The 72,089-nt window shown below is 45.8% G+C and overlaps 1 long non-coding RNA gene across 1 annotated transcript; it reads right to left on the reverse strand.

Annotated features, from left to right (window-relative positions):
• Positions 1 to 2,722: 2,722 nt before the first annotated feature.
• LOC138565917 (uncharacterized) lies at positions 2,723 to 31,695 on the reverse strand. Its single transcript, XR_011301703.1, has 4 exons — positions 31,654 to 31,695; positions 31,505 to 31,578; positions 30,770 to 31,014; positions 2,723 to 3,787 (listed from the first exon to the last, which is right to left on the reverse strand). It is a non-coding gene; the product is annotated as an uncharacterized lncRNA (long non-coding RNA).
• Between the last annotated feature and the right edge of the window lie 40,394 nt (positions 31,696 to 72,089).

Here is a 72,089-nt window from a genome sequence, read left to right on the forward strand (position 1 = left end):
AGCACCCAGGGGACCTGCTGGCTGAGCTTCACATGACGCATGCATCCACAAGTGCCCACACTATTTCCTGCACTTCCTGTAAGGGTGTCCTGTGCCTTCTGGGGGTGAATGTCAGCAGGAAATAGTAGATTGTAAATGGATTGCGTATTTCAGCACGTTCAGCATGGCTCAGCCGACATGGTGTGGGCGCAGTGACAACCTTGTCCCCATTTACTGCCAGTGGTTCAGGTACATTCCCTATTTATCGACATTAAGGTTTCATGGTAGTAATTCTGGGTTTAGCTCTTACTCCACAAAACAGCACTGGTGGCAATGTCAATGACAGAAATGCCAACATGGCTGTAACGAGGCCTCTAAGGATTGAACGCAAAAGTTAACATTCGAGGAGGAATCAGACATTTCTTAACTTGTGTCCCTGTTTTCCCTACAATGGTGGGTCCTTTCCTCTCTTTCTGGTCACAGGGTTTACATAGCTAGCACATATCGGGCCTCATTACAACTCAGGCGTTAAGGGTTAACGCCGTCGTTAACCCTTAACGCCTGATTCCGATTTTAACGGCTGCTTTTAGCAGCCGTTAAAATCCATGGCGCTAAACCGCCTTGGTGCTAATTACGCCACCGTAATTTACGGTGGCGTAATTAGCGCCTTCCCCACTCCCATTATGCCCTATGGGGCAAAAATGCGAATGGGGAAGGGTAAAATGGGAAATGGGGATTTACCGCCCCACTCACCTTGGAATGGGGCGGTAAATCCGCCATCCACCATGGTGTAAACGTAGTTTACACCATGGTGGTAAAGTTGGCGTACTTACCGCCTGGGTCGTAATGACCCCCATCATCATTAGAAAGATGGAGGAAAAGCCAAATGCGGCTAGTACCTCCATTAGGTGGCCCCAGTCGATCCTCTCACTTGCCCGTTCATCCTCCAGTGACATTAAAGTAGCTGCATGCATACTTCTGGCCGCTGCATGCAGTGTTAACATGTGTCAACATTTTCTAGTGTTAACAAACGATTGTTGTCTACTCAGAAAACCAGTTTCATTACGGTCGACCAGGCCAAAATTAAAGTTGTTTAATCTATGGCCAGTACTTTTGAGAAGAACAAAAGATCCTAAGGGACTCCAAGTTGTGAGAGTCCTATCAGAGGGGCATTTTACACCGTACTCCACCTCTATGGACAAGCCTAGCCTAATACTGAAACCATTGAGAAAAAAACTAACTTATCCCACTGGTAATTCCAGCGGAATACTGTTATTACCGGGATATTCCAGGTAGCGGAAACACCAGTAAATGTACATTCCATGGAGAGGATTGCCGCAACTTTTGCAGCATTTATTTGCTGGTGGGGGCCTGATTTACTGGCAGCTCAGGGCTGGAGGTAAATCAGTGCCCCGACCAGCAAACTTGTGTTTTGCTGGCCGGTAAAATTGACAGTGCCGGAATTATCATCAATTATACCAGCAATTTTATTCCAGACTGGCAGAACTGTAATGAGTACACTAACTTTCCCATGCACAGGTCTAGGATTTGGATGAGGGGTTTCGGGATGTGAGTGAGCACTTAGGCCACTACCTTCAGCTGAGGTTCCTTCCTTCAATTACATGCTAGCCATGAGGGCGATACTTGATTTGGTGGCGGAAGGAATGGTTCCTGCTCTCACTGATATACTTGCATCTGACTGGAGCACAGCCAAATTAATTTACTTTGCTGCAGCAATTACCTCACCCTGCACAGACCCGCCCCCAGCGACCGTTTATTCCTCTCAATGCATCCAACACCTCTGATCCTAGTGGCCCAGGCTTGAGCACTGAATCTGAACCTAATGCCATTCGGTACCTGCCTCTAGATGAAGACTTTACTTGGAACTTTTGACAGGCAGCCTAACCCTATGGGCCAGTAACGGTGCGTGTATCTTTCTCCATTACACCCACACCACTTCGCTAAGGTAGCGCAGGCCCAGATGCACCATAGCATGCAGGGACTCCTCTTACAAATGGTGGCACATGGTAAGGAGGCAGAAAAGCTGATGCTTCACACAGGCATGAATGTGCGGACTCCCTCAGCAGGTTATGATCTCTGGGCAGGTCCTTCGTAGTCATTGTTGAACGCGCACATCTAGATTTTTGGCAGAAGGACAAGGAACATTCGTGGACATGCTCTTCGATGGTGTTCACCTGTTCGGTATGGAGGTCGAGACATGACTCGAATAATTCAAGATATCCAAGACCACAGCAGAGCCACCAAATTTTGCTTTCCCTTTGGCAAGTACATCTTAGCCTTGTCATGACTATCCATTTTCTAGGACTTTGTTTCACCAGACTGCGAGGTCCCAGTCACAGCAGTACCTCTGCCCTGCAAGAAGCAAGGGATCTGGCCATGGCTGGGCTAGCCTCTCCAAACCTCCAGCTACAATATCACTCCTTTTGAGGCAGAATAAGATATTTTCTTCCACAATGATACCAGGTTACATCTAACGAGTGGGTCCTCCATATTGTCTCACTAGGTACTACTCCCCTTTGTGCTGCATCTCCCACAGAATGCCTTCTCCATCAGATTAAATTCTGGTTTAGGATACTGCAGACATTGGAGTTCATGTTCCAATGAGCCGTAGCGTAAATGCAAAGCATAAAACCCTTTAGTAAGGCTTTAACGCCTTCCATTCACAACATGGGAGAGGTGAGGTTGCTCTTATGCGACCACTATAAAGCCGCTCAATGTTCCTTTTAATTGCTCTTAACGTTTGTTCTTATATATTATTGGCTGTGGATCACTGTATGATCAGGATTTATTCCTTTTTAATTATATGCATTTTCGCTTTTGGTAACGCTCTGTTTCCTATGATGGCAAGCGGGCATGCAAATAAGTGGACAGCAAACATGTGGCCTGGATGTGTCATTGGCAGGGACTACATGAGCGACATGACACAAGTTGTGGAGGGATAGTTAGGGAGGGTCAGTGTGGAGGGATAGTTGGTGAGGGGGAGTGGGGAGGGATAGTTAGGAAGGGTCAGTGGTGAGGGATAGTTGGTGAGGGGGAGTGGGGAGGGATAGTTAGGGAGGGTCAGTGGGGAGGGATAGTTGGTGAGGGGGAGTGGGGAGGGATAGTTGGTGAGGGGCAGTGGGGAGGGATAGTTGGTGAGGGGCAGTGGGGAGGGATAGTTGGTGAGGGGGAGTGGGGAGGGATAGTTGGTGGGGGGAGTGGGGAGGGATAGTTGGTGAGGGGGAGTGGGGAGGGATAGTTGGGGTGGCGGGTGTAGTTCCATGCTTGTTTTGCATTTCATTCATTACATTACACTTGGTGTTGCATAGAATTCATGATTGGACATTCATTTCTAGTGTGAGTGAGTTAATAATTTCCTGTACAGTGCTGAGTGCATTAGCTGGCCTAGGCCATGTGCTTGTGTGAGTACTCAGAAATAGTGTTTAATCAGTGCATCGCGTGCATCACGGCCATCCATGGCATCCCTGTGATGTGGCAATGCCAGTTCGTCATCACTGCCATTCTCATCCTCCGCCTCAGTTGGGTGCATGTCCATGTCCGGGGGAAGTGGGATGTTGTGCAACATAGCACAGGCCAGCACTATCTTGCCCATCTTCACTGGGCTGTACAATCAGTGCACCCCCCACCGATCTGCTCAGGCAGCAGAACCTTGCCGGTAACAAGCCAAATGTCTGCTTGATTGTGCACTGTGTCCTGATGTGAGCACCGTTGTATCCCTGCTCATGCTGGTTCTGTGGTTGCCTTATGGGGGTCATCAGCCATGGCATCAAGGGGTATCCAGCATCACCTGCACGGGAGGGATAGAAAGGGGGCGCAATCATTGTGGTGCCAGTATCATGTTAGTACAGTCTGTATGTTAGTCATTTACACATGAAAGTTATTACATGCGATTGGCAAGACATAACATGTCACAGAGAACCCTAGTACCATGCGCATTGTCTATGTAAATTGCTGTTTCTGAATTGTAAGGATAGTTAGGCGTTGAATCAATGATCTCCCAGCTTTCTGTCTGCATTCATCAATGTCAATGGAATGAAACAGTCAAACTGATAATTGTGTTTGTCCGGATCAAAGGGTGCTGGTGGCCTTATCAGGAGCCTTGTTTCCAGGCCGACAAAATACAAATCTGCCTGCCACAGACCGTGTGTCTGACAGGTCTGACCCTGCAGGGCATTGCAGACCTGATAGGCAGACCTGTCAGAGGAGCTGACATTTGTTTATGTACACAAATTGCATTTGCATTTATTTGGGGAATTACTACATGCATGCAGTCATACTTGCATATTAGTTTTCATGATATGCTGCATGGGAGTGGTTGATGATCATCTATGAATCATGCAAAATGATCAATGTGGATGTGTACACAGGAAGGTACGATAAATGTATTTGATTTAATTGAGAAGGCGATGGCAGGATAACGATTGCCATGCAGCCAATAGCATTGGTCCCTATGCAATGTGGATTAGTGGTTTGCTGTTACTTTCCCATTGCCCATTCATACCCACCTTGCCCTATGACCCTAGGCTTACACCACCTTCAACTTTGACAAATGTGGCCTACATTGGTATGACTTGTCTGTGCTATAGGTAGTCAGGGTTACGCTCTGTGTCTTTTTGAAGGGCTATTTGCCATTGGTGTGAAGCATTCTGGTACATGTAGTGCATATGCTGTTATTATGCTTGTTCATGCTCCATCGGGCCATTTAACACATGCGGGTCATGCACTTCAACTCATGCATGCAATTCATGTGTATGACATTGCAGTACACACCTGCACTGGTGACAGTTTTGTCCCCCCAAATACACATTGCACGTGCATTGGTAATTACAGTCACCCAGCAGCCCGGTCCGCACTCCGCCGTTATGTGCCATGTACCCTGGCAGCGTGGAGTTACTCAGCACCATAGAATCATGTGTTGACAAGGGAAATCTTGCACAGGATTCGACCTGGGTTGAGCTGCATTGTCTTGCTTCCAAGACAAATGTGTTGCCCCTGAACTATCCTTCCTCCCCCAGCAGAACAATGATACAGGGTAGACAAAGAAAAACTACAATATTGTCAGGAAGAGGTCCTGTAAATAGGACAGCTCATCTCTCAAGATGGGAGAAAAGTGACACCTGAGAGAGCAGAGGCAATCAGTTTCTGGGCCAATGTAATTATTACAGGGCCTGGGATTTTGACTACAGTACATATATTCGACCACTCTTAAAAGGACCCAAGGAAGCACAGATAAGCAAAAGTAAAATAGTATGGGAAGACAACATGACTGAAGGATTCGAAAGAATTAAAAAGGGTAATTTGCACAGCCCCAGTTTTAGGAATACCAGACTATCGTGCAGAGATTTACTAATTATCGCACTCAAATTGAGAGGTTATGACAGCAGTACTCACACAGAAGACATTATTAGGACATGGACACAAACCATTAGCTTATTATAGTGGGATTCTAGACCCAGTAACGAAAGGACATTATCCTTGCGGACAAGCTTTAGCAACTGCTACTTTCGCAATTGAAAAATGCTATCAGTATTACATTTGGATGCTCAATAACATTATTTGTTGAGCACGATTATTCACCATTTTGGAGAAACCCAAAAGTACATTAACTACACTAAGAGCATGTGGATACAAAGTGATTATTTTGAATCCAGCAGTCAAAATTGTTAGATGGAGAATTATGAATCCAGCAACATTCATAGCAGAACTAGTAGGAAAGGTGGACGATGCACATAAATACACAACGTATACTGGGTTTTATGATGATATTCCCCATGTTAATGAAAATGCTCTGGGTCGGGAGTGAGTTCTCTTTATTGATAGTTCTTCCAAAATTGACCAAATGACTGGTGAAAGGTATACTGGGTTGGCAGTAGTGAAATTAAAAAAGAATGGTGCATTGAAGTAGTGACATGTGCGAGATTGCCTTCACATTGCTCAGCACAGACTACAGAATCAGTGTCCCTCATCGCTGCACTTCAGAGATTTGAAGATGAGGAAGTGACAATGTATTCTAACTCTGCCTATGTGATGACAACCGTACACACAGGGTTGTCATCTTGGAAAAGGAGGGTTTTTCTCTACACAGACGGCATTGCAGTGCAACATGCGTCTATATTGGACAAGCTCATTAAAGTACTTAAACTCCCGTTGGCTATCACTGTGGTGAAATACGCTGCCTATACTTAAGGGGCGGACCTAATTTCACACAGAAATGCCGCAGATGAAGAGGCAAAAAGAGCAGCATACTTTCCAAATATTTCGGATTATTTCAAATTAGAAGATGTTTAACAAGGATCAGAGCGATGCATGTTGATGCCAGAAGGATTTAATATGTTATCTATTGTACAGTTAATTGAATTGCAAGGTTGAGCATCACAGGAAGAGCAGGACCTATGGAAATAAACAGGGGTGTTCGTTATCTCCCACTGAAGCTTTATGGAGACAGGGCAGCACTGGAAAGCCAGTTATATCTCAGGCTTTATGAAAGGTGGTGCTGGAGCAGCTTCACTACCCCGTGCATGCCACCAGAGAGAGTCCTGCTGCAACAATCACATAAATCTGGTTCTCACCAAATTTATTAGAACATGTGACACAGTTAATTGTGAATTGCATTGTGTGCCAAACATTTACAGCAGGCCACACCTTGCGAACAGTGAGAGGAGCAATCCATAGGCCGAATGGTCCATTTCAGCATTTAAATATAGATTGTGTGGATATGCTACAAGTATGCAACAGATATAGGTACATGCTGGTAGTAGTATGCCCTTTTCCAGAAGGATTGAGGCAGGTCCATGTATGCACTGCGATGCCACATGTGCTGCCAAGTTCCTTGTGTGTGAGGTGTTCTCTAGATGGGGCGTGTGCAAAGTCCTGTGCTCTGACAATGGCCCGCATTTTATGGAGGAGGTGTTTGAGCACATAGTTCTTCTATTAGAAATAGAACATAGGTTTTCCTCAGCCTCTCAACCCCAGGTGAATGGTATCTGTGAGGGGTTAAATGGGCTAGTAAAAGAATGGATTGCTAAGATTAAAATGTCCTTGAAGAAGGGATGGCTACATTGCCGACCCCTTGCTTTATTTGCCCTAAGAAATCAGCCTGGTCCAGATCACCACCTAACTCCTCATGAGTTGATGACTAGACACTGCATGAGAGTACCTATAGCTCCTCCCAATCAAGTAAAAACTGATGCCCACAGTTTAGCAAAAACGTTAGGTGGTGAGATGCATGATTATTTAACAAGTATGCTCGCCAATGTTTCTTTTATTTCTCAACAGGTCAACAATCGGAGGGAAGGGTCAAAGAAGATTGAGGAAGATAACCAACCAACTGATTTCATTGACTCTCTTAAGCAGCCTATTCTGTATCCAGGGGACCAGGTGCTTGTTAAGAGCTTTGTTAGAACCTGGAATAAGCCCCGTTTTGAAGGTTCATATTTAGTCAAGGTGGGCACCCCACTGCTGTAGAAATCCAAGGGAGAAGAGCCTGGCTTCACTTGAATGACATAAAAGTCGAGACCCAGACTCCTCTGGCACCCGGTGACAGTGAAGCAAGAGAAGAAATTCCGCACATGCAGACCAGATCGGCTACCAAGGGCAAGGAAAGAAAATCAATGGATTGAAAAACAATTTGGAACAAAATTGACATTCCCCGAGTCAAATAGGGAATGAATGGACTTGCTGCTGTTTGAGACATCTTTCAGTTGAACTAAAAAGAGACTATACATTAACGATAAAACATCAAGATTGCACAAGAACACTTTATGCTTCCTGAAACTTTGCACACATTTCTGCATGCTGTATTCTTATATATCCAGCTCTAGTGCAACAGAACGTGGACGTTATTGCCTTTTTTGTAAATCTTAAAAACAGTCCTATCATTCACAGAGTTATTATAGCCATCATTATTCAGTTCTTGTTATAATTCGAAAAATAACTAAAGGTTAACACAGTTCATTAAAAATGTGAATTTTCCATTATATAAAACATACATTCACAAGAAGACCAGCTACTCCAAGAGAGATCATGTGACATTTGAATAATATGTCAATACTTCTTACAACTATATTTTGCCTTATGTATTGTTTGTATTTTTTTGTGCTCTTTACATTTCATGAGATATTGTTTTATAATTCAAGTGAAATACCTGAGAATGAGATATCTCTTTCTATCTCTGACAAAGGCACTGTTAGTTCAGAAACGACCCTATATTATGTATAGTATGTATATTATGTTGGCCTGAAACCAATCGCATCATGCATGATACATTGCCAGCACGGAATCGTCAACGTATTGAGAATAACCAGAGGGCATCCATTTTGTGAAATATCCACCATTTGCTTTTTCTTTCCTGTAAAACCGCTTTGCAAAATGTTTTCAATACTTCAAGGTCATGCATGGTGCAAGACTACAGCCTGAATGTTGAAAGATTAACACAGGCAGAAATGTCAGACGATACAGAAATAGATTGTTTTCCTCCCTCACGACGTCCTTGGAGGCGAGCAGAAAATTGCATTTAATCAGCGGCCCAGGTGCCGGCCTGTCTCCCAAACTCTGTAGCAATAGGCAGTGAAAGCATGAATTATATTCTTTCTAGTGGTACTACTTCGTGGAGAATGGTATTTTCTGCCTCATAACTGTCTGACCCTTGGTACATAAATGGAAACGCACAGATAACGTGCTAAAAAATGTCACTCTCCTACGAACACGATATCCTTGCTGTACTAAGAGCTCTATGTTCTCCATAACAAAGAACTGTCTCTGCTACTGTTGCTAGAATAAGTATATTTAGACTGAATAAGAACTTGTCATAACGTGTCATAATTGCCATGATTGTCAATCATTGAACCCTAGCCTAAAAGATACATTATGGGCGGTTTGTATTGCCTTCTAAATATTGCATGTCATGTATAAATATTGCTGCTTGAGCGTTGCTCGCTCTCTTGCGTCTCACATGGTCTGGGTACACACGTTGGGAGACGTTAGACCCCAGTCGGCCGATTGAAAATACTTTGAAATAAACCAGACTTGTTTAGAAAAGCGAACCTTGTGTATGTCGTGTCACTAGCATATGGTGATTTTGCCTTGGTTTCCATATGAGGGGTCTTTATGGCCTGGCAGACAAGTGATTTCTTTTCCTGAAATTTCCAAACAAATTGCCCGATCTAAAAGGGATGTTGGAAAAGACAATGAAGGTATACATTCATATCTTGACAATATTAAAAAATAGCATGTGGTATCAACACATGAGACAGGTGGGGAAGAGAACGTCAGATGAAAGCTACTACGTATGCTCTCTCATCCCGTATGCCATAAATGCACCTAGAACATTCAGTGCAAGAGAAATACATGCACATGATGCGAAGTGCCTCAGCCATCTAGCAGCGTGCACAAGAGGACAATTTGAAGGAAGATGGGGGACCCTATGATCGTGATCAAAGAAATCATTTCCACATGAAGATGCTTATCCAAAAACACAGAAGATGTAAAAAGAAAAAGGTGGTTGAGCAGAATGCTTCTATATTCATCCATGACTTTAGAACAAATAAGGGTTGAAGAACAGAAGAGATTGGGATGTGCAGACATATATGAAATACCAGGAGAGACAGGATGCTGGGAGAGACCTCAGCTTTTGGTATATGGACGGGTTGCTACCAGCACAGGATGGGAAGAAGGATTCTTAGCATGCAGTGCACATTTATTGATGAAAGAACCAGTATAATAAGTGCAAATTATAAACGACGGATGCCTAAATTCATGGGCCAAGTATTCCAAATTAATAACATGGGTTGAAAATGAAGCCGGACCAGTGTCCATAATACCAATAAAGAATGTGACAATATGCTTCAGGACAAACAGCCTGGTTCTAGTTGGAGAAAATAAAGGATGCAAGCAAACGCTCAAAGTACCAGTAATGAATGGAGGAACTGCCATGTTAATGGATCATAATTGGGCCTGTGGATCCAAGGCTTATATGCAGCTGCCTAAAAAATGGGGAGGAACATGTTCTCTGGTGATTATACATGTTCCTACATTGGTGATTCCCCAAAGCAATCTCCATATTGAAAAATTACCAAAAATGGATCCACGCCTGAGTAAGAAGAGATCACTTAGTCTCCCACGACGGAAGAGGGAGAACTGTTTCTCAGCAAAATCACTAGATGCCTATTATGACATTCCAGATTAACATAAACTGCTCAGCAGAACGGCAGTGAAACCTACAGCTATACTCATGCCATGAATCCAGACAGCAGTAAATGCCAATTGGTTACAGATCACTAGGTGAGAGCTGCTGCAAACGATCAACACAACAATAAAAGGATTTAATGTGATTAAAGAAGAACTGAGGGCAATCAGGCTCATGGCCCTCCAGAACAGGTATGTCCTGGACTTAATTACAGAAATGGAAGGAGGCATGTGCGCCAAGATTGGGCTTTCTTGGTGCACATTAAACCTGCTCATGATGAACCGAGGATGAAGATTGTTTTTTGTCCCTGTTGTCATGGGTTCCAACTTGGTTGGTGAATGCTTTCAAACTACTTGGAGCAATAGCAGTGTTCGTATTGCTGGGATTCTGTCTTATAAGAATTTTCATTGGACAATGCAAGAAGCCAGCAAAGAAACCAATTGGGATGAAGATAATGATTGATGTGTATGCTGTGACTGGTGAGCATACACAGACCGAAACCACTACCCATGAGCACCTGAAAGGAAGTCCTCTAGCACCCCCAGCAGTTATGTTTTATTACCCAAAGGATCATAAGAACTCTGTAGGGCAATGAGTGTTCTGTCAACCAACTGGGGAGTGTTGCCATATGACCTGGAGTGTGGATGAATACATCAGGAATGCAGCTGACTTGAGGGGGGTGACTAATATATGGATCCTGAAGAAGTTGTTCTGTAGAAAAATTAAGATAATTGAGGAAGAGGAGGTGGTTGAGGACTAGACCAGAGGGGGGAATGTAGAGGAGCAGATGTGTACATCACTGATAGACTCCTCCCTCTCACCTCCGTCTTACTGGATGAATAACAAGAAGACACTGTGCTTGACACAAGATATCATCCCAATACTGAATGGAGTGTTTTAGAGATGTTATGCACTCAGACAACCGTATTGAATGTGCCCTCAGACTGAGGTGGTAGCAGGAAAATTGCAGACACCACTGAATTTTGGGGAGTTGTAAAGAAGATCTGCAGGTCCAAAGTGATGTAATGCATAGAAGATACATTGATGCATTGCAACGATATAAAAATACTTACAGAAAGAAGATGTAACTGAAAAAGCAAGAGTAAAACATACATACAAGTGAGAAGAAACCATATATAGAAAGAAGATAAGTAACCAGATGAGTAGTGAATGTCTATACACAGAAACACAAGTTAGATAAGTCACATAAAAGCTTGTTGCATTAGAAAACATAACAAAGGGGAAGTGACCATGTTGGAAAGGTGGATGCCAGCTCTCAATGATAGTAAGCGAAGAGCTGGAAGGAGAGAGACTAGAGCTGCAGAGCTGAGAGAGGCTGGAAATACAAATTCATGCATGAACGAAGAAAAGCTGCTGACTTGAGACCAAGGATGCCACAGCAAGAAGCTACTGAAGGGTACAAGGGGAGTTACCAAGGATTACCAACATTTGCAGGATATATTTCTCTTAGATTAAGTGAAGAAGAAAACATTTGCATGTACCAAGTATTGGACAAAGACACAGAAAGCTTATGGGAGGTAGAGCAACCAAGTCTCCAGAGACCAAGAGGGGTAGTGACACCCGGTTTAATTAAATTAAATAACACTAAATAAAAAGTTTAAAAAAAACAAGCCTATTCCCTATGCTCCAGACGACGATAGTGGTGTACCTACTCTCCCTTAAAAGTCCCAGAGAAGAGAACAGTCCACAAGGTCAACTACAAAGAACAGGCCTTGGCTGAAGTCTTGGCTGATGACAGATGGTTGAACTAATTGGGCAAGTGGGCAGTAGTCTGATGTTGTTCTCCGCATCTGAGTTTTATGCTGCTAGTGAGCCAAATGTCCAAGGTTGGTAGGATGCCAACCTATCATGAGGGCCCCTGCAATGATGAGTATACAATGTTGCATTAGCCAATCTGCTACTGTTATACTGTTATTATCTGTATTACATGTGGTTATAGGGAAGTTGGAGGCTTACTTATCAGAAAAGCAGTAGCCAATGAAATGATTAACATGAAGATGCTTATGCAAAAACACAGAAGATGGAAAAAGACAAAGGTGGTTGAGCAGAATGCTTCTATATTCATCCATGACTTTAGAACAAATAAGGGTTGCAGAACAGAACAGATTGGGATGTGCAGACATATGAAATACCAGGAGAGACAGGATGCTTGGAGAGACCTCAGCTTTTGGTATATGGACGGGTTGCTACCAGCACCGGATGGGAAGAAGGATTCTTAGCATGCAGTGCACATTTATTGATGAAAGAACCAGTATAATAAGTGCAAATTATAAACGACGGATGCCTAAATTCATGGGCCAAGTATTCCAAATTAATAACATAGGTTGAAAATGAAGCCGGACCAGTGTCCTTAATACCAATAAAGAATGTGACAATATGCTTCAGGACAAACAGCCTGGTTCTAGTTGGAGAAAATAAAGGATGCAAGCAAACGCTCAAAGTACCAGTAATGAATGGAGGAACTGCCATGTTAATGGATCATAATTGGGCCTGTGGATCCAAGGCTTATATGCAGCTGCCTAAAAAATGGGGAGGAACATGTTCTCTGGTGATTATACATGTTCCTACATTGGTGATTCCCCAAAGCGATCTCCATATTGAAAAATTACCAAAAATGGATCCACGCCTGAGTAAGAAGAGATCGCTTAGTCTCCCACGACGGAAGAGGGAGAACTGTTTCTCAGCAAAATCACTAGATGCCTATTATGACATTCCAGATTAACATAAACTGCTCAGCAGAACGGCAGTGAAATCTACAGCTATACTCATGCCATGAATCCAGACAGCAGTAAATGCCAATTGGTTACAGATCACTAGGTGAGAGCTGCTGCAAACGATCAACACAACAATAAAAGGATTTAATGTGATTAAAGAAGAACTGAGGCAATCAGGCTCATGGCCCTCCAGAACAGGTATGTCCTGGACTTAATTACAGAAATGGAAGGAGGCATGTGCGCCAAGATTGGGCTTTCTTGGTGCACATTAAACCTGCTCATGATGAACCGAGGATGAAGATTGTTTTTTGTCCCTGTTGTCATGGGTTCCAACTTGGTTGGTGAATGCTTTCAAACTACTTGGAGCAATAGCAGTGTTCGTATTGCTGGGATTCTGTCTTATAAGAATTTTCATTGGACAATGCAAGAAGCCAGCAAAGAAACCAATTGGGATGAAGATAATGATTGATGTGTATGCTGTGACTGGTGAGCATACACAGACCGAAACCACTACCCATGAGCACCTAAAAGGAAGTCCTCTAGCACCCCCAGCAGTTATGTTTTATTACCCAAAGGATCATAAGAACTCTGTAGGGCAATGAGTGTTCTGTCAACCAACTGGGGAGTGTTGCCATATGACCTGGAGTGTGGATGAATACATCAGGAATGCAGCTGACTTGAGGGGGGTGACTAATATATGGATCCTGAAGAAGTTGTTCTGTAGAAAAATTAAGATAATTGAGGAAGAGGAGGTGGTTGAGGACTAGACCAGAGGGGGGAATGTAGAGGAGCAGACGTGTACATCACTGATAGACTCCTCCCTCTCACCTCCGTCTTACTGGATGAATAACAAGAAGACACTGTGCTTGACACAAGGTATCATCCCAATACTGAATGGAGTGTTTTAGAGATGTTATGCACTCAGACAACCGTATTGAATGTGCCCTCAGACTGAGGTGGTAGCAGGAAAATTGCAGACACCACTGAATTTTGGGGAGTTGTAAAGAAGATCTGCAGGTCCAAAGTGATGTAATGCGGAGAAGATACATTGATGCATTGCAACGATATAAAAATACTTAAAGAAAGAAGATGTAACTGAAAAAGCAAGAGTAAAACATACATACAAGTGAGAAGAAACCATATATAGAAAGAAGATAAGTAACCAGATGAGTAGTGAATGTCTATACACAGAAACACAAGTTAGATAAGTCACATAAAAGCTTGTTGCATTAGAAAACATAACAAAGGGGAAGTGACCATGTTGGAAAGGTGGATGCCAGCTCTCAATGATAGTAAGCGAAGAGCTGGAAGGAGAGAGACTAGAGCTGCAGAGCTGAGAGAGGCTGGAAATATAAATTCATGCATGAACGAAGAAAAGCTGCTGACTTGAGACCAAGGATGCCACAGCAAGAAGCTACTGAAGGGTACAAGGGGAGTTACCAAGGATTACCAACATTTGCAGGATATATTTCTCTTAGATTAAGTGAAGAAGAAAACATTTGCATGTACCAAGTATTGGACAAAGACACAGAAAGCTTATGGGAGGTAGAGCAACCAAGTCTCCAGAGACCAAGAGGGGTAATGACACCCGGTTTAATTAAATTAAATAACACTAAATAAAAAGTTTAAATAAAACAGGCCTATTCCCTATGCTCCAGACGACGATAGTGGTGTACCTACACTCCCTTAAAAGTCCCAGAGAAGAGAACAGTCCACAAGGTCAACTACAAAGAAGAGGCCTTGGCTGAAGTCTTGGCTGATGACAGATGGTTGAACTAATTGGGCAAGTGGGCAGTAGTCTGATGTTGTTCTCCGCATCTGAGTTTTGTTTTGCTTACGTGCTGCTAGTCAGCCAAATGTCCAAGGTTGGTAGGGTGCCAACCTATCATGAGGGCCCCTGCAATGATGAGTATACAATGTTGCATTAGCCAATCTGCTACTGTTATACTGTTATTATCTGTATTATATGTAGTTATAGGGAAGTTGGAGGCTTACTTATCAGAAAAGCAGTAGCCAATGAAATGATTAACATTTATAGACTCTATAAGTAGAAATGTTCCCCTACCCAATCTCCAAGTCTGATAGGTTTTATTATTTGCCACGTAGCATGACGTCCTAGCTGACGTACTTTGAGGTAGAAAGCTTTGTGTAAATAATCTGCATTGTGCGTGTTTGGACTACGAACCATTGTTCGCCAGATTGCCCTACTTTATTAAATTAATAATAAAGTAGTACTCTGCCATACTCTTTGAGACTGTCTGATTATTTTGGTCCAAGATTATTTGTTATGGTAATTCTATTCTGCGCATAGATACGCCCAAAAAGTGCTACTGCACAGAGGTCTAAGGGTAGAGCATTCTAATTGTGAGCAACTTCTACAGAGAAAGAACTGATGCCTCCTGTTTCCAGCCAGCATTTCGGACCTCTAGGGTGACCTTCTGTGAAGATCTCGGTGGCCGGGAGGGGATATGTCATCCAGCTTTCCTGCTGAGGTATTATTCAGGCTGCTGTTCCTATGGACATACTCTCTCTTTAGCCTTTTCCAGACTTTGTGATGGATGTTCTCTTACTTTGCATAATCATCCCCTAGTCCTATAGGAAAGGCCATATATTATACCGTATTACTTTTCAGTAGCTTCCACACCCCTGACACCCCCCATCCACGTGGCAAATTCCATGGTCTGATCATTTTTATATTCCTTTCAACTTTACTACCCCAAGGCATGCCTCAAAAAACCATCTTCCCCCATTGCACTCCTTATAAGGAATATTTAGGGATGACTTAACCTAGCCCTACTTTCCCCTCTAACGACGCTCAACGACATATCTCCTGTGAACATCTTACCAACCTCTAATGCACTACAGCCTCTAATTCTTTACTTCGTCTTGCCCCTGAAAAACAAAGTAAAACAAAAAAAAGAAACTTCTGTTGGTTCAATGAAAATCTTGCATGAAAGTGGAAATGCACCGATAATGCACCGGATATTTTCACGAATCCCTGTTTTTCAGCCATAATTGCCAGTTTTCTTTGTGCGTGATTCGCTCAGTTGAATGAATATGTGCCGCTTTGTCTGCCTGCTGCAGCATCTACTGGGCCGCTGTTGCTGTGGGAAAGGTGCTGTGCTCTTACAATGGGAAAGGTGCTGTGAGGATGAACATGGAAAGGCCTGGGGAGAACCACTGCTGTTTCAGAAGTGGAAGTATATATTTTTTTTGTGTAACTATCATGTCGACTGTATCTTTTCGTGCAATGCAATAATTATTTTGAACTGTGTTTGAGTGGCCAAACTATGCAGAGTGGGTGAGAGGGCAAGTGTTGGATGGGTATACTTGTGATTTAGAAAGTAGGATGGTGAGGGATGGATGGATCGAGGGATGAATGGGAGTGAGAAGGTGATTACTGGATGAATGGATGGAATGATGAGTTGAACAGTTAATGAGACAATGAAGGATGGATGGATTGCTGAGTGATGGTGAGTGCTGGATAACTTGTCAGAGAGTTAGTGATAGGTTGAGGGTTGGAGGAATCTACTGGGGAGAGAGAGAGAGTGGGTGATATGGTGTGTGTTGCATGCATGGAATAGTGAGTGGGAAGGTGAGTGTTGGATGAATAGATGGATTGGTAAGTGAGAGAATGAGCAATCAGGTGAGTGTTGGATAGATGAATTCGTGAGTGAAAGAGTGGGTGTTGGATCAATGCATGCATGGATAAAGGAGGGAGATAGAAAGTAAGTGTTGGATTGATGGATTGGTGAGAAGGTGAGTGGGTGAGTGTTGGCTGGGCGGGTGGATCGGTGACTGAACGAGTGAATGGTTGAGTGTGAGGTGGATAGATGCATGTATGACTACATGGATGGAATGGTGAGTGAGAGTTTGTGGACTGCTTCTAGTCTTTAATAAGAGTGACCCACCCACATTTGTGACCAAGGACAAGTGCATAGAACAGTTCTCTTCAACTTCAAACATTCAAACAGGTCCTGATGAAATAGCTACCCCAACGCCCCAGTAGCGAGTGCACATTTTGGGATCTGGAACTGTGTGGTGGATGGATTGATGGATGGATTTATGAGTGAGATGGTGGGTAAGAGTGATGTGCTGAATGGAGCATGGATTGGTGGCTCAGGGAGTGGAAGCATGAGTGATGGATGGATGAAGTGGTGAGTGAGAAAGTGAGTGAGAGGGTGTGTACTGGTTGGATGGTTAGTTGACAGAGAGAGAGTGGATTGCTGTTGGATGGATCGACTGGTCACTGAGAAAGTGAGAATGAGAGATGGATTGATTGTGAGCTAGAGAGAGTTAGAGGCTTGGTGTTAGATAGATGGGTGGAATGGTAAGTAAGCAAGAGGGTGAATCTTGGATGTTTGGGTTAATCAGTAAATGAAACAGTAATTGGGACGTTGGGGGATGTGTGTATGTATACATGAATTGGTGAGTGAGAAAGCAAGTGGAAGTGTGAATGATAGATGGCGAGCAAGTGGTTTTGTAATGGATGCATTGATTTGTGAGTGAGAGGGTCAGGGCGTTGGATGAATGGATTGGTAAATGAGATAGTGAGAGGGTGTTGAATAAATAGGGTGATCAGTCCATGTGAGTACAAGATGGCTGGATGAATTGGTGAATAAGAGAATGAGTTGAAGGGTGAGGGATGGATGGATTGGTGAGAGGGTGAGTGAAAGGAACATTGTTGGGTGGGCATATTGGTGTGCAAGAGTGAGTGGAGAATTGATGAATGGATTGTGAGTGAGAGTGAGTGAGTGAGAAGGTGAATATTTGAAGGATGGCTACATTGATTTGCGAGGGTGAGGGATGGATGGACTGGTAAGAGAGAGTGTTGGATGGATGATCTGGTAAATGAGAGAGTGAGGGGTCGAGCAATGGACTGGTCAGTAAGAGAGTGAGTGAGATGGTAAGTGTTGGGTTGATGAATGCGATGGCAGGTGCAAGACTGAGATTGTGCGTGCTGGTCGAATGGATTGATGACAGTGTGTGAATGTTTGATAGATGTATCGATTGAGGAGAGCGATTGAGTGAGAGGGTTATTAATGGTTGATTGTTGATTGTGAGTGTGACAATTGATTTGTGGTGAGAGAGTGAGGGATGTGTTGGAAGAATGAATTGGTGACCAAGAGAATGAATGGGAGGGTGAGTGATGGATGCACGAATGACCACGTTGGTAACAAGCTGTTTAAGAGGGCGAATGTTGGAATGTTGGATGGATGAATGGATTGATTGCTGGACTGATGAATGAGAGAATGCGTAAGGGAAGGTCTAGTGCTTTGAGGCTGTAATGAGGATATTATAGTGGGTTATGACAATGAAGTGACTCCTTTTGAAGAACAATGTTCAGACCTTCTTTCCCAGATAAGCCCTTCTGCTGCCAGGTACTTGGAGTCAGGGTTCAGGAGAAACCCAAGGATTGCCTTTTCCCTCAAACTGGCAGTTATGTTGAACTCATGGATTCCATTTCATCGTTGGCACCGTGACGCTAATGGCACAAAGTGCAAAGCAGCAGTGTTACCATCCATAGGATTTCTCAGCAGACAGGGTAAGGTGCCAAGCTCCTTAGTCTTACCCACTCGCTGCAAGAAAGGTGACACTGGAGCAACACACCAAGTGGAATGAAACATAGCTAGTATCAACGGTTGCCCAAAAGTTCAATTGAGGAGGTTTAACACAAACAGTTAAAAAATTAGTAAAATCCCTGCCGTGCAGAAGTCTTATAAATCCTGTTGATGTTGTCATGACAGCGGGCAGAAACGGAAAAAAGATCCAGTCACGGCGCTGGGGAAGAAATTGTCAACAGGACATAGGAAAGTTACAATTACCTGATATTTTGCTGCTTTCACGTGCATACCCATCGTGCCCTAACTCTGAAATGTGGTTTACTCTTTGCCACTGCACAGACTCCAAAACATGACCAACTTCGAGACACTTAAAACGCCAGCATGAAAGTACAGTCTAGCTCTAGTGCATGATAATTGCCTCCATTTATGGATCGCTGGCATTTGAAACAAAGCCATGGGTGTTTCTAAACACTGCATACTCATTACTACAACACATCCTTGAGGGATGCCTTCCACCTTCCGCCAGTGGAACCGGTAGTGTTATTCCTGGTGTGGCACACACCGGGCAGGAAAACCTGGTCCAAACAAGTTGAGTCAGGCCCAGATTGCTTTGAAAGTAGCAATCAGCTTTTATGAGCAGGCCACAGTTAAATGGGGAAAAAAATCGCTTGGCCAGTGATGGACAAATAAAAAAACAAAAATAGACGCACAGTAAACTGTGACATTTCATGTATATGTAGGGAGAGAAGATGAGGATAGCAGACACTCCCCTGTTTCACTGCCTGGTTAATTGGTATCCTCTTAGATCACTCCCATGGCCATCCAAGGTCTTTTGATCGCCCACAACATAGTTGTGTGGCAAAAGGCACACCTCCACGCCACCTTATTTACCTCCAGAATCTTATTTACCTCCATCTGCTGGCATTCAGCAGCTCCTCCGTGCATCTCTCATGTGTCGACCTTCACCTTCGCAATCTCTCCAATCAAAGGATTCAATGGAGGCTGTGGATTTACCATTGAATCCAATGGCAGGCAGTGTTTCCACATCAGAGGTAGGGGCGGCGAGTAGGCAAGTGCTCCAAGGCCCGGGCACCGCTGCCCCCCCTGCCCGGGGGAAAAGCCACCTGTGCTAAAAGTCCCTGTACTTTCATTGGCCTTCCTAAAAATCTGTGCACAGGCATCCCCCGGGAAAATCAAAAACTCAGCTCTCCTGTCAGTGGGATTAAACGAGTGTGCAACATGAGAATTGGCTCCAAAGCTCATAAAAAGCTTCACTGTTGGTGTCTATAAAATGTAATTATGTGCCAGAGCTTTAAAATCTAAATGGCAGAAAAAGTACCACAAAACGGACAAACTTTCATACAGAGCTAGCCTTCTTACTATTCACAAAGGTATTTTCACCACCAAACAAGAGGTTTTTTTTCTGGCTGTATTTAGGAAAACTCCAACAATGCATGTGAGTTACTTAAAGTCATCTTAGCCTCTTCTCTTCCAGCTCTTGCACCCCCAACCTTCCATCTTCCAAATTCTAGAACAATCTGCTAACCACATTTACTAAATTAGCATTCACAAAGGAATTACCAACATAAAAACCTCCCACTCTGGAAATGATACCCATGTGATAGATCCTAGAATCACCCCCCGCCCCCACACCTTTACCCCCCATTCCTGTGACCAAATCTTTCAGTTCCAACAAATCGACCCAGAAGATATGGTGCTGTCTAATCCCATTTCTGACACCCTTCTGTTATCAGAACCTTTCCCGACCCCTTTCAGGATTACCTATGCCCCATCACCAACCTGTCTTTTTCTGATGGTGTTTTCTCAAAGGCTCTCAAGCCGGCCCAAGCAGGCTCTGATTTAACCTTTTATAAAAAAAGAAAACTTCTCTGGAGCCCACTAATCTTTCTACTGATGGGCCCTTTGCCATTCTCCCTCTAGCATTCGAGTTCTATCAATTGGGCGTTTGCCCTGGCCAAGTAACAAAGTCTGCCCCTCTGACTGTGTGGAATGGTGATGTTGAGGAGGTATGCCTGTTGGACCTTCACCTTAGACACAGTGGACCAGGGGATACTACCTGAATGCATGGAGGGAGTTATAGAAACATGTCATGGAGCCCAAAGTTGTTTTTCATCATTCTGGGATGGGATGTCCCAAAAAGATGCTCTTGGCTCTTTTCACTCAGACATCTCCCCTATTGCTTGGAAAGTCCCTCAGGGATCACGAGCCTCTCCTTGTTTTTACATTGTACATTCTGCACCTCTCTTAGCTTATTCAGAAACATAATGTCCTCTGTCATTCATTCGTAAATAACCAGTTGTACATCCATAAGTCTGATGCAGAAATATAATTCACCCAACTGGGGTTCTGTCTCAATCCATGCAATCCTGGATGGCTGATAACTTCCTCCAGCTGAATCAATCAACAACCGCACTTCTTGTTTTCAATGGTTGATCCCATGTCTGGCACTTCTCCCTTTCCCTCTCCCCTGAATTTGCGTGATCTCAGTGTCACTGGGCATAGTAAGATCGTTGTCTTGTCCCACCTTGTTCCCCTCCCTTGCCTTGTCGCACCTTGAAACACTTGTGTATAGGCGCGCTATAAATAAAATATATCATATATCAAATCAGATGCCACTCGGTTACTACTTGAGGCCTACTCTTAGTAAGTGATGGTCCAATCACAGAAGATCATCACAAACCGGATGCAGTGGGCCTCATTACAAGTATGGAGGTAGCCATGCCACTATTAGCGGCATGGCTACCCCCATATCAGGTACCGGGTCCGGGTTCCTGGAAGGGGAAATATCGGGTCATTCCGACCTTGGAGAGCCCGGTATTTCCCGATTCCAGAAACCCGGACCCGGTACATCCCCATTCCCATTTGAGCCCGCATAGGGGTCAATAGGAATGGGGAGGATGCTAACAACGGGCTCGTTAATGACGGGCCTGTTGTTAGCATCCTGGTCTGCTCGCGGGACCCACTAAGGACGCCTGGTTTTACCAGATGTCCTTAGCGGGTCCCACGAGCAGACATCGTAATGAGGCGGTAGAGGGTTAACGGGGCCGGCAGCTCTACTGGCGCCGTTAACCCTCTACCGCCTGGGTTGTAATGAGGCCCAGTAAATTACAGAGGAACACAGCCAAGACCAAGGTTATTCTGTCTGGCTAACACATCATTTTTCACTTCATTGCAAAACTGTATTCATCTTCCCACTAGCCCCACTCATGGGAGAAGTGATTCTAAATTTGAGATGTCTCAGGTAGAAAGGGAGGGAGGGAAGGGGCCAGTGGAAATGATCCTATTAGCAGTCATATGATGCTTGTTTGTCCTACCATGAAAGCGTCCTCTTGACTTCCCTGTGCCTCCTTGGAAGCTCTCTGAACCCTGCTACTAAGCATGCTCACCAAAGCAGTAACCTATAAGATTGTGGTTGTGTCTGTTTAGGAACAGGGCGAGGGGGCCGCAGAGTCGAGGCCCTTGGCAGCAGTTCAAAGTCCTGCTGCAGCACCCTCTCCAACACTCGTGCACGAGCCACGATGCACCCCAGTGTGGGAGGCAGAATGGTTTCTTGGATATGCACACGCGTTTTAAACAAAAGCCAAGCGTGGCATGTATTTGTTTGACAGCAGGTCTGCTTTAAGTTTAGGGTCTTCACTTGTAGTTAAGGTACTTCTATAGCTGATGGCCTCCTCAATGGAGAGGTCCAGACAATACTTCAGGTCGGGTGTGGCTGTGTTTCAGCTCACAGAAACTCTCACACACAATCTCACTGCTCAACACAGGCAATTTCCCTTGCATCCTTCACCTATTAAGAACTAGAACATTAACAGACATATACAGTTACCCAGAGGCCGGGCAATCCTGCTTTATTATTTGCATGCTGGTACTTATAGTGCTGAATTAGTAAAGGGAAAACAATAACTACAAGCACCAGAATACAAAGGTGAAACCAAACTGGACGACCTACTCACACCTGACACATATCGCTTTAGTACCCATGAAGAATATCTGGCCCATCAGGTGACTGGGTAGGCAGCCAGAGTACATCAGTCTCTGCCCGCATACCCTCACCCACCTGCACGCCTCCCCTAGGCGTCCCCAGCTATCCAGGCCTCTTGCCCACCCCCTATCTGCTTCCAATACCCACACGCACTCATGGAATCCTGATGCACCCTGCATGTGCTCATCCCTCCACTTACTATGCATGATGGTCCTTCTGAGGCTCTGTCCCAGTGGCTTCAATAAACATAGTAAAGGGACTTGTTCCCTTTATTAGTTTACATGCTCGGCCATCTTTGTGGCCATATTTGTTGGTAGTTTTTTCAAGGGAAACTGGGCACTCACAATAAGGGGAGAGCTCATTTGTCTTTAAAAAAAAAATCAGAACTCCAATTAGCCAGCTCAGAAAGCCCAGGGTGCTAATACCATGAAGTAGTGATAACCCCTATGTTCGGAAGTTGGCAGGTCTGGAAACAGCACTGAGCCCTGTTTGGCTAGGGCTGGTGGGACGTTACCAGTCCTGTCCCTTCTGAACATGAAGGTTATTGCCATAATAATCACTTTTTATCTAGTGCTATTTCCGGACTAAGTGATTCTCTTTTAATTAACTTCAGAAAGATCAAAAATGAAGTCACCCACATTAAGTTCTGAACATGTGACTTAACAACTTCACACAGGCCTCTTCAGCAGGTTTAATGACCCTTTGTTCTATCTTCCCATAAAGCAGAGGACCAGGTGGAACGCTACATTGAGCAAGAGTGCAACATTGGCTATAAGCACCCAGCATGACTGAAACAACCCCACCGGGCATTTTAAAAATACTTTTTGAAAATTTGACAATCCATTTGGTGGATGGATAATGAGAAATTGAATGGAGTTGATAGGTGCTGTCATCTGGGGATATGGTTTGAAAAAAGAATAGGGTGTAGCAATCACTGAAGATTGAACAGCACAACAAGCATAGTTTTAACCAGAACATGGTCTTTGCCTATTCTTCCACTGATCAGGGTACATGAGGTATAATGTGGTACTTCAGTGCTGTAAAGGTTGGAGATTTGGGGCTCTCATAGCGGGGTTTCTTGTAATAAACTAGAAAGTAGAATATGAAAAAGGTGCTGAGATCGCATGTCTGCTTTGTAAAGACTGTGGTCGGCATTGCTAGTTTAGAGTTAAAGACAATGCTGATTCCACCAGAGAAATACAGTTACCGCTATGGCATTCATGGAATTGGCAACTCATTATGGGTACATGTTTGTGTGCCCCAACCGTTGGTGCTAACAGTAATGCCGTTCATCTGAAATAGCGCCACAAATCCTTACCTCTGGGTAAATCCTCTCATTTTGCAAAACTGGCATTACTGCCGGACAACTGGAGGAATGACCAAATGGTAATTCTACTGGTTAAGTTGGCAGTGAGAGGGAATAGCATCATGCAGCAAATGGGAAACTCAGTGGCTGCCATCTTCAAAAAACGAAATACATTCAGAATCATCCATTTTCTATTGCCATCCAAGCCTACAAGCAGTGTCAAGCATGCCAGGAGGTAAAGGGAAAGTGATACCAAAGTCGGGTTCGAAAACACAAATTCAGTGACGCAGAGCCCCTGGCCTTGTGGAAGAGGACATCAGCCATGTAGAGCGTTTTTGGGCACAACCATGAAAAGCATCTGTCCAGAGTAAGAACGCCATCTGGACAGAGATACATGAGAGGGTGGTAGCACTTGGTACTGTAACCTGAGGCAATGGAGAATGTCGCATGAGACAGAATGGGCCTCATTATGACTTCGGAGCTCTTCAGCCTCTTCAGGCTTCAGATTTTTTAAATTAGTCTCACTTTCGAATGTCTCTAGCAGGTCTGGAGTTCAAATTGCGTTCACCTGATCTTTCGACTTCACCAGTACCAGATGGTATCTCTTCCTCAACCAGGAAATTAGGAGGATCAGGTTCATCCTTTGGCACATATTTTCTCAAATGTGCCATATTTCGTGTGATGACATCATCTGGGGTTCTCCCCGTTACCATGGTTCCCTTCATGTGAGACACAGTTAGAGGCACTGGGTCAAATAACAAATCTGATTTCCTTTCCTGATGGTGACGGACAAGTACCAAATCCATAGCTTGCATTCCTGACTGCGTAGCTTGTTGTCGCTCATCCTCATAGACCTTCATGGTTTCTTTCTTAGAGGGATCAGTCATTGAGATTTCACAATGCCCTAGACCTGGTCTGGTGGGCAATCGTGGCAATCTTCTCCACACATTTCTTACCAGCATTAACTCAGCTGGCACTTGCTAGTTGCACTGTGGGGTGATTTCCTGTAGCCCCTCAGCATATTGCACAGTGCTTGATTGATGCACATGGAACTTTGAGTACCCTGCTGCACTACCTTCTTGAGACTTCCCATGAACCTTTCCACCATTACGTTTGCATGCGGCCACAAAGGAGTTCTTTACTGGTGGCGGACACCCATGTATTGTATGAAACGAGCAAACTCAGCACCATTGAAAGGGGTTTAATTGTCCAATTTCAGGATGTCTGGGATTCCCTACGCAGAAAAAATGTTATCCATCTCAGGTATTAACACAGACGCTGAGGTGGATGCAGTCAACTGCACCAGGGGAAATCATGAGCATTCATCCATTAATGCTAATAGATACTTTCCATCCTGGAGCGGTCCGAAGAAATTGATTGCAATTTCACTACTGACACACGCGCGTAAATCAGACATGCACAGTGGCTTCGGCTTCTCTGGCTTCATGGTGCACAGTGCATTCAGAAATAGTGTCAAGACCAGGGAAACAAATGGAGTCCCTAATTTACCTCTCTCTTGCAACCACCCCTGTGTGTCCTTCGTGAGCTAGATCAATGATTTGTTGGTGAAATTGAAAGGGTGTTAACCATCACGAACCTCCCATCACAAGCCCTTCTGCTAACATTGAGAGTTCACCTCATACCTGCTTGAAAGCAAACAGGTCTGTTTCCAACCCCTCCTTTCCTTGGGAGTCCTCTGAGGACACTGAGTTCCAGTGCCGGGAGAGGATGAGTTCCTTCACCTTGGTCAGGGTAGCATCCCACAGGGCACACTCAACAATGCACAATATGGATATGGGTCCTGACGGTAGCATCTGAGTGAAGAAGTTGAGGTTTTCCACCACAATGGACACACATGGTGTCGACTCGGGTAACGGGTGTCTGGATATGGAATCAGCCGAGTTGTGTTATTTGCCTTGTTGGTGAATGCTGCAGAAGTCCTAATCCTGTAAGCGAAGGCCCCATCATTCAATCCTTGATGGCATTTTGCGGCTGGGGTTCCCATATATTGTAACCAGAGCCTGATGATCCATTATTATCATGAACAGCTTGACAATCACAAACATGTGGAAGTGTTCATAGGCCCAGACCACCGCTAGATCTTCCTTCTGAGGCTGAGCTGAGAATAGTTCCTCTCAGTGTCTGATAAGCTCTAGCTGGCGTATGCAATTATTGACTGCAGAGACTCGCGGCCTGTTTGATGTTTGGCAAGTATGCCACCGAAAACACCAGGGCTGCCATCAAAGGTAATTTCTGTACATAAAGACGGATCACAGTAGGCCACATGTTCGATGTCTACCTTTATTTGTCAAAAAGCTGCTTCACACTCGGAGGACCATTGAAATGCTACACCCTACTTAGTGAGCTCTCTTAGCGCAGTACTTGTGGTGGCAAAATCCTTAATGTATCGGCTGCAGTAACTTGCCATTCCCAGAAAGGAGACGATAATGCTGATGTTTTTGGGAGCCGAGATGTCGGAGATGGCTTTTACTTTATCCGGATCAGGGGCCATTCCTTTATGAGAAAATATTTGTCCAGAAAAGTTGAGTCTTGTGAAACTCACACTTATTAGCATTGAGCATATGTCCAGCCGCTAGAAGTGCAACACGCACAATTTCAAGAGCCCGGTCATGCTGCACTATGGTCAACCCCAAAATCAGAACGTTGTCACTGTAGTTGAAGCGTTGTTGACATATCTGATTACTTTGTGGATGCTTTCCTCGAAAATCTTGTCCACTGATTAGATGCCGAAACTTACAAGCCTTGATGGGTACAGAAAGTTGTAATGTATATTGACTGATGATCACTCTCAATCTGATGGTAACCCTTGTTGAGATCGAGTTTGGGGAAGAACTGTGCTCCATTGAGCAAGCTAATCCTGTCATCCAGCTGCATTTGTGGATGTCTTTCTCTTCAAATTGCCTTGTTGGCCCGCCTCACATCGAAACACAAGCATATGTTGTTTAAGGAATTTTTCTTAGGGACAGAGACAATGGGCCTCTTTACGACCCAGGTGGTAAGGGGTTAACGGCACCGTAAAAGGTGTCGGCGCCATTAAACCCTTACCGCCTAATTACGAGGTCCATTTGCGGGTCCCGACCTTAACGGCTGGTTTTATCAGCCGTTAAGGAAGGAACCTGCAAAGGGACTTTCGAGGTAATTATGGTACCGCAATTTGCGGTACCATAATTACCGCCTTCCCCATTCCCATTGAGCCCTATGGGGGCAAAAATGGGAATGGGGAAGGCCCAATGGTGAATGGGGAATTACCGCCCCGCCAACCTTGGAATGGGGCGGTAATTCCGCCATTCACCATGGCGGAGTTGGTAAAATACTGGCGTCAACCATGGCGCAAATAGCGCCATGGTTAACGCCAGGGTCGTAATGAGGCCCAATGTGCAACACCAATGGGGTGGGGCCTGATGCTTGTTCAATGATGTCATTCTTTAGCAAGCATTTAATCTCCTTCTCCACTTGTGGCTGAAGATGAATCGTACTCATTAATGTGCAAAGCCACTGGGCACACTCAGCCTCATTATAAGTTTGGTGGTATCTCAGAGGTAATACCACTGAAATATCACCAAATGGTATTACCATTAAAACAACTTGGTCTGGCGGTAGTACCATCAGCAGTATTACCAACAGTGGTATTACCGCCGGATTACAAGAGGTGATAGGCAGTGTTAGTCTCCATTAATTGAAGTCCATAGGACTTTATGGGGATTTCAGGGGTATTACCACGAGCAGTATTACCACCAGTGGTAATACTGCCAATCTGGCTCTTTTTGGACAGTAAGGCTGAGGAATTTCCTCCAGCATTATGCTGGAGGTGATTCCTCTGCCTTACATCCAAACCTGTAGTTTGGCATTGTGGTAATGTGGCAGTAATGCAGCGGTAACTCTGTTACCACTGCATTACCACAGTTTTATTACCACCGCCAAACTCATATTGGGGCCATAGCGTGTGCTGACTTCATGGTGTACATAACAGCCTCAATGGCGGCCGAGCACCCCATCAAATTGCTCCCAGGGACTTCCCCTTGATGGACAAGCACTTCAGAGTGTAATTTCCTAACTTTGTAGTGGAGAATGGTATGGAATTTGCCCTGGTTGATGACAGGGCCCTTAGCATCCCACTGAAATGCTTGCAGTTTAGAGGGCGTCAGTGTTCGTTGACTAGTCATCTTTCGGAATTCGGAGATAACACATGACGTTCAGCGTTGCTCCCGTATCTATGACAAGTTTTGCAAAGTGATCATTTATGAGCATGTAGACATCGCTCCCACTCGTGTCCACTTGGTCAGACATCATGTAAGCATAATCAACATTCCCACGAGCATCAGTCGGGGGTGGAGACAGGGATCGCCCTATCATGTGGCGGACACGACTCGCCAGGTTCTTCCTGGCATTGTTGTCACGTCTGACAGGTATCGAGTTGCACACATTTGCCAGATGATTTTTTCCTGTTGCAGTAGGTGCACTTCTTCCCAAGGTAAAGATTCTGGGTGTGGTGCTGGACCAATCGTTTAACATGAATTCTTACATGGCCAGTACTGTGTCCTCTGCCACCCACTACATTAAACTGCTGTCTCATCTGCGACCATTTATTTCTCAGCCTAATGCAGAGTCCATCGCCCGTGCTATCATAGGTTCTAAACTAGATAACTGCTGCAGCCTATTAGCAGGTTCTAGCAAAAAGACCACTAACCGTCTCCAGGTGGTTCAAAATGGAGCGGTTAGAGTGGTTTCTGGACTTGCCTGCAGGGCACATGTATCTGAGACACGTCGAGCATTGCATAGGCTGCCCGTGGAGTCACAAATATTCTTTAGACTCATGGTCATCACCTTCAAATGCCTCAAGGACAACATGCCCACCGACCTACAAAGGTATATAGGAATAAAACCTGCCTTAGAAATCTTCGCTCAAATAATCAGAACCTGCTTCACCAGCCTAAATTTAAAACCAAAAAAGCACAATGGGGCACCTTCGATTTTGCGGCGCCAGCTCACTGGAACACCATGCCAGATCAGCTGGGAAACTCTGTAACCCTGAGTAACTTCACAAAGGGCCCCAAAACCTTTCTTTTTAAATAGTATTCTTCAAACCTATTAGTGCCACTCTTTCGGTCCTGGATCTCCCGGTTCCCCAAGTCTTTATTTGTCTTGTCTGCGCCCTCACACCCATGGGTCTATGGCTGCGCAATATAAATGTAATAAAGTAAAGTAATAAAGGAAAGTACCCTCGTCCTCCTCCTCGCTCATCCTGGAGTGGCTTTCCGCTATTCAGGCATGGTGCACCTTTAATAATCTCTGTCGTAATGCCAGTAAGACAGAGATCCTTCTCATTGTGACCGCTGCTCCCACCTTTCCCCTTTCACTCTGGTCGGCCTCCCTTGGCCCTCTGCCCTCACTCTCATGTGAGGGCAAAAACCTCAACTCCACTCTCTACTTCTCTCCACATATCACGGACGTCTCTAAAAAGTCCCATTTCCAACTGCATCTCCTCAGAGGTATTCTACTTTTCTCACCTTCCCCCAGAAGTACACTGTCCCCAGAGCCCTGGTTCTCTCTAGGCTTGACTGTTGCAACAGCCTCGTTCTCAATCTACCTAATTCTACCCTCCGCCCTTTGCAGCTCATCCAAAACAGGGCCCAGAGACTTATTCTTTGCATCAAGGCCAGGGACAGCATCTCTCCGGGTCTTAAATCCCTCCAATTGGCTGCAAAGATCAAGACCCTCTGCATTGTCCACAAGGCCGTCTGGGGCTGGGGCCCATACTATCTCCAACGCTCTCTTCCTAAGTACCTTCCTTCCAGAGCCCTCCACTCCTCTATCTTCAATTCTCTATGGGTGAGTTGCTTCTCCAAACAGAGACTGAGTGGTAGATCTCTTTCCTCTGCAGGTGCCTCCCTCTGGAATGGCCTTGCTGCCACTCTCCACTTTGAGCCGGACCTACTTAAATTCCGGAAGCTCCTCAAGACCTTCCTTTTCTCCTCTTGCTTCTCTCTGCCTCTCCCCTGCTAACAGGTCCCCACCTCTTTCTCTCTTTGCCTTCCTTCTGCTATCTTTCCCTTCATCCTGCTGTTACGTTGGCTGGCTGCCTGGTGCTCCTGTGAGTCATATAGGACTCCTGCCCCCCTTGCCCAGTCCCTAGCACTTGTATTTTGGCCATCCTGCACTGTCAACAGGCCTTCCTTGCACTTCCTGGGCATGTTCCCCCTGGAGGCTCTGCCTTCCTGCACTTAAACCAGGTCACTCTTCCAGTGGGTGCACTTCTCCCTCTTCCCCTCTCCTGCACTTCTTGTCTGCGCACTTGCACAATCTAAATGATACTAGGTCTAGTAAGATTGTTTGTCTTGCTCTCCCATGTTTTCTGCTCCCTGGCTGGTTGCGCCTTGAAACACTTGTGTATAGGCGCATTATAAATAATCAATCAATCAATCAAGATGTCACATGATTGTATAGGTTAACCGAGAATGCTGGGTTTAACAATGCAGATGGTTTGAATCACCAAAGGGGCCTCCGGGCGCATCCGCCCTCCAGTCTGTAGTGCCAGTGATACTGGGGATTGATCTGAGAGGGTACTAGGCAATATTATGTAGTCAGAAATAGATCTAAGTAACCTGGTTGACACTAGCCGCACATATTTTCTTTTTTTTTAATTGTGTTTTGGTTTACAGAAAACCTTTCACAAATGTATAATAACAAGAAGAACAGATAAAACAAAAAAAACTAATCTTAGTTTGCACATAATACATACATTACAAACAGGAAACAAGAATAAAAACTAATTATCATTTCCTCAAGTTCATGATAGATAAAAAGAAATAGACAGTGTTCAATTCACAGTACATACATAGAAACAGAGAAATTAAAAATGTAAATCTATATCATTCAGAAAATGTACAAGCACAACATGTGTTAAGTTGTATAATACGATATAACGATAAGATTTAACTTCAGGCACAAAAGACCCACCTTCAGGAACACCGGGATCAGAAACAGCAGTGTGGCTATCAAGAATCTCCCTGTGGAACCTGAGCCCCCACGCCAGTGAACGTCTACTGAAACCCAGGCCCCCCAGAGAAACCCTGTGGGGAAAAAAACCCTGGTTGTCCGTCAGATGAGGGTACTTCTGGCTGGTATCAGGAGTGGAGAGTAGCGATGAGATCTTCTTCCTTAGATCTGAGGAGTCAGCAGAGTGAAATGGATGGTGCTGGAGGCTGTAGTGGTAAGTAGGAGATAGGTCAGAATAGGAAGCAGTGGACTAAGGAAGAGATCAAAGCTACTAGACTGGTGAATCCACTATATGTACCTGTGATGAGCAATCTGAGAAAGGCACTGTTCAAAGGCTACCGTATACTTGTATCAGGGAAGCAGGAGGCGTTTCCTTTATATGTAAACAGACACATGTAGAAAAAGTCAGGGTAGATTCGATACAAGTATTTAGAATAGAAATCCTAGCCTGCCTATATTCCGTACCTGGCGAGGTAACAACCAAGGACTGAGATGAGAGAAATCCTCTTTTAACAGCCGTTTGGAGGAATGGAGGCAGACGTTTGTGTGCTGCAGGGCGTTGTTACCGAACGACTATCCGAATTAGTGTAAACTTGTAGATGTCGGTGGAATCGGCTTTAAGTACAGAACAAAGGAGGTATAAGGAAACCGCTTGGAATGTAATGACAGAATAGCAGTAATGATAGTAAGATATACCTTTGCCGCAAGACGCCGGATGAGTTATGTAGCTGGCGAGAGTGACCATTGGAAAAAGGAACAACTGCAGAGCTCTGCGGGCAGGAAAGGTTGTAATTAGCTAGTGTTAGAAGGTAAGTAAATGTTAGTACAGAAAAGTCTGAACTCACGTAGCGTTCGCTATGAAGAGTAGCAACGCGGTGGCTTCCGGGCATCTCTGACTGAAGAATTCTCTCTGAAGGGGGAGGAGGAGCCAAGCAGTCACATGACACCTGCACGACTGCACTGTTGCACAGACCAGAAAGCGCCATGTTAGAAGGAGGAAAATTTCACTTTATCTGGATTCAACTTAAGTTCCATATCAGATGAACCAATTTGATCCAATTCCCTCATGAAAATCCTAAACACATTCACAAGCAATGTGCCTCCACCGGTGCCACAGTGACCAACGGAAGTGGCGCCGCATGACAACATGTTAATTCCCCACATCAATCTAGACCAGAACAATTCTCTAGAAAATTCAGAGGAAAAACTCTCCTTTTCCTTAATAAGGGCTGTCAATCTAATTGTGCTGAGAGCTTCGCAGTCCACTATCCAATGTTTGACACTTTCAGCGGCATCTTGACACTTACAGAAACAACAATTTAGAAGGGTCGCGCTCCATGAGCGGGCATAGTCCAGTACCTAGTCCTCTCTGTAGTCGGAATTGTTTGAGCTTGAAGCGTAAGAAAACCTGTCAGGTCCTATGACATGGAAAACACTTCAGATATATAGGTAGATCACCCCTTTTTCTAGGGAACTTAGCATATTCAGTACACTTTGAATTTCTAGACAGAGCCTCAATAGTCAGCCTCCAGTCTTCCCGGAATAGTTTAAATTTCACTTTATCTGGATTCAACTTAAGTTCCATATCGGATGAACCAATTTGATCCAATAGTTCCCTCATGCAAATCCTAAACACATTCACAGAGGGAACTGTGCCATAAATTGAAAATCCAAAATAATGAGTTACCTGGAGGCCTGAAGAAATTGGAATATTGATTGATGATGAGCATGAAGTGATACAAGATTAAGTTCATGCCAAATTACAGCATTAGGGATCGATGTTGCCAAGCCCAGTACATTCATCCACAAAATCCTTGCAAGGTGTCAAGAACAGGTCCCACATCAACAGACGCCATATCAAGCCTGTACAACAAAACAGGCTCTACCTTCCCCAGGTAATGTGTCAGTGCTGGTAAGAGAGAGAAATCACACACTCTCCTCACTATGCGCTTCATATGGGACCTCAAAGGGATTAGTTTAACCTTCAATGTGTCTTTCCACATCTTAACTGAAGATGCATAGCTCAAATTATACCCAGATAGCGAATGGAAGCCATCCTTTCCACTAGACCAGAGCCCAGTGACCAACGCTTAACCACAGACTCCTTGCCACTAGAGAATACAACCACCTTGGGCTTAACACCATTTAACACCAAATTGTTAAACACAGTGTACACATGAAAGATCTGAAATGCTGGAGGTGGACTTATCTAAATATATGATCACCAGTCCGCAGAGCTGCTCCCCCTTTCATTCCGCTGAGGGAAGCATAACATATCTAGGGATAAAATTAAACGGTAGAGTTTCTGCGATGTATAAAGCTAATTACCTGTACTTAATTAAAAAGTCACAAGCAGACTTTGCCAGGTGGACACTGATGCGGATATGCTGGCTAGGTCGAATAAATACGGTGAAGATGGTGACCCTCCCTAGGTTGTTATCTAAGTTTCAAACACTTCGTATAGTGGTCCCAAAGTTATTCTTTCAATCAATGAACACATTGATCTCTAGATTTGTCTGGCAAGGTAAACACCCAAGAGTTGCATTAGATCTCCTGACGACTCCAAGACAGAGAGGTGGAGTGTGGCTGCCTAATTTATATCGTTATTATGAGGCTGCTCAATTGAGAGTTGTGTGCAAATGGTTATCAGATTGCAGGGACAAAATCTGGGCACGGATGGATAGAGCAGTGGCGGGATGCTCATTAGCAGGTTTATTGTGCATACATGGGAAAGACAGTGCACCAGGCGCAGTAGGGTGCTCCGAACAACTTGTGATATATGGGACAGATTGATCAAAAGGGGACACCATTCCACTGTCCCACCAGCTTTCACCCCAATGTTTGAAAATCCAAATTTCACACCAGGAACGGTAAAGGGCTCATTCAATCGGTGGAAAGAAAGTGGGTGTGTGAAGATTAGAGATTTGGGGTGGGAAGGAGACATAGCGTCATTCGAGGAATGCAAGACGCACACAGGGGTAGTGGAGGGAGACAGATATGAATACATACAGTTGAGACATTGGTTACGAAGGAAGAAGATTCGCCAAGCAGCAATTAGGCATCTAACAAAATTTGAGATATACGTTACCACTCATACAGGGGAAAAACATTTGGTATCAGACATATATATTATACTACAAGAGAGCTCAGACCAAAATACGTGGCCATATCAAATACCATGGGAGGGTACGTTGGGAGAAGGGGTCCCTATGGGCCACTGGGAAGAAATGTTGGGGAATATCCCGAAATTGACCAGGTCCCTACTGCTATGAGAGGTCTGGTATAAAATGATGACACAATGGCATTACACCCCTAGTAGATTACAGAAAATGTATGACTTGGCATCTCTGGAATGCTGGAGGAGATGCAAGGGCATTGGGGACTGGAGACATACATGGTGGGGGGGCCCCAAGATCAAGGGTTTCTGGGAAGAAGTTACGGGTTATCTGCAGAGAATGGTACCGGAAGTCCAACCACTCTCTCTAGGCGAGAATTTATGCGGACTAGTAGACCCAGAGCAACCTATAATCTCAAAGCCACAGCAAAGAGCAATGGCAACATTGCTTATATAGGCCTGGCTGGTAATGGCAAAAACCTGGAAACAAAAATGTCCACTTACAGTGATGTGTTGGTTTCGCAAATGGTGGGATACAGTAGCAATGGAGTGCATTGCCTACAAGATCCAAGGGGATGTGTAGAGATTCCAGAAGGAATGGGGAAAACGTATCCTTTCTTGAAAAGTGACTTTGTGCAACAATGGTGCCCACAAAATGTACGGTTGCTGGATATACAGTGACTATAGAAGTACCAGATGATCCCCTTAGAAGTCAATAAACTATACGTACCCTAAATTCTATAGCTAGACTTTTTTGTCCCCAGGGTGGGGGCTGGGTGGGTATATGGGTCGGGGGGTAAATGTTTGATAATTTCTAATAAAGAACTACTTAAAACAAATAAAAATAGAAGGGGACTCACAGTACCCCTGGGACAAACAAGTATGTTTCAGGCGAATCGTTCTATATGAAAAGGAAATCAAATCCTGTGAGTCTTCATGTAGGGGAATTGAGGAAAAAATTAATTTTTCAAATCGACAACAGTAAAATTTCTAGCTGTTGATGAGATATTGCACAATATTGCCACAGGGTTTGGAACTAAAGGAACCTCTGCTTTGAGTATATTATTTAGGGGCAAAGATCCTGTATAAATCTCCATGAGCCCCCCCCCCTCGATTTTCGACAGGGTAAACGGCTGTGTTGCATGGAGAATCTGATGGTAATAGAATGCCTTGTTCCATTAGGGCGGATATAGTTTTGAATAGCCCCTCATCCTCTGTTCTGGACATCGGGTACTGTTTTGCACGTGGCAACACGTGGCAACATAGCTCCTGCTTTAACATTAATTTTCACTGCTCCCACTCCCTTCAGTAGGCCACGTTATATGGACTTGTAGTCCATAAAATACTTGCCACCTTCTCCACATCTTGCTGAAAAAATGGCAGTTTTGTTTTTACCAAACCCATTCTCCGTTGGTACCTCTATGTTCTCAACTTTAATCCAATAATTCAGACTTATAAAGAAAACTAACTCATCATCTGAATAAGTCATCCCTGAATAGTTCTTCATCTGTCAAGTCTGTCAGTCTATATCCCGCATTGAGGGCTATCACTGTTCTCCATCCCCTTCCCTCATCGTCTGTCCCATGAAGCATCACCCTTTCTTCTCTTACCACTGCTGCTTCTAATTCCAAAGGAATTACTTGCCCTTCCTCATCATCTATAGGAATTTCTGACCTGAACAAAAATGTATCAGTCATCCTTATTATTTTAACTGCAATTTTGGTAACCATGATAATAAACCGGTCACTCCATATAAAACACTTCCTCGTCTAGAGGGACTCCTCTTAAGGCTTTCTTTCCTGTAAAGGCTAATATAAATTCCCTCATATTCATATAATGTATCTCCGGGGTTGAACACACTATGCCTTTGTCAGTAAAAGATATCGTAATTTTAAGATTTGTCATTAAATCATATCATAGTATTTCACTGGTGTCTGTTTAGAGTATACTAATGGCATAGGCATGTTGTGTTCCCCTACAGAAATGGGTAGTGTGTCGCCCCAGAAAATCCTTGAGTATTCATGGCAATGGCTGCCACAGACACAGTAACGATTCTCTCCAGTGTCTACAAGAAATGAAAATATCTTGCGTCCGATTGTCACCTTGACCTTTGGTTCATCATGGGGGTCTGGTGTTACAGATAGTACTGAACACATCAGGTCGTCCTGCGGGCTATCCTATTGTGGGTATAAATTCTTCCATGTGCCTGTGTGTAGAGGAGGTCTCAGATACGGCCTGCACTCCAGCCCCCCATTTTGAGGTACCAGGAACATACTTGCCAAGATATGTGATGTATGTGGAACAAATAAACCAACAGAGAGCTGCACTTGGACTCTGCCCAGTGCCCATCAGAAGAGCAATGCCTGTTGAAGTGACTATAACCAGACAACCAGGGGCAGCCCGGTACCCACTGAGACAACCGTACCAGCAGTTAACACGAACTGAAGATTACTTGCAAACTATCCCCGAAGAGACCCAAAGAGCCTTAATAGAAGGCGAGTGGTGATGACCCAAGGGCCTGGACAGACGTACAGATGAACATAAACAACAATCGAAAGATGAAACACAAGGACGAAATGTGAAGAGTAATGATGTAATGGACTTGCAAGAAGAAACGATGTTGATATATAAAGAAACGTAACCATGAAGTGAGATGAAATATGCAACTAACTAGCACCTGTAAATAGGCTTGGAACGCAAGAAGCTAAGGAAACGGTACTGCTTGCAATGCTTAGTAGAAGAATAGAGCGGCAAGCGCCAATTATATATCTACCTCAATGAAACACATTATACAAGTGCGACTCCATTTTGCAAAAGCAGAATTAAGCCCAGGCTGCAAGGAGCCAACCAGGCCGAGATTCATATTCCAGTTAAAGCCAGAAGGAAAGAGCAGAATCGAAACTGAGCACAAAGCAGCTCATGCCTGGGAATTCAAGGACAACTCAAGGAAGAGAGGAGAGCGGCAACTTCACAGAATCGAAACTTCAGAGCATAGCAGCCTGCCCCGTGAAGGTCGATATAAGAAGGCCCCAGGCAGGTGGCAAGGCTAAGAAAGAATCAAATACACGGAAAGAAGGAAAATGAAGCAGATTCACAGTGAACAGACACATGACCAGCCAAGCGTGAAGAGGTAACAACGTCTGATGTCACCCAGAACCCGAGGATGCCATAACGTTTCCTGATAAGAAGCTGCAGTTTCGAGGCCATCCTCAGCCAACTAATTGACACATAGCCCTTAAGTACTGATTGATGGAAGGGAGGAAGGGTGAATCTGGGTGTCCATTCTGCATGCTGCTAATTAAAGTGGCGATTTATGTCTAGGGGTGTAACCTACCCAATCATAATGGACCAAATAATCTAGGGTCCTATAGCTAGTAGAACCAATTAGACGTAGTTCTTGTAGTGACGTCTATCACGAGTGATGTAGAGGGATGGGCGTAGACGCCCACCCAATAAGAGTTATCCAATCCTCACACTCTGTTACCATATACAGATATAGCCCCTATACTTAAGTTACCTTTCCTGATCAATAGAATTGCATGACAAACTTTGAGTGTTACACGTCAATGATGACGAGTTTGCCTATAAGAATTGCTGTCTGAATGAAGAATTTGGAGGTTGAAGCAAGACAGGCGATCGCATCATTGTTGATTTCCATTTGTTTCCCTGTTTTGTGTACTTGTCATTAAACGGACTTCCCTTTGCCAAACTGCTGAGTTATCCTTATTGATTGGTGTTGGAGTAAGAGAATCCTGCACCCCATCCTCCTCAAGGTGCAGCTATCTCGTCTTAAAAGTACTTGAGGGTGAGCTCTGATCCCATGGGCCCATCAGAGGTCGCTCCGCCCTCCTGTACATTTGGTAGCGGTGAGGATGGTTATGACCATCAACTATTGAACATTGATTATTGATAAGACACCTATTGACTGTCGACACGAAGTAACTCTAGGTCTTCGGCAATATCATGAGTCCTTCGCCATTTTGGCCGAGTAGACTGTGAACCTTCCCGTGGACAATGATAGTATAAACTTGTCCTAAAAAACTGCAGTGGGTTTGAAGGCACCCGTTTTAAAAACAGAAACCCTTCCATTCCTATGGGCAGTGATCAGACGAAAGACCAAAAAAGGCGGTAAAGGAGGCGGTGATCCCAAGGATCCAGAGAGGAATGATGCAAGCGGTGAGTGAAACAAAAAATTCAATGCTTTGGCAAATGTTTTATAGGCATTAGAACAAGTAAGGGAAAGGTAACTGAGGGAGGCGGAAAAACTAAATAGTCAGAAGTAGAGAAGACTGTATATATATATATATATATATAAGGGGATAATGACTCTAGAATAACTGAATAAAATATAGGATACCGGGGTGGACACCCGAGAAGAGTAGGGATACCGGGGTGACACCCGAGAAGAGAGAGGATACACCTTGTTCCTGCGCTTTAATGTAGCAGTCAGAAGAAACGTGAACTCATAGTCCCACATAATAGGGAAAAAATAGGCTACTACGACGATTAAAGACGTTGTAAAAGGAGTTTGTTTAAACTCCATGTCGGGGTATTGATTAGAAGGAAGAGATATCTGTTTCCAGCTGGTGTCTATCTATTCTGTTTAATGTTTGCCATACATGTTCTGTTGATGTGTCATATGTGCGGAAATGTGTCTCCTTGACATTTGAAATTGATCAAGGGATTTTACGTGATTCTATAGTTGAGAGGGAATCGCACCTGAATTGATGTTCTTGAGTAAATTGGTGATATAAAAGTTTGGCAGGAAAAGATTGGATTAGAGCTTGCAATATTTGGTGCTCGCTCATATTGTTGGGTATGGTGAAGTTGCATGAAAGTATTCCTAGAACAGATTTAAGCATGGAAGACATTACTCTGCTAGCACGCTTCTGTAAACAGTTGCCTAAACATGAACCCAAGCTTAAGAAATATAGCACCGAGTGGGTTAAGGGTACCGCCCATAAGATGTTTATGCCGTGGCCGCAGAATGGGTCCTTATCTAAAGCCATCTTACAACATATGACGACTTACTTGCATGCCACATATACAAGCAAGAAATTAGAAAAACGTCTTGCTTCTCTAGAACTTTGGAAGATGTTTGAACAGCCGAAGGAGGAAGAGCCACCCACAGACTGGATATTAAACGTTTGCACAGAGGGGGGTTGAGACGCCTACCGCGCCACCAGCCCCGCCTGAGCCAGAAATCGAGGGAAGTAAGTCAGAGGGACTCTACCCATTAAGAGCACTAAAGGCAGCCACGGGGTATAGCAACCCCGCATATGAGTCACCTACGTACAGTAGTGATGACAATAAAGGGAAGGAACTGGAAATTAATTCTACCTCCACAGTCCCGAGGGACGAGGAGAGGCGCGATAATGAAAAGAGGGATCAGGCACAGACAAGTGCACCTCTTGATAAAGAGAGAGAGGGGACGAAATGAAAAGGAAGTGAAGACAGAACAGATGAGATAGCATTCGCGAAAGACGAATGGATGGGAGGACAGATATTGTTGAAACTTGATAGAAAAGGAAGTGATGATGTAAGACCGAGAGAGAAGTCTGATGAGACACAGAGAAGGGAGAAGGAGAAGGATAAGGAAATAAGGAATGAGAGAATAAAAAGGAATGATAGGCTGAGGCGAGAACAGCTATATCGCGAAGAGCAAGGAAAGCCGCTCAGTCGCAAGCAGATAGCAAACAGATAGCAGCCTATGACCAGTACAGACAGACCTGCAAAGGTTGGAAGAAGAGCAAAGAGTATGTGAGAAAAGAGTGAAGAGATGAGAAGATGAGGAAGTTAGAAGGGCAAACGAACATAGAAACGAAAGGAGAAGGGAAGAAGATAAGGTCAGAGAAGAAGCAAGGAAGAACAAGGAATTCAATGATGATATTGAACGTAAACATAGACAGAGGGCACGCGATTGCGAATATCTGAAGCAGGAAGTTAAAAAACCCAAGGACACGTTGCTTGCGGAAACTCATGTAGTGGGTTTCCAATCGAATATGGGTGGGTAGATTATTCCAAATGCCGGCTGCCAGTATAAGGAAGGATCTGCCAAGACCACATTTAAGTTTATGCGGAGCAACTGTGATTTTACTGAGATGGCTAGATCTTAGTGTTCTGCCTGCAACATAGGAATGAATCCTGGATTTCAAGTAAGCCGGGGCTTTTCCATGGATGCATTTGTGCACGATTGTTAAGGCCTTGAAGTGGACCCTATCCTCTATTTTTAACCAGTGTAGCTCTCTTCTGGAGTCACTGATGTGCTGTGATTTGGTTTTATGCTTCACAATCTTTACCGCGTTATTCTAGACACCCCGGTAGCTGTGTATGCATTTCTTTGAAGCACCCAAAATCAGGGCATTGCCATAATCCAAACGTGACAATATGATGGCTCTAGCAATGGTGGCACTGTTGTCCTCGGATATGTATGGCCGGATGGATTTTAGGAGCCTGAGGTGATAAGCACAGTTTTTTTTAATATATTGTGCCTGCATATTTGTCCCCAATGAAGCTTCAAGCATCATGCCCAGGGTTTTAACTTTACTTAGGACCTGAATCTGTGTATCTTTTATTTTAAAGGATTTATATGAGGTGGATAGTTTGGCTGTGACTGAAGGGGAGCCGAAAATCACAAGCTCGGTTTTTTGTCCATTGAGGCACATCCAATTGAAGTCCATCCAATGTTCCACGTTGTTGTAGATCAAGGTGAGCTGGTCACTATCTTTCTGGTAGTCTCTGCCAGCTGCGTATCGTAGGCGTAGTTGCTAAAGATTGCATTGATGTAATCGAGGACAAGGCATAGGTATCTCAAGTAGATGTTAAAAAGTAGTGGTGACATACTTGCACCTTGAGGAACTCCACAAATGATTTCCTTTTCCATGGAGAACTTGTCGCCCCAATGGACCTTAGATATCCTGTCTTTTAGGAATGACATAATCCAGCCGATGGCTTCCTCTGAGCAGTTAGCTGTTTTCTTCACAGCGGACTGAAGTAAGTTATGGTCCAATAGGTTGAATACTGCACATAGGTCGAGGAGAATGAGGAGACCTGCCTTTCCTTTATCGATAATGCTAAGCATTTTAGATTGTAAATCAAGCATTGCCGACTCTGTGCTGTGAGCTGGGCGAAAACCCGATTGTTGAGGATGTAGTGAATTAGTGGATTCTACATGTGCCTGTAGCTGGCTAGTGGCGATCCTGTCCATGATTTTCAATATAAAATTACAGTTCGTAATGGGTCTCAAGTTATTGGGGTCTCTTTGATAGAGGTTCGGTTTTTTAACCAATGGTGTAGCTGTAACTTTTTTAATGGCCTTAGGTACTTCCTGATCTCTGCATTGATGATTTTGGTTAACATCGGTGCAAAAATGTCCGCATTGTCCAAGATTATTTTAGGAGGGAGAATGTTCTCTGCACAGGAGGTGGGTTTCATGGAGGTAAGGGTTTTGGTCATGTCTTCCACCGTGATTTCTGAAAACTTGAAGGTTTCCAAGAGTGGAGGGGTAGTCTCCGGGGGCATAGTCATTGCTGTAGTTTTATTCATTAATGAGTTTAGGATAGTGTCTCTGGCTTTCGAGATTTAATTGAAGAAGACGATCTGGGTGGCATCACATTCTTCTTGTGTAGGTGAGAACGGGGGTGTGATAGCAATTGGTTTTTCCACTGATTTTAGGATGTTAAAAACTTCAATAGTGGAATTAGCAGCAGCTTTGATTTGGTCGTTATAATAGTTTTTCTTGGCTTCTAGTATCATACATTTGTATTTGGATTCACTTTCTTTCCAGGAAGCTTTATTAGCCGGCGATGGATTTTTTCGCCAACTATTTTCTCTGTTTCTTTTAACCTTTTTTTGGTCTGTAAATTCGCTAGTAAACCACAGTGTTTGTTTTTTGACTGGTTTGGAAGGTTTTGTTTGAACAATATATTCCATGGCCACACATGGATCGAGAGAACTTGAAAAACAAGCTTCCAATGCTGACATTGGGAGCTGGGAAGTGGATACATGATTGCGATACTCGGTGAGAGAGCAGACGATGTATGGGCACAGGCTGGGTACCCTGGTGTCATCATAATTAACACTGCCCACGACGGAGCGCCATTAAATAATTGCAGAGCAGCAGTATGGAAAGCGCTAAGAGTACTGTACCCAGACACTTCCGATATGGGAGCTATAATGACTCGAAAAATGAAGGAGTCAGAAGATCTGTTGATTTATATCCAGAATTTACAAGATGCGTGGGTGCTCGGAACGCATGAATCTTGGATGAAATCTATACATGTATTCTACCACATATTGTGCCAAGGGTTGCCAGAACCAGTACAGAAACAGCTCAAGAAATTGGTAGGGGTAGAGGCTAAACCTTGGGCTGAAATACAGTTGACTATTGCACATTACTGTAGATTGTTGCAAGAAAAGAATCGAAAAAAGCAGGTAACTCGTAAGGGTAAGGAAGCGAAGCTGGTGCAAAAGAAATTATCAAAGTATGCTCTCAAAGGAGCCATGCTGACAAACCCAGCTGAACAGAACATGCCACAGGTGGCTAACCCGCAGCAGAGCAATCAGGGTAACGTAGCATTGTACCCGAGGGGAAGGGGATTTAGAGGGAGAGGATGGCAGAGTAATTAGGGAAGTTTTCAGAGTAATCAGGGAGGCTTTCAAAACGTTCACATGGGCAATCCAGATATGTCAAATGGACAAATAGCCCGACCACCGCCAGTGTGTTGGCTGTGTGGAATGACAGGGCATTTGGCACGCTCGTGCAGAAGCCAAGGCACGTGGCAAAATGGCCAAGGAATGGGAACAGGCACTGGGAATCCACCTGCAATCTCCCAACAGGGCGGTGCACAGAATCACACAGTGCAGCAGCAAGCACCAGGCATGCAGCAGGGTGCACAGCAGGGGGTTCAACCCCAAGCATGGGGAACTTGCCACAAGGGCAATTCCAACAGGCACCATTGCAAATGTCTCAGGGCACAAACTCCGGAATGGGAGGCAACCCTGGGAATGGAGAAAATCCACAAGTGTACAGTGGACCGAATTTATATATGAACTAGGACAGCTCACTGGGAACCCTGATGTGCTCTATCCTATCAGTGACACCAGACCCTAACAGGGAACCAAGGGTGAATGTCGCCATAGGGGGTAAAGAATATTCCTTCCTAGTTGACACGGGTGCAACACGATCGTGCATATGGGAGGGAAGGTTTTCCTTGTCCGGCGAGGCCATAGACACTCAGAGTTTTACAGGAGCTCACAGTCGAGTTCCCTTTACAGACGCACTCCCAGTTTCCGTAGGAGAGTGCAAAAGGAATGTACCCTTATTATATTCACGTCAGACCCCAGTAAACCTTTTGGGTCGAGACTTAATGACAAAATTGAACATGACAATCTCGTTCAGGGAGGAGGGCATAGTATGCTCCACTCCAGGAATGCATTATTCAACGGTATGCAAAATGATCAGAGCATACTCAGGACAGATAGCCATGAGAGCTATACCCTTAGAGCCAGAAGTCTTCGCATATGGCATGCGTGTGCTTATGGCGGGATTGGCAGGCCTTGCAGATAGGACCCTGAGAACCCCTGACGAGTTTCTATTCAGACCAAGAATACCTATGCATGAAAAAGAGAGACAACCCCACCCTCTCTGGTCCCCCTTTGTTGTTCCCTTGTGCCCCCCCTTCCTGCACACAGGAGTCTGTCCTGATACATTCTGGTTTCACCATCACCGTCTTGTGGCCAATGCTGGATTTTACTTTTATGGACTTCATTGATTCATGGTGCGTCACCCTTTCTCAACTCTCAAGTTGGAATTCCTTTGCATCTTGTACTCATGGTGGCCCTGAATCATGCTGTTCCCATCTTCATCTTGTATCCAGACTTGCAACATTAAGTGTTACTACTGACTTCTGCAATTGTATTTGGTCTCCCCTCTTGCTTCTCCACTCTTTTTGACTGCTTACTCTCTGTTCTGTCCTCCTCTCCCCTCTCCCTTTTCCTATGTCCTCCCCTTACTTTCTTCTATGCACTTACTCTATCAGAATTGTCCCTGGACCTAGTATGATAGCAACCTCGTCTGTCGCTCCCCCATCCCCTTACTGTTCCCTATCTCCCCACTCCCTCCAGCACTTTCTGAAACAATGTCAGGCCTAGTACGATAGTCGCTTGTTTTGTTCCTCTCCTCCCTTTCTGCACCCCTCTCCCTCACCTTTTGTTTTCCTCCGGCTCTACCAGAAATGTCGTCAGGCCTAGTACGGTAGTCGCCTGTCTGTTTCCATTTCTTTCCCACTCTTCCGCTCCCTTCCTTATCTATGTCTTAGCACTTGCGCTATCTGAAATGTCGTCAGGCCGAGTACGATAGTTAATTTCACATCCTTACTGTTCATGGCCTGTAAGAATGTCGTCGTATTTTCCCTTGTTCCCTCCCTTGCCTTGAAGCGTTTTGAAACACATTGTGTATAGGCACTTTATAAATAAACTATCATATCAAGTATTTCCCTTGACAATACAAACTGCAGCAGTGCGAGGGAAAGTAGCATTGGTCGAAGGTACGATGATGAAGGCAGACAATGGTGTGCGATTATCGCCATTGAAGAAGGATATCGAGTGACGGACGTCACCGATGATGATCTGTTTGAAGAACAACCTGACTCAGAAGAGACGAGGGTGGAAGTGAGTCTCATATTTTGGGTGAAAATGATCAAGAGAGAAGTGCCTCAGAGAATGATGTTGCCACTGATACGTCCGGAATACTTTAATGACGACATGGCCCAGGGGCCTGCCTCAGTATGGACTACAGGACCTTATGACGTAGGCCTCCTGAAGGGGGTGGGAGAAGTGAAAATTAAACTGAAACCAAGAGCAATTTTACCAAGAGTGCGACAATATCCGATGTCCAGAGAAGCGGATGAAGGGATCGCAAAGACAATTTCCACCATGATGGATCAAGGCATCCTAGTGACGTCAGAATCACCCTGTAATACAGTGATTTACCCCGTCAAGAAATCAAAAGGAGGGTCTTGGCGTTTAATCCAAGATTTAAGAGCATTAAACGATATTGTTGAAGCCGAGTTCCCTCTAGTCCCTAACCCATCTACGATCCTGTGTAACATACCGATCGAGGCGAAATATTTCACGGTGATTGACTTGAAAAATGCTTTTTTCTCAATCCCGTTGCACCGTGACTCACAAGATCTGACGTCATTTACATTCAGACAAATGCGCCTGAAAAGTACGATATTGCCACAGGGATACTGTCAGTCACCGTCCATTTTCAACAGAGTCCTACAGATGGACCTAAGCAATATTGGATTAGACAGTTTTGTCTTGCAGTATGTGGATGACATTCTAATCTGCAGCACCACTGAAGAGCAATGCAGGCGCGATTCAGTCCAGCTACTGACTATACTGGCTGAGAAAGGATATAAGGTTGACAAGGAAAAGCTACAATACTGTCAACAGGAAGTGCTGTACATAGGCCAGCTCATCTCGCATGAAGGGAAAAAGGTGACCCCAGAAAGGGCTGAAGCTATCATGAACACGGCTAAGCAAATGCAGAGCTTCTTAGGCCTGTGCAACTATGTTAGAGCATGGGGTTTCGATTACAGCACTTATACCAAGCCCTTGCTCCAGGCTTTAAAAAAAGGCCCAGGTGACAAGGGAAAGAGTTGAATGGACTGAGGCAATGGAAAAGGGGTTTACTGAGCTCAAGAGAGCGATTTGTACAGCTCCAGTTCTCGGTATTCCTAATGATGCAGAGGAATTCTACCTGTTCTCACAAACAGATGGCAGCGTTATGTGCTCGCTCAAAAAACCTCATTGGGGTACAAGGCCCTGGCATATTACAGTGGGAGCTTGGATCCAGTAATGAGAGGCCACTTCCCATGCGAACAAAGCTTAGCTGCCGCAGTGTTCACCATAGAGAAGGCGACAACCATTGTAATGGGATGCTCCAGGACGTTATACGTCGAGCACACATTATTTGCCATCTTAGAAAAACCAAAAGGCACATTGACATCTCAGAGAGCTTCTGCCTATGAAGTGATCATATCGAATCCATCGATCAAAACAGTTTGATGTAAACCAGTAAACCCAGCTACGTTCATAGCTGAGCCAGTCACTGAAGGAGAGCCGATACATGACTGTGCAAACTATGAAGAATTCTATGATGAAATCCACAGGGTAAAAGAAAATGCCTTGGTGGGTGCTGAGATCGTTTTCATCGACGGTTCTTCGAGAATCGACCAAGAAGACGGACAAAGATACACAGGCGTGGCCATAGTAAAACACTTAGCGAATGGAGAATTTCGAGTACTCATCAGTGCACGAATACCATCTCATTATTCAGCACAGGCTGCAGAATTATTGGCGTTGATACTCGCCATCGAGAATCATGCAGACCAGGAAGTAACTGTGTACAGTAACTCCGCCTATGTGATGTCTACAGTGCACGCAGGCCTAGCACGATGGAAAAGGAGGGCTACCTCCGAGCAGACGGCACACCAGTGCAGCACGCAGCCTTATTGGACAGGCTGATTAAGGCACTACAGCTCCCAGTGGGCATAGCAGTCGTGAAATGCGCCACCCACACCAAAGGGACAGATTTCATGTCACTTGGAAACCATGCAGCAGACACGGAAGCCAAGCGTATGGCATCCAAGAGTGAAACGATCAAGGAAGTAGAAGTGGCGTGCACCCATGAACGAATGATGATAGCACGAGCCACACCAGAAGCCTATAGTAATATGGGGCAGACCCAACTGATGGAGATCCAAGGGGAGGCCCCTCAGGATGAAAAGAACCTACGGAAACGTCAAGGGTGTTCTTTAAACCAGTAATGCCTGTAGCCCTACTAAAAATAGCATTGGAACAGTTGCATTAGCCATTTCACATGTCAAAAGAGAACCTAGCAGCAACCTAGCAGCAACGCTCGCAGAAGACTGGTTTATACTGAATTTAGCTGAGCATGTTGCATTCTTTATGGTGAACTGCATAATCTGCCAGCAATTCACTGCTGGGCACACATTAAAGGTAGTGAGAGGAGTCATCCCCCGGCCAAATGGGCCTTTTCAGCACTTACACATCGACTATGTCGACATGATTCAAGTGTGTAACGGGTACAGGTACTTAATTGTAGTGGTGTGTCCATTCTCTAGATGGATAGAAGCAGGTCCCTGTACACACCCAGACTCAACCTGTGCAGCCAAATTCCTGGTGAGGAAAGTGTTCTCTAGATGGGGGGGGTGTGAGGTGATGAGGTCAGACAACGGGGCTCATTTTGTTAACGCAGTCTTTGAGCAGATCAGCTTGCTGCTTGGCATAAAGCACAAGTTCTCGTCGGCGTATCATCCGGATGGTATTGGTATCTGTAAGAGGCTCAACGCTTGTTAAAGGAAAGGATAGCCAAGTTGAAGCTTACTCTAAAGAGGGGATGGTTGCACTGCCTTCCACTGGCATTGTATGCTCTTCGAAACCAACCAGGCTCCGACCATCATCTTACGCCGCACGAGATAGTCACAGGAAGGAGAATGAACAACTCCCTTACCCCCAAGACAGAGCTAGATGTGATGCCCAGTCAACCCGAGAGGTCTTGGGAACCGAACTGCAGGAATATCTGAACTGCATGACATCCAGCCTTACTGTGATTGCAGACCAACTACAGCGACGACGAAAAGAGTGCAGTGCAGCACAAGACACAGCAGGAGGCACTGGGGTAGACGCAGCTCAAGGTCTACGTGTACCTCTCATCTTCCCTGGAGACGCCGTGTTGGTGAAAAAACACAAAAGGAAAAGGTGGGACGAGCCAAGATTCAACGGCCCTTTTATCTTAGAGGACTGCACTCCTTCAGCTGTCAAACTGTAAGGCAGGAGAGCATGGATCTTTCTCAATGACATTAAGCCCTATATCGGAGAAAGCCTTCTAGCTGCATCCCACCGCGAAGAGACCACAGACAACAGGGAAGAACCTCAGCAGATACAGACGAGATCCATGACGAGGAAGAAGGACGCATGAGCAGCAAAGCCAAGACAAAGAACACGGTTGGAAGTTGTGGCTTGTGCTGAACATTTCCTCTAAGAAAAAAAGGGGATAAGGACAATAACAGACACTCTGTGCATCCCAGTTGCAGGGTGAAGAATAAAAAGGGGGTAAGGGCATAAAACGAACACTTGGAGCAGCCTAGTTGCAGGATGAAGAAGAAAATTGCGCATTTAAGCCACAACACGGTTGTTGATACAAACTTTTGAACCAAGCCACACTTAAGCATTGTTGAACAACAAAACCCAAAAAGACTGTGATCAAGGACTTTTGCCCAAAGGAGCTAACACAGTATCCTGAAGCAACCAACACTTGAAGACTTTGTTTTGCAGAACTTATGGTATCCCCCCAGCAGAAATATCACAAGGGATGTGCTGTCCTGTGTCCAATTAGTACTAGAGACATATCCATCACTTGTAGGGAGAGTCACCAGTGTCACAGACTTTATTCAAGATCCTGCCAACAAGAAAGTAATCTGTCAACTGCTTACTGTCATCGCGGAAGCCTTCGCTGTGTTACCGGAATACAGTGATAAGGACACAAATGCTCCCACAACAGGCGATAGTAGATGAACTCACAAACACGGTTTTCTTTCGTATCATAGAGGAGTGCCCAGCACTCATCGGGAGAACCAGACACCATCACCTTTATACGAGATCCAACAAACAGTGAACATTTGAACCAGCTGTGGGTCAAACTGAACTACGTAGTCGCAATCCACGCAGCAGGAAAGTGCAAGGACTGTTCACGTCAAAAGAAAGGCCTGTGATCCAGAACCCAGCAAAGCAGGACAAATGTCCCTGTCTCCCGAGGATAGCCGACTGGCGCACAACGTCCTGTTTTGTCCAGTCACTGACTTTCCAGAAATGGCAGGGAGACCTGCCGAGGTTGATGTCATCACCTTCATCAGAGATCCAGCTAATGTCGCGCATATGGGAACGCTCCTACATGGCATTATGCTCCAGGTGGAACTGTCCAACTTCCAAAGACAGTATCTGAGGAGATTCCAGTGAAACCTTCCGCCGAGGGACAGATCAAGGAAGCCAAGGCACCTCTCCATCTTTCCGCAGAGGGACAGATCCAGGAGGCAGAGTCAAAGCTCTTCATCTTTCCGCCGAGGGACAGATCGTGGGAACAGAGACAAGAACTTCACCATTTTATTTTATTTTTTTACTTTGATTATGATTGATTGTTATTTTTCCATTTCTTCGCATTTGAACAGGTTCCAGCATGTCCTCAAGACTGAAGCAAATTCGGGGGGTGGACTGGGAACTGACCTATTTTGAATATGCACAATGAACGTGCCTCACCAAAGGTGTTAGTCTAACCTTTTTCCATAGTCTAGCAAGGGAACTGTATCCCATAACCAGAGACAATCGTCACCCGCAAGAGGGGGTCACTTGCAAAGCACCAGACACTTTATGATACAAACCTTTGGAGAAACAATAATGAAGTAAGTGAAAGAATAGAACTTAGACATTGCTATGATTGAAATGGGGGCCCAGAACAGTAACCTGGTCCTCCCACAAACAGAGGGGCGCCCCGCTTCCCTGGAAGGAAATGCTGCCAATTATCATACTGCACGATTATGTGTATATTATGTGATTATCATTGTCTTTTTGTCATTAACAATCAGAACTGCATTCTTTATTGGTGCACGAAGCTTCCCAATTTCAGTGCACCCACCAGATAATGTACGCATGAGTCCCACAAAAGCACCTAGACCCTATATAGTTATTCCACTTCCAAGAAAATCTGATGGTACAGTAAACAAACTAAAATTTAATGTAATTGGCAGTGACTCATACACACTTGAGGTATCGAATGAAGAGAAAAGCTGGAGACATGGTCAGCGTGGAATGAATGAAAGCGTAGCACTGACCACTGCACGCACACACACACTGAATGCACACGAACCAGGGCAAGTGTCAATGGCAACAGAACCTCGAACGTAGATAAGAAAAGGCAAGAGACTGCCTACCGAACAACCCGTCCCAGAAAATAGTAAAGGTGACCGAAAAGCACCAAGTGAAAGGCTTACTGAAGAAGATATAGCAAAAGCCCTCAAGGAGACTGAAGCGGCTACAGGAGAATTCACTGCAAGGACGCAAATGTTGATAGATAATTTATTCCCGTTCATAGCTAGAGCGAAGAAGCTACATGAGGAACTGAAAAATAGAACCACAGAGACTGTAGTGACACGCACACCAGTTCCAACACAAGAAACAAGCACCAGGTCCACGATGCAGCCTTACATTGGGCTGATGGCAGACAGGTGGTCATTAAAGGCACTCTATGAAAAAATACAAGAGGAGAGGAAGAGAATCGCAAAACCTCCTCCTATCACATTGATGCAGATAATGAAAACCGCTTCACCGACCAGAATGCCCGAGAGTCCTCCAGCAAATAAAAGTCACACAGACGCATTTAGAGATGTAGTTATAGCTAACTACAGAAAGACACAAAGAATCAAGAGAAGCCCACATGAAGATAACAATGAACTAAACGATTACCTGGACAGCACAGCACATCTAGCAAACAACATTTCATACCAACACATGAAAGAGGTCGGAAGAAGAAAATCAGAAGGAGAATGCTTCGTCTGTGCACTTCTACCGTACAGCATGGGAACATCCAAGATCTTTGTGGCTGTAGAAATTGATGTTCCAACAGCACACTGTATGTCATACGTGGCAATGTGCAACACCAGAGGACAGTTTATGGGGAGGGACGCCTCATTGATATGGGCAACTGAAACGGACTACCCAGATGAAGACGGCTACGTCCAGGACATTAAAACAAGAAACAGCGCATACTAAGAATCCCATGATCAGGTATGAAAAGTCTGAAGTTAAAGGATCAGGAACAAGATCGGAGATAAACCCGAGGCTGAACGTCCAAGGAAAGAATCCAGAAGAGGCTCAACTTTGGAAGAACAGAGGCCAAATGCAGATTCGGGGGACAGTGGTTTCCCCAAATGGATGGGAAGAAGGAGTGGTGATCTGCCAAGCTTGGATGGTCCTTGAAGTGATAGAAAACTCACAAAGACTGTGCAAACCTCTATGACCGAAGTTGGTAAAGTTACTAACCTGGGTCGAAGACAGAAGAGGACCCTTGCAGATAGTGCCACTGGAAAGCCCAAAATTGTGCTTCAGGAACAATGGCACAAGGAAGATGGGAGAGAATCAGAGCTGCGGACGAATCTTCGAGGCCCCAGGAATGACGCATGGAACCGCAGTAATTATGGATCATTATTGGGCGTCTGGATCCAGAGCATACATCAGACTGCCAAGAGACTGGGGAGGCATATGCACAAGAGTGAACGTCCACGTTCCTGCACTAGTGATCCCAAAAAGTGACCTGAATATTGACAGTTTTCCGAAAGCAGATGCTCACCTGAGGAAAAGGAGATCAGTGAAGCTGGTATCCTGGATGAAGAGAGAAACTTACTTTTCTGCAAAATCAGAAGAAGCATTCCATGCAATCCCATATGAACACAGGCTGTTCAGCCTCACCTCATCAGTATTCACAACAATCTTCAAGCCAAGAATCCAAGTTGGAGTAAATACGAAATGGTTGCAGATAACCAGATGGGAGTTATTGCAGACCATCAACACAACCATAAAAGGATTCAATGCGATTAATGAAGAACTAAGAGCAATCCGATTGATGATCCTCCAGAACAGATATGTACTTGGACATGATCACCACGCTGGATGGAGGTGTTTGCGCAAAAATCGGAGAATCATGTTGCACATTTATACCCTCACATGATGAAGAAAATGGAACCTTAACAGAAGCCATAAGTATGCGGACAGACCTACAGAACCAGATGATCGATGAAACTGACAAAGTTGATGATGACAGCTAGTTCGGAACTCTATTCTCATGGGTCCCACAATGGATGTCAGACATATTCAAGTTTCTGGTAGCCCTGCTATTAATGATACTACTAGGATTTTGTGTTATCAAGATAATCATCACACAATGCCAGAAAACTGCGAAGAAAGCCATAGGGATGAAGATCATGATCGATGTCAAACCAGGATGGAAGCCGAGAGACCTGACTGATGAAGAAACAAGAGAATTTGTGAAGGCCAGCAAATTTGCGTCAGAAGGAACAAAGTTTGTGTATCCCAGAAACCAAAGAAAGTATGAAGGAAAATGGATCTATTGCAGCCCAAATGGACAATGCCAGTTAATGACCTGGAACAAAGACGAACATGTAAAAACAGCCGGAAGTCTGAAAGGAGTGATAAAAATACGGACTCCAAAGAAACACACATTCACATTATCATGTACAAACCCAGAAGACGATGAACAAGATGCAGAAGAACCAAGTAAGACGAATCCAAAGGAGGAAGCAGAAGTGGTCGATGAACCGACCAGAGGGCAGAGTGTAGAGGAAGTCCCAGATACGGCCTGCACGCCAGCCCCCCATTTTGAAGTACCAGGAACATACTTGGCAAGATATGTGATATATGAGGAACAAATAAACCAACAGAGAGCTGCACTTGGACTCTGCCCAGTGCCCATCAGAAGAGCAATGCATGTTGAAGTGACTATAACCAGACAACCAGGGGCAGCCCGGTACCCACTGAGACAACCGTACCAGCAGTTAACAAGAAATGAAGACTATTTGCAAACTGTCCCCGTAGAGACCCAAAGAGCCTTAATGGAAGGCGAGTGGTGATGACCCAAGGGCCCGGACAGACGTACAGATGAACATAAATGACAATCGAAAGATGACACACAAGGACAAAATGTGAAGAGTAATGATGTAATGGACTTGTGAGAAGAAACGATGTTGATATATAAAGAAACGTAACCATGAAGTGAGATGAAATATGCAACTAACTTATGCCTGTAAATAGGCTTGGACCGCAAGAAGCTAAGGAAACGGTACTGCTTGCAAAGCTTAGTAGAAGAATAGAGCGTCAAGCGCCAATTATATATCTACCTCAATGAAGCACATTATACAAGTGCAACTCCATTTTGTAAAAGCAGAATTAAGCCCAGGCTGCAAGGGGCCAACCAGGCCGAGATTCATATTCCAGCTAAAGCCAGAAGGAAAGAGCCGAATCAAAACTGAGCACAAAGCAGCTCATGCCTGGGAATTCGAGGTCAACTCAAGGAAGGGAGGAGAGCGGCAACTTCGGAGAATCAAAACTTCAGAGCATAGCAGCCAGCCAGTGAAGGTCGAGATAAGGAGGCCCCAGGCAAGTGGCAAGGCTAAGAAAGAATCAAATACACGGAAAGAAGGTAAATGAAGCAGATTCACAGTGAACAGACACGTGACCAGCCAAGCGCGAAGAGGTACCAACATCTGATGTCACCCAGAACCCGAGGATGCCATATCTTTTCCTGATAAGAAGCTACAGTTTCGAGGCCATCCTCAGCCAACTAATTGACACATAGCCTTAAAGTACTGATTGATGGAAGGGAGGCAGGGTGAATCTTGGGGCACACTGCATCTGGGTGTCCATTCTGTATGCTGCTAATTAAAGTGGTGATTTATGTCTAGGGGTGTAACCTACCCAATCATAATGGACCAAATAATCTAGGGTCCTATAGCTAGTAGAACAATTGAGATGTCGTACTTGTAGTGATGTCTATCACAAGTGATGTAGAGGGATGGGCATAGATGCCCACCCGATAAGAGTTATCCAATCCTCACACTCTTTTACCATATACAGATATAGCCCCTATACTTAAGTTGCCTTTCCCGACCAATAGAATTGCATGACAAACTTTGAGTGTTACACGTCAATGATGACGAGTTTTGCCTATAAGAATTACTGTCTGAATGAAGAATTTGGAGGTTGAGGCGAGACAGGCGATCGCATCACTGTTGATTTCCATTTGTTTCCCCGTTTTTTGTACTTGATATTAAACAGACTTCCCTTTGCCAAACTACTGAGTTGTCCTTATTGATTGGTGTTGGAGTAAGAGAATCCTGCACCCCATCCTCCTCAAGGTGCAGCTATCTCTTCTTAAAAGTACTTGAGGGTGAGCTCTGATCCCATGGGCCTGTCAGAGGTCGCTCCGCCCACCTGTACACTTGTGAAAAGATTCCCTCCCACCACAGTCACACTCCCTAATTTGGGTTTTGCTGCTTGTGTAGCTCCCGTGTCCATTTGCCATTGTGATGCGCCTGTCTGTTGCATTGGGATGTATTGTATATGTTGAGTGGGTGCCTGTTGTATTTGCATAGGTGCTTGCTGTTGTTGCCCCTGTAATGACTGTGTTTGCATTGGTGCTTCTTGGAATTCCTGAGGTTGTGGCAATTGTGTCTGTATTGGCACTTGCTGAAACTGCTGTGGTTGTGGCGCATATGCCTGATTTTGCGTGTGATCTTGGACATAATATCCTTGTGAGACTGTATTGTATTGTGGAGCATATCCTGTCCCTTCTCATGGAGATTGCAAATTCTGTTGTTGCATGTCCTTTACTTCTACATGCTCACCCTTTTGGCTTCTATAGCCTTCCTTTTTTTTAAAACTCTTTATTCATTTCAACACATAACAAATAAACATCAACAACAACAAACATTACACTGCATCTGGCACATTGTGTAGGGATCTGCACTCTGTCATCCGTCTCCTCGGTGCAATGGCTCGGCCCTCTCCTCGTCTGTCCATACTATTCAGCATTTTACTGTCCCCGGCTTCCGCATTAGACTCCTTGTGGCGTAGTCCCAGCCCCTACCAAGCTCCTCCTTCCCATTGGTACTTGGTGTTCAATTCTCCTCCGGCCTACTGGGGCTTGTCCTGTCTTGTCCATCCGTGCCATTAAACAGGTCTTGCATTAGGGAGTTCCATGCATCGCTCTGGTCCACACTGATGTTTCTGCTATTGTCCATTTCTTCAGGTCCCGCCCACCACGTTTCTACTGATGGCCCTGTGCTCGAGTTCCATGCCATCGCTATACAGCATTTTGGCAGAATGCACATTAGGTTTTTCATCTTTGCTATATGTGTTCTTTGTTTGCCACCCATCGGGAACAGCCCCAGGATATATGAATGCCGCGACCACGCTTGCATTTGGATCGTTCCTGCCACCGCCCTTGTTTTCACTGTGTCCCAAAAGTTAGCTATCATCGGGAAGCACCAGAACATCTGCATCCTATCCGCCTTTTCTGCCGCACAGCGTGGGCAGTTTCGGGTTTGATCGTGTCCCGTGTATGACATTCTCTTAGGTGTTAGGTATGCCCTATGTAAGAGGTACAACTGCATTTGCTTGAATCTCGCATTTCTGGAGACATTTCTTGCATACCTGAGTGTAATACTCCACTCTTCATCAGTGAAGGTCCTGTGGAGTTCCTCTTCTCATCTAGCTCTTGCTTGCAGAACCCTCTCATTGTTGCTACTCAGGAGCCATTCATAGAGTCTGGATATCGTGTGTCCTCCCTCCGACACATCATACCACGCATCCAGTACTCCCTTGCTGTCTACTTCCCCTGACAGTGTCTTCCACCTCCTCTTGAACCTCTGTACCATGCTATTGTACAATAGAAATTGTCCGCTGTGTAGGTCCTGTTTTTTTATTAGGGTCTGAAAGTCCACCTATGGTCCATCCTTCCATAGGTCCCCAGTTTGTACCACTCCTTTGTCTTCCAACTGCGTGCGGTAAGTAGCCTGGGATGGTGAATGGATGTCAACTAGTCCAATGAGGGGGATTTGGCTAGAGTAGGGGTCCTGTGTCCCTTGCATCTTCCATGTCCTCCTCCACAGAGTCAGGCCCAGTTGAACTATAGTTGGGAGTGGTTTGGCTAGAGCTTTGTCTATCCATAGAAGTTCCCTCAGGTAGTAGCATCGTATTGCTGGCTAAAAGAGCAGTGTGTCTATGGATGTTTCAGCCTCCAGCCACTTTACCACGAATTGCAGTTGTGCCACCAGGTAGTAGCGTTCAAAGTCTGGCAGCCTGATCCCTCCCCATTCATAGTCTCTCTGTAATGTATTCAGCACTATCCTGTTCCTCCTCTGCCCCACTGGAACTCTCGTGCCAGTGTGTGTAGTCGTCTAAAGAAGGGCCTGGGAATATTGTACGGGATGTTAGTAAAGTACTACAATAGGCAGGGCAGGACCGTCATCTTGAATAGGGCTGCTCTTCCTATCATCCCTAGTGGGAGTGTCTTTCAGAATGTCATGGTTTTTTCTATTTTGACTATGGCCGCCTGTGTGTTAGTCATGTGCATTGCTGTGACGCTGTGGTGTACGTCCACTCCCAGGTAGCGGAAAGTGGTTGGTGTCTATCTAAGTCCTAGGCTTGGCAACTGGTCAGGGGCGGTCTTCCTCATACTTACCAGGGGGAAAAGTTAGGATTTCTCCTTGTTGATCGTGATTCCTGATAGTCTGGCAAATGCCCCAGTGCTTCTAGTAGGTCTGGCATGTTTTCCCTTGGACTCCCAACATAAAGGAGTATGTCGTCTGCGTATATCGAGATTAGATGTACCACCCCGTCTTTTCTATTCCCGCTTTCACGTACTCTGCCCTTAGGAAGACAGCGAATGGCTTCAAGGCCAATATATATGGCATCTGGTATAGTGGACATTTCTGCTTTGTGTCCCTGTCAATCTTGCACCCCTCCGAGATGTGCCTACCGGTTTTCACCCTTGCTCTGGGATCACTGTAAAGGAGCCGTATCCAGCGAAGGTACCCCTCTCCTATCCCAAAGTGGGCAAGGGCTCCCAGCAGCCAGTCCCAATTCACTGAATAAAATGCCTTAATGGCATCTAGTGACGCCACAACGCAGTCCCCCTGTTTTTGGTTCGTGCTCTCACAACATAGTGGAGTCTGCGCAGATTACTTGTTGTGTTTCTTCCCGTTACATACCCCGTTTGGTCTGGGTGCACCAGCGTGGAAATGTCCCGCTTGAGTCGATTTGCTAGGGCTGTGGTCAGGATTTTGGAATCCTGATTGATCAAGGAAATTAGTCTGTAGGAGCCACACTCAAGAGGCGGCTTTCCCAGTTTCAATATGGGTATGATGACCGATTCTGATAGGCTCTGTGGTAACCTTTCTACCCTGTACGCCTCCTGAAACACCTCCAGCAGCTTTGGGGCCAAGGTGTCTTTATATTTCTTATAGAATTCCCCAGGTAGCCTGTCTGGTACCAGGGATTTGCCTGTTGGGAGGCCGGCTATTTATTTATTTATTTATTTATTCGCATTTGTTTAGCGCACAGGCAGCCCAGAGGGCATCATGGCGCTTGTTACAGATATGACAATGACTTGTTGTACATTCAGTGAAGTCATTACTTAGTTGCAAGAGAAAAAAAGGTAGCTACAGGAGAGGAGAAGAGAGGAGGAGAAGAGAGGAGAGGAGGAGGAGAGAGTAGACGACACGAAGGAAGAGGAATTAGTTAAACAAGGTGGTTTTCAGTTTTTTTAGGAAGGCAGTGAGAGAGGTTTCTGCTCTGAGCGTGCTAGGTAGTGCGTTCCATAGCTTAGGGGCAATGTAGGGGAAACTTATTCCACCTGCTCTGGCTCGTTTGATGCGTGGGACCCTAAGTTGGTTGGTGTGGCATTGCCTGGTTGGTCTGGTGGATTGAGATCTGGCTAGCGTGTCAGACTGGTATGAAGGTGCAGACAAGTTGATACATTTGTGTGTGGTGGTAAGTATTTTGAATGTAATGCGCTCTTTGACACGTAGCCAGTGTGCTGCCTTTCTGGCTTGCGCGATGTGGTCCCTTTTAGGTATATTGAGAGCTGCTCTTAGTGCATTGTTCTGTGTTGTTTGGAGTTTATTGAGATTGGAGTTGGAGGTGCCAGCCAATAGCGCATTACAGTAATCTAGTTTGGCTCCAATGGTGGCTCTGGCAATAGAGAGGCAGTTATCTTTGGTAAGGAAAGGTTTGATGGCATTAATGAACTTAATGCTCAGGGCGGAGGCAGAAACAATGGAGTTGACTTGCTTGTCCATGGAGAGTGAGGCGTCGATGTGGACTCCTAGTGTTTTAACAGAAGGTAGAACTGGGATAACACAATTGTCTATGCATAAGTTGGTGTAGAGTGGGTCGAGGTTAATGAGAGTGGATTTTTGACCAAGGATGAGAATTTCGGTCTTATCTCCGTTAAGACATAGGCCGTTCGTGGCCATCCATGCTTGGATGGTTGCGTATATATTCCGGAGGGTGGCTGTGTCCTGATGGCAGAGTCCTGTGAGCGGGAGGAGTACTTGGGTATCGTCAGCATAGTTGGTGTATGTGATCCCAAGTGCGTCCAGTTTATCAAAGAGAGGTTTGGTAAAAAGATTATAGAGAGTAGGAGCCGTACATGAGCCCTGAGGGACTCCATGCCTGATGGTGGTAGGCTCTGCGTTAGCTATATTGGAAAACACATTTATCACTCTTCCTTCGAGGAAGGAGGTGATCCAGTTTGTGGCTTGTTTGGAGAAATGTGCGGCCTGAGTGAGATGGTTAGTGAGGATGGCATGATTGACTAAATCAAATGCCGCTGAGAGGTCTAGGAGGAGCAGAAGGGCCGGCTTGCCTTTGTCTAAAATTAGGGTAATTTGGTTCTTCAGGTCTAGTAAAGCGGTTTCAGTGCCATGACCTTTGCGGAATCCGGACTGCCTTTTCCCTAGGACAGAGTTATTTTCCAGGTAGGACTGTATCTGCATGTGTGCAGCTTTATCTAAGATTTTTAGAAGAAATGGAACCGTTGTAATGGGCCGGTAGTTGTTAGGTTGGGAAGGGTCCAGGGATGGTTTCTTTAAGAGCGGGCGCACCCCCACCTCTTTAAGGCTGTCAGGGACTTTGCCCGTCTTGAATGAGGCGTTAATGAATGCTGTCATGATCGGTGTGAGGGGTGCCGCACACTCTTTAATGATGTTGGCTATCAAGGCGGTCAGCTCATCTGGCGTGAGGGGTGCATCCAATGTCTGCGCCTGCTCCTCCGTTAGCCTGGGGAGAGGAATCTCCCCTAGGGCATCAGTTATGTTGTCTGCTTCTGCTTCCTGTTTCCTGGAGTACAGTTCTTCATAGAACCTCAAGATCACTCCACTAATCCCATCTTGGGTCCTCACTACCTCACCCTGCTCATCCCTGATTGCGGTTATTGGTTCATTCCTGTTCTCTTGTTTAGTGAGCCAAGATAAGAGCATATTAGGCTTGTCTCCTTCCGCTTGTAGTCTCTGTACATACTTCCCATAGTCTAATCTGCCCAGTTTTCCCCAGGCTTTGCAACACTGCAGTCGCAGCGCTGCGAGTTCCTCCGGTTCTTCCCCTTTCTTCCCCGCCTGTGCTTCTACCCTTTCTATCTTCTTTTCTATTTCCCCCAGTTCAGCCATAATGGATCCCCTGAGTCCACCCGCCTTCCCTATCGCTGCTCCTCTGACCACCACCTTGAAAGCTTCCCAAACCACGCCAGTGCTATCCACACTTCCCACGTTATGGTCAAAATAGTCTTTTATCATCTCTCTAATATGTTCTTGAAAGACCTCATCCATCAGTGCCTCCAACCCCTCAGTCTACAGGTGGGTATGGGGGCCCCTCTGTGTGTATGTGCCCATGTTGCTACCATTGGGGCATGGTCGGATAGCGTTCTTGCTTTAATGTCTATCCCCATGAATTACCCTAGGGTCTCCCTGCCCATAAATAAGTAATCTATGCAGGTGTATGTACCATGTGGGGTGCTATAGTGTGTATATCCCCTGGTATTGGTATGTACCTTCCTCCAGACGTCTTCCAGTTCCAGCTGATTCAGGGTCTGCTGTAGGGCCCAAGCTGGCGGAGCCGGTTTCTCCTGCTTGTTGTCGGATCTGTCCACCAGTGGGTTCAGCGTGCAGTTGAAGTCTCCTGCCCATATGAATGACGCTCCTCTGTAGGGGGCTAGCTGGGGGGGTGATCGTCCTAAAGAACACTGTTGCATTGTGGTTGGGAGCGTACGTGTTTATCAGACACACCTCTTTGTTCTCCATCATCCCGTGTACGATCACCATTCTGCCTTCCGTGTCACTCTCTTGTTTTATAAGTTTAAAGGGCACTCCTGGAGCTATCCATGTCAGGACTCCCCTGGTGTAGTTAGAGTATGTTGGGCTGTACATTTGTCCTCCCCATTTCTTGGCTATCTTGATTTGCTTTTCCGCCATCAAATGTGTTTCTTGTAGCATGGAAATTTGTGCTTTTGCTCTATTCAGCCATGCATGGACCCTTAGTCTCTTGACATAGGCATTTAGTCCCCTGACGTTCCAGGTGGCTATGACTGCTTTTTCATGGCCCAGTTGGCTACTTTGTCCTGCGGCCCTTCAGTCCCCATGGGCCTGCCTGTTGGCTTGTGTCCGCCGACAGGCTTCCTTGTTCCGTCGTCTGTTGATTTCTTCTGTATGAGGTGGCTCTGCCCTTTCCTGTACATGTTGTCTCTTACCTGTGTGGACTTGTTGCGGGTTTGCCGCCTTGTTGTGCCTCAACGGTAACCTTGATCGGGATATGTGCCTGTTCGCCTGCCATTTGCGCTTCGCTCCTGTTGCCTGGTGCTTCCTCCTCCACTCATGACTTCTCTCCTCCTAATTAACCACTCTTTAACTATAACTAATAAACAAACACACAGCCTCCCTCCCCCTGCTCGGGCCTCGCTGCTTCTCTTGCTTTGCCAACCTGGGTGGGGCCGGCTCGCGGCAGCGTGATGTCTTAAAACTGACATCCTAACTAATAAAAAGGCTCGGGGTTGCGTGTCCTGCCGCCAACCATGGTAATAGGGAATCTCGTTGCTCCTTTAATTATATTCCATCTGGCTTGCGTAATATCAATAGTGTTGGAACCTCCTTTCCCATGATAGGCTCACTCCTGCTGACTCCCGGATATATTCTCGTTGTTATTGGCATTTCTGTGCCTCCCCTGCAGGAGGCCCTGTTGGTCCATCCATGCTTGGGCGTCTTCCATTCTCTCGAAGAAATGCAATCTGCCCCCTCATATCACGTTCAGTTTCGTCAGGTTTAGCAGCATGTAGCGTATGCCCGCTGCCTCGAGGCGGTCATTGATGGGTCCGTATCTTGCCCGTTGTCTCTGAACCAGGATGGTTTAGTCAGGATAGATCGTTATTCTGCAGGAATTTCTAGTTTTCACCCCCCTTCTCTGGAGAATGTCAGTATTTTATCACAATCTTTAAAGTTCAAAATTCTTGCAATCATTGATCTCGGGGGAGCCCCTGGTTGGGGCCTCCTGACCTGGGCTCTGTGGGCTCTCTCCACTGTAAATCCTTGGGACAGTACCTCTGCTCCGATCTCTTGCAGCAGGAGATTTTTGACATAATTCATGGGGTGCTGACCTTCCTCTCCCTCTGGTAGTCCAGTGATCCGAATGTTATTCCTTCGCGGCCTCCCTTCTGCATCCTCTGCCCTCTATTCCAGGATCTTCACCCGTCGGAGCACGTCTGATATGTGTGACCGGGTAGTGGCAATGTCGCTAGTGTTTTGCTGCACCTGTTGTTCCACCGTTCCCAAACGGTCCACCAAGGTCCGTACATCTTGTCAGAGGAGACCTACGTCTACCATCACTGTGTCCATCTTGTTTTCCAGGGTCGTCTTTACGGCCGCTATGGCCGTGTCTAGCCTGTTTCACAGCAACGCCCTCAGGGCTTCTATGGCTTCCAGTATCGGGTTCTCATTCTCACCATCTCACTGTTGTGTGTTGTTTGAGGCCGTGGCCACCTCCGATGGGGTAGATTGGTCTTTGTCTGTCTTCCTGGCAAAAGGTTCAATGCTGGTTTGTCTGCCTCTTCCCCCCTTTGATTTGCTGTTCGAAGTTGCGTCGGCCACTCCCTTCCTCCCCACTCCAAGCGGTCTTCCAGGCTTCTACCGTGTGATGACTGGGGTAACTCGGGGGGGCCTGTTGTGTAACGCCCTCTGTTCGCCAGGCGCCTCACTGTCCTTTCGTGCCTCTGTGGTTGTAGGCTTAGCAAGTAAGTCCTACCACCCCCATGTGGGTTCCCCGCCTTCAGCTGTCTCGATTTTTGCCCCCCGTTGACGGAGGGAGGACCACAACATGCTGTGCTCTGTGATATATCAAGTTGGGCAGTGCGACCTGCCCGAGCTTAGTCCCTGCGAGCTTAGTCCCGGCTAGGCTGGTGGTGAGTTCTCGCAGGCGGCTGACCTCCGGCCTGTCTCAGCCGATTGCTTCCTATATGTGCCCCGCTTGCTTCAGGGCCGCTATATTGCACAGCAGATGGGTTATGCACTCCCATGTCCCACTGTCGTTGCTGCCCGGTCTGTTGCAGCAGGTGTCTCTGGTTCGCCCCCTCACCTCGCTTGTTGAGCTCCTCTCTGCTGGTTGGGGCCAGGGTCTATCAGCTCTCGGTGACCGTGGGTTGTGCATCTCCCATGTCACGGGCCAAAGGATGCGCTAGCTGCTCCGACGGCCTACAGCTTCCTGTGCGCTCTTCTCCTCTCCTCCTCCTGATAGGGGGGTGCCTCCCTCTGAGCCGGACCCTTTTCCACAAGATGTCTCACTTGGTATCCACACTTTCTCTTAGTTGCTTTGTCGCTGCACGAGTGGGTTGTGTTCTCCCACGTCTCTCCGCTTCATGCTTCCAGTCATTCTTGTTGTTTTGCTCCTCTGGCTGTCCGTGGTCACGGATTTCTGAGTGATGGGTCCTCCTATGCTGCTCAGCTTTAAAAATGGCCATCTGCTCGCATGGGCGTTTGTTTTGTTACTAGCGTGTGTTCCTTGCTACAAGTTATTGCCCTCTTGCAATAGCTGCGTGGTCCTTGTGGGTCATATGCCCACGTGATATCAGGATGTGGGCCATGCTTCCGTCATCCCTTCACCTCAACGCTCTGATTATCCCAGTTCATCCGCCAGGAAAAGCTGGAGGACTTCCGCTGTTCTTTGCCACCTTTCGTAAGCCTGAGCTGTCCCGTCCTCCTCAGGTTCCCCTTTGTGTGTTGCCCACTGTCGTCTGATTTTGGGCTATGATTTCCCCGGGCTCTCCACCTTGGGGCCTCTTCTGGGTCTTTTGCTTCTCGCCACGGCGGACCAGGATCTGGCTCGCCGTGGGCACAGACTACTCTTCAAGCCTCACGCCACAGGGAGCGGCTGCCGGTGTCCAAGCCCCAGTCCGGGGCTCTTGTGTGGTGTGAGCCGCCGATGGGGTGCTGCAAACTCGTAAGCTCTCTCCTTCTGGAGCCGGCTGGCGCTGCGCTCCCACTGCTGTTTCTCCCGGGCCGGGGGCAGGCTTCTCCGCAGAGGGGGCCCCACAGCTCCCCATGCCTCCTGTTGTGTCTTCCCACTATCCAGCCTTCGGAAGCCCCAGGTTGGCCAGCCCCAGTGTGAGGTTGCAGCCTGTACACCTCACACCGAGGTCCGGGGTCGCCCCTTGGCCACTACGTTCCCCAGCTTCCTTCTCCATGATACCTCTCCTCCTGTATGGTGCTTGCGCTCTGGTGGTTTCAGCCGCACAGCATGGCTGTGCCCGCCCGCTCCGGACCCTTGGTCGCCGGACCGATGTGTCTACTGCGGCTCTCTGGGTGGGTTTGGAGCCCACCAGCTGCTCTTCCTCTGTGATGGGTCACCAATCTGTCCATATGCCTCTGTGCCTCCCGGCAGCCTCGGTCAGGTACGGCTGTGCGCTGGTCGTCCTTAGCAAACCTCACAGCCCGCGTCCGCCATTTTAGCTGTTGCAAGCAGACTATTACCAGCTAATTTTTCTCCGGATTCCTGCTCCGATTATCTAAGGCGGGGCTCCTCAGCTGTTCTGCGTGTGTTCCAACACCAATTTTTATGATTCTTGCTGCATTTCTTCGCAAGTTAAGCCAGTTTGGTCGGATTTGCTTTAGGATCTTGCAGGAGCTCTGAAGCCACGTTCCTTACCGCATGGCTGCCAAGCTACGCCCCTTCTTTATCCTTCCTTATCCCTCATTTGTCTATATAATTTCCCCATCCCAGTTCCTATGGTCTCTGTGTCTTCTTTGCTCCATGTTGGTATGTCTAATAAGCCTTGCAACCCTCCACAGGACGGTTGTGACCCACTCTCTTCTTCGGTTCCTTCTTGCGTTTCCATGGGTATCATGCTTTGACCTCATCATCTTTAAATCCCCTACTACTGTTCAGTTCTTCCTCTCTTCTCCTTATTTCCCTTAATTCCTCGTCCTCTCGCCTTCTTTATAACCTTCGTGCTTTCAATCTGTGTGCTTCTTCTTCTTCTCGTTTCTCTTCTTCTAGCCTCTCCTTTTGCCTTTTTGCCTCATGCTTTCTTCGTTCTTCCCTTTGCTTACGTTGCTTTCCCTTTCTTGTTTTTATAGCACCTCTTCTTCCTTCTCTTTCACTTTCTTTTCTCGCTCTTCCCTTTCCTCTCTCTCGACATCCATCAATACCTTTATCATCTAGTTTAAGCAAAATGTGTCCTCCCATCAACTCGTTATGTACTATTGTTGTACCTTTAGCTATATCCTTTATTCCTTTTTGTTTCTCTACCTCTTGCTCTATTTCTATCTATTTATTCTGTCTATCCCTTTTCTCATCACGCTGTTTACTTTCATCGCGTGTCTCTATATATTTGCATTCTCTGCCTCTTCGCTAGTATAGGCAGGGGGCTCGTATTGTAGATTAACATACCCCGCTGCTCTTCTCTTTATCCTCTGCGTCTTTCAAGGGATGTAAAGAGGAGATGAAAGCGTTACATCTTCCCCTTTATGCATCCACTCCCTATTGACTGGGTCTTCTTTCTCATTCTGGTATATTTTCCAGAGCTCCAATACTGCCAATCTTTTCTCTAACTTCTTTCCCTTATATGTGGAATGTAAATATGTCACCAGGTAACATAATGCCATATTAGATAACGAACCTCCTGGATGCCAGGCCATAAATGTCTTATAAGTTATGACCTTAATCCATTCGGATGATACGGCCTAATCTTGGTAATGTTCGGCATAAATGTGTGAGAGGTGTTTCTTCCATGATAAGTCAAACCAGACTGCCAATACTTACCCAATGTTTTCCTCTTCCTTCCAAATGTATTAAATATATTGCTTTAATATATTTGAGCAGACACTATCAATCGCTGCTAGTAATCCAAAATATCTGAATATTTTTCATAGCTTTATTGATTATTTTTTTGACAAAATTTGACACTGTTCTTCTTGCTCCTTCGTTTACACTTTCTGTTAAAAAAAATGTATATTGTTCTTTGTTTTTTAGTATCTTTAAACTGTCTTCTTTATTTATAATTTGGTTTTGTTGGTTTCTAGCTATTAGATTGACATCAATCCTTTCTTTAAAAAGTGTAAGGAAAAAAACGTTTTTATTTATTTATGCTACCATTTCTTATTATTTGTTGTCATTCGTTTTAAACACATTATCCTTCATACAAACATACAATATCTTTTACATATGTGCACTTTCAACATATATATATTGATTCCCCTTAGATACGTCTTGCTTTAACGTCTTAGTAAATGTAACTCTTCTCTTTTTTTTACTCCCTCTGGGAGTTTGACACACGTTCTTCTAACTGGCTCTGCCTTTAGGAATCGATATGGGGATATAGAGTGTGTCCTATCTGTCCCTCTTGTGCCCGTGAATTCAAGTTATTCTTATCTCTCTTACTTTTATAATCAACAAAATTCAGTTACTCTTTATGTCTCTTATATATACAGCATACTTCAATTACAGTCCCTCCCCTCTATGTTGTTACCAGCTGCAATGGTCTACTTACATCCATGGCTCATCTATGATATTTTATTTATAGTAAAAGTCGCTCAGCATCGACTCTCCCTCCATCTGCCAGTTTGCCCTTTCGTCCGCTGGGAACCTGCGGGGTCCGGACAGAAATTCCATCAAAGGGGGGCCTGTCGACCGTATGTTGATCATGTGATTCTTTGTGTGCCACTTTCCACAGGAAACTCTGCAATCGTCTGGTTCGTGGCGGGAGCCGTCGATCGTCCAGGAGTCTAGGTCTGGCCTCTAAGTCAATTAGACCTGAACCATCCCGCACTGCCAACAAATGTGCTCTAGCACCTTGAAGCTTCTTTGTGCTAGATGGAATTACCAATAAAATGTCTCAGACCACATAATCGGACAGACTCAAAGAAGATGGTAAAATACTGCTTTTATCTCAATGAAGGAAAGCAGGGTGGATCATCATTCATCAAATTGCTTCATGCAAGATCACACTGTCTTTTTTATTATACTTAGTTTATATAATGCTCGATGCATCATCTATGATGTCATACTAAGTGGCATTTTACAAAAACCTATCAGGGGTGGGATTGGATTAGGGGAACATGTCTACATATAGAATGCATGAATATCAATCTCCCATTGGGGGTCCCTTGTCTGTAGGATGTGCCCTGAGCTGCTTCTACACGTATGACACTGATTACAGCAGAGAATATGGCAGCGGAATAATACTTTGCAATATTGTATGTAAAAGTGCATGGCAGGCTTTTCTGATTGGTTGGCTAACCAAATCCCTTGGACTTTTGGCTCGCTAGCAGCACGTACGTTGGAAAAGAAACCCAGGTGCTTGGAGATACGTCAATCCTCCCCTTGTTTCCCAATCAGTCTACCCTCTCTCATCGGTAGGCCTCATTCCAGTGTCCTCTGTTTGAAGGCTGACCTTGCCAGTCTGCACTGTCTTGGAACATTCAAGGGAGTGTAAGCACACCAATATCTTAGCTTTGAACCTAATGAAGAGCCCTTGTTTGCTAGCTCTTCATCGCATGTTGAGAGACCACAAATGTATACATTTCGACATTGTATTCAGCACTATTTGATTCAATTATACTGGGTCCAGTTGCTCCTCTTGGCCTATCGAGACCTGCTCACTCTATCCCATAGAAACTTTATACGCTTTTAATTGTCCACTACTTGGCATCAGTAAATGTTTTTGTTCCTCCTTATCTTGAGCAATATGTTGTTCGCACATGGTCTGCTCGTTGGACCCCCTTTGCACTTTGCCTTCATCTCTCGAAATAGCATCATTGGTCCTAGGCCAATGTACCCCTCTATTTTGCAAGGGAAAAATAACTTCTTCATCATTTTTCACTTTAAGACCCTGGGCTTGTATTTTGAGGTACTTGGGTTGATTGACATACGCCGTTGTCCATTTTCTTCTAATGGTCGTCCTAAACGTTGAATATATACCTCTCATAACCAAGCTTCTCATAATAAGCATCATATGTTCTTTCAACCTTGCCTTTCTGCGTATTTCCAGTTATTAGTTTTTTTTAATTTTTTTATTTGTTTATGACTCAATGGGGTGGATTCATGGAGCAAACGTGCGCCGAAAATCCCAGCGCAAGCAGGCGCAAGGTGGCGCAAGTGTGAGAAACCCAGCGCACGCGCACGCGTGCGATTCAAGGAAGACGCTGCACGTGTTTCCCGCTGTCCAAGCGCCAAATCCTGCCATGGCGCACGCGGGCACACACGCCGTGCGCTACGCGCACAGCAAAAGCGCACATAGCGTGGCGCACACAACCAAAGTGTGCGGAACAGTGGGCGTAACACACGGAATGGGAAATAACGCGTGAAAAAGAAGGCGTAACTGGGGAAGTACTGCAGGGAACTACACAGAACGCCCACACGCATGCGAACAACCCGTATTCATGGATTCGAATACGGGAAACCCACGCACGGCAAAAGACGCACACAGGCATCAACGCGTCCGCCACACGAAGGCAGGCGGAAGCGTCCCCGCGCACAGTATCAAAGTGCGCGCAAACAACAAACACGTATATACAGCTTCGATGAATGCCCCATTTGTCGCAGCACTGATCGTGGGACACCGCAGGAGGAGGAGAATAGCCAGGGCACGCATTTTCGCACCACGGACAAGCCTTTTTGGGATGCCTGACGACCAGGTCTACGGCAGGTATAGGTTTCCACCCCATATCATCCTAGACCTGGTCAGGGAGTGGGAAGATGACCTTACATCCCCCACCCTTTGCTCCCAAGCATTGAGCCCCTTGGAGAAGGTGCTCAATGTCCTGCATTTTTTGGCCACTGGTCATTTCAGCGAACTACTGCCATAGTGGGGGGGGGGATCACAGGCCACGCAGTCACGCTGCCTACACCAGGTACTGGCAATCATGACAGCGCGCCCCTCAGTCCGCAGGCACATATACATGCCCAGAACACCCGCAGAAAGGCAGGCCGTTGTCTTGGATTTTTTCAGGGTGGCACACTTCCTCAAAGTGCTCGGTGCCATAGATTGCACCCATGTGGCCCTACGTCCACCTAGGGCCACTGAGCACATCTACCAAAACCGCAAGCACTGGCATTCCATCAATGTACAGGTGGTATGCAATGCAAAGGGAATCATCACCTCTGTCTATGCAAACTACCCTGGCTCCACCCATGACAGTTTCATATACAGAATGTCCGCCCTGAGCCGGGCCCTGGAAGCTGGGCAGCATGGCGACACATGGCTCCTAGGTGAGTACAAATGCCCTTGCACATGCATGCATGTCACACACACACACACAAATACACAAACCCCAATAATCACAACCATTTACACCTCCCCAGGGGACAGTGCCTACCCTCTGAGCAACCACATGATGACGCCAATCCAGAACCCCACCACACCACCCCAGGTAACATACAACGCCGCCCATATTGCAACCAGGGCCATAGTGGAGCGCACATTCAGAGTGCTCAAGTCACGTTTCCGATTCCTTGACCGCTCTGGCGGGCAGCTACTCTATGCACCCCCAGTAGTGTGCAGGATCATTGTGGCAGCATGTGTCCTGCACAATGTTGCAACACGGCAGGGCGTACCGGTGGACATGGTGGTGCCCCCACATCCCCAACCACAGGCACAGGCGCTGCCCATGGGAGGGGACAGGGCACGTGGCGAGGAAGCCCGGACCCAGCTTGTGGCCACATTTTTCACCTAAACTCCCACCCCTGCGGAGTGCACACAGGCCTGGCACATACCAGGTGACAATCGATGATGACAAAGAGACAGTCAACTGACACAACCCTACCACCCTGAGATAGTTGCCATGGAAGTGCCACATTGTCTGCATTCCTAGCTACTTAAACACAAGCTATCCTGTGTGACCAAAAGGCACACATATGACATGACATGATATGGCATTTGTAACGTGCCTATACACAAGTATTTCAAGGTGCGATGAGGCAGGGAGGGGGGAAGAAGGGAAGACAGACAACGATACTACTAGGCCAGGTGTCATTTAGATTGTGCAAATGCAGTGGTAGGGGGAAGGGAAAAGTGCAAGGGGAAGGGGAGGGGGGAGTGCAGTACAGGGTAAGTAGACTAAAGAACAAATAAATAGGCCAGCTGGTGGCAACTGCAAAGGTAAGTGCAGACAAGTGCTGGGAAGGGGGGGCTGTAGGTATAGAGAGACAGTCCCGCAGTGCAGGGGTTGCCAGGGAGGCAGTGCAAGTGGAGAGAGGCTGGCCCAGGGACCGAGGTCGGTGAGAGTGGCCCAGTTGCAGATCCAGTGCAGTTCCAGTGAAGAATTTTGCAAGGGGGAGGCAGAGAGAAAGCAGAAGCAAAGAGGAAGGTCTTGAGGTGCTTCCGGAACCAGAGATGGTTCTCCTCAAGTTCCAGTGAGGCAGGAAGGCTGTTCCAGAGGGAGACCCCTGCCGCGTAGAGAGATCTACCCCCTGCTAGTTGCTTTGAGAAGCGGATGACCCTGACATGCAAGGTGTGAATCACACACACCTGTAAAACAGGCCATGGCCATCACTGTTATGTCACTCAAACCCTCCCAAACCACAACATGACATGGCAAGCAATACCCATACACCAACACACTAACAATAAGGTACACATTGCCATGTCAAAAATGTACAATGGCATCAGACAATGATGCCTGACATGGAATCAGATGAAGTGACCTCCCACCCAAAATAAGTCATTTCCAAATGCATTGCAAGAGTTGTAGACATAACATAACAATGAATGCCTGTCTACATTCACATTGTGCATTGCAAAATCGACACTGCAGCTTCTGTGTGCTGTGTCCAACTCCTGCAACACACTGCTCAGCGCACAGCACAGTGAACAGCCATTGTGTGTGATGCACACCCTGAGCATCACATCTAAACGACAGAACACATCAAAAAGCAAATTAGGCATGTACAGGATCCATAATTGGTCACAGAACATGTGCTGCAGGGACACAGTGGGCACCAGAAGGCAAACAGTGTACACGTGGATATGCAAGGGTGGTTGTACATGTAGTGCATCATAGTGCAAGTGTGTGGGTCAGTAAGGACATGCACTCAACATATGCATGTGCAATCAAGTGACCATCAGTGTCCTCTACACATCACATGTGAACATTCACCATGTGTACACCCCAGCATGTCAAACCACAACTATCCCCTCACACCTGAAAGGTAAACACAACACATGAACAGGCATTGATCAGCAGAACACAACATATACATAGGATACCACCATTACAATGTCAGGGTTCCCATCACACTGCAGGGCAAGGCAACTATCAACAACAACCCCCCCCTCCCTCACGAATGACCATGACCCACTGAACAACTGCACCTGGGTCATGGAGCCTTCAACCCACAATTTCACCTGGCCACAGGATCACCCTTCCCCTTCGTCACCATCTCCCATCTTGTGTGTAAAAAGGTGCCTGCACCCTCAGAGTCCACCCTCATTTGCAAAATAACAAAATCCAAGCCAGAAAAACGAACCAGAACACCCTCCAGTAGATGACTTGACGTAGCAGTACCTCACAAAGGCCAAGTACTACCACAATGATGTAACAACCAAGGTAGCACAGTAAAACAATGTCACAACAGGATGTGAGCAAAACAGAAAGGTGATGGCTGGACGGTTTTGAATTAATCATAACCACGGGCAAAGCTCTGGGCAACCCTCCAGACCATCGTTTTTCAGCCTGCCAACCCATTACAGAAGGGGAAAAACCATATGCAAATCAGGCTTGGTCCTACCCCAAAAGGGGCCGTCCAGCCCGAACTGCTAGGTCACATCCCTTCTGCACGAGACCACAAGCATCCCCAGACATGTTTCAGCCTTGTTGGGCGTCATCAGTGAGGAGTAGCTTGGGTCTCTAGGCCCGGCAGACTCGGGACCCACGTCTGGGCATACCCGTCCCACTCGGGGTGACTTTAGCAAAACAGAAAGGTGATGGCTGGACGGTTTTGAATTAATCATAACCACGGGCAAAGCTCTGGGCAACCCTCCAGACCATCGTTTTTCAGCCTGCCAACCCATTACAGAAGGGGAAAAACCATATGCAAATCAGGCTTGGTCCTACCCCAAAAGGGGCTGTCCAGCCCGAACTGCTAGGTCACATCCCTTCTGCACGAGACCACAAGCATCCCCAGACATGTTTCAGCCTTGTTGGGCGTCATCAGTGAGGAGTAGCTTGGGTCTCTAGGCCCGGCAGACTCGGGACCCACGTCTGGGCATACCCGTCCCACTCGGGGTGACTTTAGCAAAACAGAAAGGTGATGGCTGGACGGTTTTGAATTAATCATAACCACGGGCAAAGCTCTGGGCAACCCTCCAGACCATCGTTTTTCAGCCTGCCAACCCATTACAGAAGGGGAAAAACCATATGCAAATCAGGCTTGGTCCTACCCCAAAAGGGGCCGTCCAGCCCGAACTGCTAGGTCACATCCCTTCTGCACGAGACCACAAGCATCCCCAGACATGTTTCAGCCTTGTTGGGCGTCATCAGTGAGGAGTAGCTTGGGTCTCTAGGCCCGGCAGACTCGGGACCCACGTGTGGGCATACCCGTCCCACTCGGGGTGACTTTAGCAAAACAGAAAGGTGATGGCTGGACGGTTTTGAATGAATCATAACCACGGGCAAAGCTCTGGGCAACCCTCCAGACCATCGTTTTTCAGCCTGCCAACCCATTACAGAAGGGGAAAAACCATATGCAAATCAGGCTTGGTCCTACCCCAAAAGGGGCCGTCCAGCCCGAACTGCTAGGTCACATCCCTTCTGCACGAGACCACAATCATCCCCAGACATGTTTCAGCCTTGTTGGGCATCATCAGTGAGGAGTAGCTTGGGTCTCTAGGCCCGGCAGACTCGGGACCCAGGATGTGAACCATGTGTGGTACATAACATAGAATGATGCACCATGAACGGATGTGTACTGTCACAGGTCCCGTGTACAGGCGCGGGAGTGTCACGGAACAACCACCCCCACCGTGTCCCGGGT

This window comes from Ambystoma mexicanum, chromosome 2p (assembly GCF_040938575.1).
Source record: "Ambystoma mexicanum isolate Mex_15411 chromosome 2p, UKY_AmexF1_1, whole genome shotgun sequence".
Taxonomy (NCBI): domain Eukaryota; kingdom Metazoa; phylum Chordata; class Amphibia; order Caudata; family Ambystomatidae; genus Ambystoma; species Ambystoma mexicanum.